Source organism: Biomphalaria glabrata, chromosome 5 (genome assembly GCF_947242115.1).
Source record: "Biomphalaria glabrata chromosome 5, xgBioGlab47.1, whole genome shotgun sequence".
Lineage (NCBI taxonomy): Eukaryota > Metazoa > Mollusca > Gastropoda > Planorbidae > Biomphalaria > Biomphalaria glabrata.
In genome coordinates, this window is record NC_074715.1 from 10,941,974 (window position 1) to 11,014,062 (window position 72,089).

Consider the following 72,089-nt stretch of genomic DNA (forward strand, 5'->3'; position numbering starts at 1 on the left):
AGATCATGATCTTTTAGACCCTTCAAAGTTCTGATGCATCGCTACTTCTTCTTTCTGAAAGGGAAAAAAATAATTTTTGAAATCAACTATGCAAGTAGTTTTTTCATAAAAATACACCATTTTTACAACTATACGTTATTAATAGTAACAAACACTGTATGCTATTTCCACACAAATCACAGCTGTAACCTTGTCTACTTGACAAAAGAGATCTTTCCTTTGACATCCTTGACATTGTCTACTTTGTCTATTTATTTCAACATTTCTCTTTTTTTTTTTATTTATCGTTTTCTTCAGTGTCCGTTGTATCGTCCCAATACATATTTGATAAAAGCGCTACTATTTAAACTAATTAACATAATAATTTTGTAAATGGATTTATTAGAATTAAGATATTTAGTAGTAGATATGTAGTAGCTTTCAAGAGACTACTATATATTTAATATTGGTAACACGGCAATTCACACGGAATAAATGTTGTGATTGTGGTATATATTTTAATAAACTTTATCTGTAAGAAAAAAGGTTTAAGATCTATGTATTATTTAATTCAAATTTTTAAAAATATTTTTTGTTTAAAAACAGCAATAGCTATAAAACGCAACCATTTTTAGCGGTGGGGAAAGACACTATTAGTTTTGTGTGGAATGCCTGCCCGTCCAACCGTCGGTCCGTCCCGTTTAGATCTCGTTAACTAGAAAAGATTTTGTAAACCCGAGATCATGATCTTTTAGACCCTTCAAAGTTCTCATGCATTGCTACTTCTTCTTTTCTGAAAGGGAAAAAATTAAATTTTAAAATCAACTATGCAAGTAGTTTTTTCATAAAATATACACCATTTTTACAACTATCGTTATTAATAATAACAAACACAGTATGCTATTTCCACATAGACAATAATTGTAACCTTGTTTACTTGACAACAGAGATCTTTCGTTTGACATCCTTGACCTTGTCGACTTTGTCTATTTATTTCAACATTTCTCATCTTTTCATTTTTTTTTTTACCGTTTTCTTCAGTTTCAGTTGTATCGTCCCAATATATATTTGATAAAAGCGCTAATATTTAAAATAACTAGTATAATAATCTGGTAAATGGATTTATTAGAATAAAGATATTTAGTAGTCTAGTAGCTTTCAAGAGACTACTATATTTTGTAATATTGGTAACATGGCAATTCATATAGAATATATATTGTGATTGTGGTATATATTTTAATAAACTTTATCTGTAAGAAAAAAGGTTTAAGATCTATGTGTTATTTAATTCAAATATTTTTTTTATATTTAAAAACAAAAAAACCGTAATAGCTATAAAACAGCAACCATTTTTAGCGGTCCCCGAAAGGGGAAAAGACACTATTAGATTTGTGTGGAATGTCTGTGTCCGTTTTTCCGTCCGTCTGTATGTCTGTCCCATTTTAGATCTCGTAAACTAGAACAGCTATTGAAAATCCGACATTATGATCTTTTAGACCTTTCAAAAGTCTGATGCGACGCCTACCTTTTTCTTTTCTGAAAGCAGAAAATTTAATTTTTAAAATCGACTATGCAAGCAGTTTGTTTTATAAAAATATACAATTTTTTTACAACTATTCACTATTAATAGTAACAATCACGGGAGACTATTTAGTGAGGAAGAAAAATATTTACATATATTTAACACATTCATACAAACGGTTTTAGACTTTTATCAAAAAATTTTTATAACTGTATTGCTAAGTTAAGTAACCTCTGTCATACTAAAGATTTACAAAAAAAAAATGTTTCCCTTTTTTTAAGAGAAAAAATCTATTTATTATGCTTATAAGTAAAACATAATTTAAAACAACAATTAATAAGTACTAAGTAATGCTCCGTACAGGATCACACCGTAGCATTACCATGTAGTCGACCGTGTTCTGAACTCCTGTCGTAAACCCGCTTTCTGAACCGTCTTGACTGCGTCGCCTCCGCTCTTATATAGGGTCCCTACTGGCCTTCTCGAACCGGACAGAACGCCGCTCGACGTTTCTAGGTGGTCAGATGACTACAACTCTCGTGACGCCCCTGAGCTCTGTTCACGTCGGCGATCCTTCCCGAACTCTCTTGTTGACACTCGTCTCGGCCGATCGTCGTAACTCGTCACGGTTGACCGCTCGTCTAGCGCTGGCCTGGGGCGATTTGCGTCGGCTGACTACACACACCCCACTACCCCCATTTGTGCTACCACCAGGTTTATAACAATATATAATATATACTCAGCCACACTAGTCTATGGATAGCTGAATACTGTATACACAACAACATAGCGGCGAGGAGACATGTAACAAAAGGAAATGTATTTTCTGTCATTGGACTTTGAAATAGAGATTTACCCTTTACAAAATAATAAGTTCAGTAATATAATCATATGACATCAATTAGGCCAGGTTCACATCTAACTTCACTTTTACCTAGTCCTTGGTCTGCTGGACCGTTGGGGCACCACACAAGATCTTCATTCTTCTTTGTCATTTGCCTTTGATACAATTTCATTCTGATATTCTTTCTGCAAATATTGAAACCTGCCTTTTTACCAGGGTGGGTGGACCACCTCGAGAGCCGATCTTGAGTTTGTGTTTCCACACAAACTCTCTTTGTAACCTTGTCATTATCTAGAATAATGTTCAGTCTAGTATTCCAACCAAGTTTCCAATACTCTTCCAAAATAATGAGGTTGAAAATTCCCAAGAGCTTTATTTAGGAACCTTGTTTAAAAGGATCGCAAGACTTACATCCACACCTGAGTCACAATTAGCATCTCACAGACTTTGAACAGTATTTTTAACCTTAGAAAACAACGGGCAATCTAGAAACACATGTTTCTCTTCCACTTCCGCTGACATGTTACATAGTTTACATTGACAACAGATTTCTAAAATATTGACCTTCTTGCGCTTAATAGATGTCATACCAAAAATGAGGATATTTAGCTAGCCTTGGGCGCAACGGCCTTATTATGAAGATTTATAAAGGAATCCCTAAACTCTACTATACCTCTTTCCTTTCCCCATTTGATTCTGAGACCCAAGTTCTCCTTTAATGTGTACATTAGTGTCGTGTACATTTCCTTAAGCTTATTGTGTATAAAGATAAGATAAGATAAGATAATTTGTATTGATCCAATCAAATGGAAATTCAGTTTGACTACAATTGACAACCTCAGCGTATCTACTGTAACAAAAACATTATAGATGCAAATACGCACAACATACACCATCACAACCAGCGCTTAATGAATTAGACTTCTATGTACTTCTCGATAGATGATTTTGTAACACTTTGACCGAAAGTGGGATACAAGAGTTTTTAAAATCTTTTCTGTTTTAGTCCAAATGGAAAGGAGACGACCACTTCGTTCAGATCTTATGTAACAGTGGTTTAATGGGTGAAGGTTCTTTTTTAAAGTTATATTTTTAAGTGTTCATTATTCAAAAGGATTCTTGAAACCGATCTATAACATAGATGAACATGTGCACCTAAGTGATGTGGGGTAGCATTCTGAATTGTAGTAATCGCCCCAATCTGATTCCGGAATAGTACACTGCCAGGGAATTTGTAACATTTAAATTGCACTGTGAATATAGCAATATAGAGAAATCAGTATTGCAATAGAGTAACTTCTTTCTAGTAGTGTTCTAATAAGTCTACACTGATATTACCTGAGCATATGAATGTGAGATATCTATCTCAACAGGTTCTTAATATAAAGTTAATACAACAAAAGTTGAAATAATCTATATTTATTGTTTCAGCTTCTGTTATTAATTATCCTTTTTCGCTCCTGGAACCGCTGATAAAACTCAAGAAAGATAAACAAGTTTCCACTCCTCACATCAGGTTACCTCCCCTTCGTATTTTTTTTAGAATCTTATAAATATAGACCACCGCTTGGTTAGGATAACGTTTAAAGAAGAAAAAAAAAAAGAGCACAATATTCAATGACGTCATTACAGTCTGAGTGGTGGGAATGAAGAGAACGGGCAATAAATTCTCACCACAAAGCCTTGCACTCAAATTTTCTGTTGTTGATAAAAAAAAAAAAGAGGAAGAGATTGAGAGTTATTTCCCTTGTCGGTCAATGCTAGAATTATCCAATATCTTGGGATTCTTGGGTCGGGCCAGTGTTACGTCGAGTGTGGAAGGAATCAAGGCGGGGCTTCTTTTTATGACAGTTGGGCGGAGCTCCAAAACTCACGTTTATGAGATTAAAAAGACAGAGAGTGGGGAATAAGATTTCAATGCTATCCGTTATCTAGCCACGGTGGGCGTGGCTCCTAAAAGAAACGTGCCCCCCCTCCCCATCTGATACTTCTGCAACGAAAGAGATTAACTTTGTGATGGGGCGAAAGAAATATGTCAGTGGCGTTACTCGTCGACAGGTTCTGTGTATGATTGACGCGAACAGTTGCCCCCCGAATGTGTGCCACCTTAGCTCGTCGCTTTCAAACGAACTGGATGGATAGGCCCCCCCTTTCATGCATGCGGACACACACATACACACACATTTCCTCCCCTCCCTCCTGTCTCCCCCCCCCCCCTCCAAAAAAGTTTTTTCTTCTTCTTCTTCTTCGTCGTGACAACTAAGTCTAGCACTTTGAAACAGTGTCTCTAGTTTTAGTAGTTGGCATCAGTGACGATATTGTTCCACGACTACTCATATTATTGAGGTCTCTATCTCAAACTAGAAACAAGGCACCTCTGTGATGGTGATAAGCCCTGTGATACTCAGACACATCTACTATAATTACTATACTCATCGGCCTATCATTGGATATTATCTGTGATCTTTGACTCTTCAAGTTCGGACATTTTTTGTTTTGTTTTGTTTTGGATCCCGTTTAGTATTTCACATCAGATTTCTAGTGAATAGGAAGACAGTCTAGATCAAGTCTTACCAAACCCTAAAAATATTAGGTAAGTATCTACTTAGGCTCTGGATCTAGACTTTTTTTTTTTATTTATTTTTGGAATCGTATTTTTATCTTAATATCAAAATTACATCTATTTAAAATATATTGTATGTATTATTAAATGCCTTCCGAAAGAGCGAAAGAGACGCTTTAGTTTTGTGTTGTCTGTCTGTCCTTGTCATGCTTAGATTTTAAAAAACATGAAGTTAAGAGCTATTGTCTTTTTGCAAATACTTATGTCACTATATTTTGAGCGCGTCACCTTTTTATGTAATATTTTTAAAAATTATTTTTATAGCTATATTATATAGTATCTGCAAATAAATGTAAAAATGTAAAAAAAAATACAAGAAACTCTAATACATATTGTTATAAGGTCCGGATCAAGAAAACTCTCAGTACAGGGCTAAGCCAAGGTAGTAATTATGCATAAAACAGTAAACCATAATTGAAACAAAAAGAAAAACACAACCTAATAAAATATTCAGAAAGACAAAAGTTGGGACACATATACTGTTATCATATGCTAGGTCAACTTCGTATAACTGCCTTACTCTACATAGCTGTAATACATACTTGGAACGGGTTCTCCGAAGTAGTCGCAGAAAACCAATGACTTCGAAGAATTGAAGTCTCTTACTAATACGTACAAATAGATTAACACAGGGATGAAATAATAAAATTACCTAGTTAACGGGGGAGCGGTGGCTGAGTGGTTTTTAAGCGCTCTTCTTCCGAACCTGGGGTACTGGGTTCGAATCTCGGTGAGGGAATTTGAATTTCGGGATTTTTAGGGCGCTCCTGAGTGCACCCAACTCTAATTGGTACCTGACTTTAGTTTGGGAAAGTAAAGGTGGTTGGTCGTTGTGCTGGCCATATGACAACTAGCTTGTTAACCGTTGGCAACAGAAACATGACCTTAAACATTATCTGCCCCATAGAGCGCAAGGTCTGAAAGCTAAACCAAATGCAAATTTCCTAGCGGAGGAACATACATGTTAAGAGACATTCAATATGAACTACTTTTTCTCTTAATTAGTGTTATAATTGATTCTTTCTCTTTTTTTTATATTTATAAACCGGAAATAGGTCAAATATGGAGAATTGTATTAATTAAATTGTGTATGTCATGTTTATTGATGTGACCGTTAAACCATTTGATGGAGACCAAGCCAATATCAACATGCAGCCTAAAGTTCACAAATCTCAATTATCAATATGCATAGAAATTAACAACATATTGGATCCCTGTTTTGGTATTATCCTAACATTGCATTGATTTTCATCAATTATCAATAAATTAGACCAACGTTCATAAATTATCAACGAAACAGATCAAAGTTTATCAATTAGGCCTATCAACATACTATATCAATTGTCAGCAATTGTCAATAAATTAGATCAACATTCATCCAGTATCAATATATTAGATCTACAATTATCCATTATCAAAATATTAGATCTACATTCATCAATTATCAAAATATTTGATCCACATTCATTCACTATCAACATGTTAAATTAATTCTCAGCGATTATTAACACAGTCGACCCACATTCATCAATTTACAGCATAGTAGCTCTACATTCATCAATTATCAACACATATTTTATCCACATCATCAATTATCAACATATTTCATTTACGTTCATCAATTATGGACATAGTAAATCTAGATTCATCAATTATCAACATATTTGGTCCATATTTATCAATTATCAACATAACTAGGTTACTAATCTATGTTGCACAATTATCAATTTAAAAAAAAATAGAACTCACAAATTGATTTGCTTTTAAGCAATTTAGCAATTATCACTATTGGCATCCTAAGTAAAGTATTTACTTATAAATTACAAAAGCTGTAGGCTATCGGCTTAATAAGTATAAGCAACATATGCTATATGTTAAAGCTTAGGCAGAGCCGGCCTTAGCCATAAGCAAACTACACAGCCTAGGGCCTTCTTTTAGTGGGGGGCATCGCACTAGATTCCTGTGCATTGTCCTCACTGTAAATAATGGACTACCCTAGGTTTTTAATAATTGCATGATTTTTTTAAGCTGTATATTTGTTAGTTTTTCAATTTAATTTGAGGCCACCTAATTTACTTCGCTTAGGACTTCCGATTAACACCGGCTCTGGCTTAGGTCCCACACTTTCTTGGGAGAACTCCCCCCCCCCCCCAAAAAAAAAAAAACAACAAAAAACAAATTGTCCGTTTGACTTTGTTACAAATAATTATTTAAAGTTAAATTTTAACATTTCCCTATCTATATGCATGCATTTCTTTATTGTATACCAATCATACCTATGGTTATCTTATAAAGTGCAACATATCTTCTGGAGTTCACTAGCACTAGTGGGTATGGCTGCTATTTGTGTCATGCAAATTAAATTAAGTTATTCTCTAAACAGAAAAGAGTTTTCTAGTTCCTGAATATTTTATTACATAAGTATTTCTTCAGCATGTTCTCCTAGAGATTGGACGCAATTCACTGCATATCTCTACATGTATAAAAAGTAACTTAAAGTAACTTAATGTTCAGTGAGCGTTGAATTCGTAATGATAAAGACCTGAAGTGAAACTAAGATTTCATGTCTATAATCATAGGTTCGTGACATTTCTTTATTTTCATACACCTATTTACACTAAGATAAACTACAACCTAGTTGATAAAGGTTGGCTAATTAATATCAGTAATAAAGCTTTTGTATAACAAATACTAAAAAGCCATTATATGATGTGATACGTTTACTTCTGTTTCGTTTCCTCCTACTAGCTGACAACCTTTTCTTGTGCGGGGCGGGACTTGTATTTCGAAAACGGCTCTTAACATTTTGATAGAAATTTGACAGTTTATCTTTGTGTAAAATTACAACATATTTCGCTATCTTATCTTATATAATACAGACGTTACTTCAAAAAAAGAAGGTGAGTGCGTCCTACGCGCGTTCCTAGGTCAATGTAGTCATACTTGTTAACCAAGGACTTAAATTCTGCCAAGTCACTGGTTTTCCTTGCTGACTCAGGCAACCCATTCCATGCTCTAATAGCACTAGGGAAGAAGGAGCATTTGTACAAATTTGTCCTAGCATATGGGACGAGGAATGTGCTACACAGTAAAAACAACAACTCTGGCTTGACTAAATTTTTTTTTCAAAATATTGACGATTTTCATGATAAAGCTAATCAATGGCAAGGAAGCTTAATTAAACTTCATAAAAAATTGAGCTCTAATTTTAACACTATTTCAATAGAGCACAAAAATGATCCTACACTTTTAAAAAGCAAAGCTCAACAACACTTTCTTTGTTTCGTACACCGGAAGCACCAAAATAGCTGGCAATTTGTAGTTCTTCCCTCCATGTGTGACACTCTCCAATGACCATCTTCAAATTAAGTTTGGCCTACGTCATTCTATTTTGAACACGCCATCAGCAAGAACTGCCGCACACGATTCAAAGGTTCAGATTAAATCAATGAACATCCTTGAACATTTTGCGCACCGTCTTATGTAGAAATCATTAACTGGATGGTTAAGAACTTCAAGAACTTGAATGTGCGGAGCTCACTTACAAAGACCCCTATCAGTTGTGAAGCATTACAAGGAATGAATAGAATGAGAAATTATATACCACCCTCAGGGCCGGCTTTAAGTAATTGGAGGCCCTATGCGAAATGAAATAGAAAAAAAAAAATTAAAATCGATAGATGCGCAGTGAATTAAAAACTTCCCTGTGTCTATGTCTAAATCAACAAAAAGATTAAATTCATATAACGCCGAGAGCACGGATGTGCTTCATGGACACCAAAAGGAAGAAACAATGGTCTTCTAACCTATGTAGTCTAACAAGTAGATCTAAACATATATCTACAAATCTTGAATCACAGTAGAGACTAAAAACTAGACTAGTGGACAGAGAGTCATAGAGTTCTGTATATATATATGAGATTTGATCATTGTCTCGCAATTTCTTTCTCTAAAAATGTGTTTCCTTTGAATCATGCGCGATTCCACAACACAAACACCAATCGGAGGCGTTAGGCGGCTGCCTAGTTCGCTTATGCTTAAGGCCGGCCCTGCCACAATCAATTTTATAATGGAGGAATTGTTGTTTTTTTTTTTAAATTCTTGTTATTCCTTTTTTCATATAGTCTGTTTAATGATTGTAAACACGTTTCTTTGTATTTAAAACTTTGTTTAAAGAGCGTAGGTTGTAATACAAAAAAAAAAAAACAACAACTATAAATGAGCAAACAGAAGTATACAAGTTCACCTCATTGACCTACGTAACATCGTTCACAAATTGTATGACACTTGGACATTTTCACGGTGAACTAAACAATGTCAAGGACGCTAAAGGGAACTCCAATGCTGCCAGCTAAATCCTACAAACTTAGAAACAAGCTTAGAAACTCTGATTCTGCAGTGCAAAGAAAAAAGAAAAAAAAAAGTTGATCAACACTTTCGTTATTCTATCCACCGGATACACCAAATAGCCGGATATTTAAGGGCTTGCCTTCATGTATGAAAATCCCTTGTAGTCCTTAAAACGAATTCGCATTAGAGATTGTGTTCATCAACACTCTATTAGAGATTTTCACTATAAGAATTGTGCTAAAGAGTACTTGAAAACAAAGGAAGGAAGTATTAGTTTATCCAATGAAACATTTTGTATGTCAGCTTTATGATAATGATATGAATGTGTGGGGGAAAAAAACGATTTTGGAAAATAAATCTCTGCCATTTCGATCGAATCGTGAAAAATGCTTTGTTTTTCTAAATACATGTTCAGTTAAAAAAAAAAAATTCGACTAACTGAATTGGGAGAGTTTGAGATCAATGAATCAGTCTGCCAGTAGACTTGAATATTTAGTGGATTTAATCACCTTTCCGCGAATTGGATTTAAAGTTAACAACAGGTACATAAATAAATGCAAATCTTGAAACTACAGTGGTGTAAATAAAGCAGGAAGTACCAAAACTCTGGGAAATTTGCGTAAAGAGATGTGCAGATCCTAGAACAAAATGGAGAGAGATTTTTCATACCTAAGGAAAGATGCCAACAACAGAGCTAGACAGGCTCTAAGAGCACATAGCTAATTGATCATGCTGTAAGCATGAAGGATGAGATATACTTTACAAAAATCTAAGAGATCCCTAGGAGTAATGTGCAATGACTCTATATTTAAATCAACCTCCAATATTGAGTAGCCAAATTGTTAGATTTTAACACTTAATTGTTTACGTAGTTAGAATATACTGATACGTTTTATAGGTAAAAATTAACAAAAAAAAAAAAGATTATACATACAGATATATTCTTTTTCTCAGTAGGACGATTGAATTGTGCTTGAAGATATTTACATTTCAATCTTTAGTTGATAGCGAATATATATGTTCAATACAGTTATCTCCTCTTTGCTTGGATCTCGATTTATAATATCCGGTTTGAATTATTTCATCAATAAACATAGTTAGAGAAATAGAAGAAACAGTGATATTAAGAAACGTAACAAATATGAATGTTGGGAGAGATTCTGAACCATAACATTTTGAAAGATCACTTAAAGATCACTAAAAGATTTCTAAAAAATTACTGTAGCCAGCCAAATGATATACAATTGCTTTGCACTACAAAGCAAAGAGCTTAGAAATTTGATTTTAAAGTTTTGAAGAGTGCATGGAAATTTTAAGCACCTATTTTATATCTTAAAATTTAGTACGTGACATTGAAGTTCAATAAATAGTTAGGGGATAGTACAATATCAGTCTTCCAAACCTGGGGTTCTGGGTTTCAAGACTGGGAATTTTGAATTTCGGGATTTCTAGGGCGCAACTAAGTCAACTCAACTCCCTAAAGGTTGCCTGTCTTTAGTTGGTGAAAGTTGGTTGGTCATTGCGCTGGCCACACCACCCTGCTCGTTAAACCTTTGGCCCTAGAAACAGATGACCTTTACGTTATCTGCCCCATAGATCGCAAGGGAAATTGACTTGAACTGTCTAGCTCATCATGAAAATAAATTATGACGCTGCGCTAACTATTATTGAGGGATTTTAATACTAATAATAATAAGTATTGCTAAGATGATACTTGTTACCTATCGATGGGCAGTACTGCCAATCAGTGCCACATCATCACAAAATTTCTCAGTGGACACTGTCAAGGGGACTATAATGAAATTCGTTTCCATTGACAAAGCTCGACCCTGTCAGTGCCAGAGACTGAAAATGAATTCATGTCAATAATAATAATAATCTGTATTATCCTAAATTTAATATGTTACACACAATTGTGCATCACAGATAACAGGATATACTTTTGATTCTAGACAATGTCAAGGACGCTGTATTAAATACCCCTGCTGCCAATTTAATAAACATTATTCTGTGCTACAAAACAAAGGGATTAGAAACTATTTTTTTTTTACATCGCTTAAAAACAAATTATCTTATACCTTTTGAAGTACACAGCTTATCATCAGTTTTTTTCTTTCTGTACATCGGTTACACAAAATAGCTAGCTATGTTTAGTTTACCTCCAATAGATCAAAATTTCACAAATCTCACATATATATATATATATAGTAAGGTAAGGTTCCCTTTCAGACCTTGTGGTCTATAGGGCAGATGATGTAAAGATCATCTGTTTCTGTGGCCTACGGTTAACAAGGGTGTCATGTGGCCAGCACAACGACCAACCGCCTTTACTTTTCCCTAACTAATGTCAGGTACCCATTAGAGCTGGGTGGACCCAGAGGCGCCCGAAGATCCCGAAATTAAAAATCCCAGTCTTCACTAGGATTCGAACCCCGGTCCTCGGTTCGGGAGCCAGGCGCTTTACCGCTCGGCCGCCGCCTATATATATATATAGGGTCATATCATTATTTAAATATCGTCTATTTATCACGCTTTTTAAAACATACATTACGATATTTTCATTTATAGCTTAGGTTTGTTTACTAATAATAACCACATGCTACAAAATTATGTATATGGAGTCACATCATTAACAACGTGAACTTCTTGCAAATTAAAAAAAAAACAACAGAAATAGCAAAAAATCCGAAACAATTAGCCTTACCAAGTTATCTATTTGATAAATTAGTTTGATTAATTTATACACGTACGTCTCTCTTGTTAATCCATTTATTTGTTTATAGCGTCTAGGAGCAAAATGACGCCATTTGTACAAATTAGATACTTAAAAAATATACTCTCAAAACAACACTTGTTTATAGCGTCTAGGAACAAAATGACGTCATTTGAACAAATTAGATACTTAAAAATTATACTCTAAAAAAAAAAACAAAAAAAAAAACAATTAAAAACACTTGTTTAATAGCGTCTAGGAAAAAATGACGTCATTTGAGAAATTATATATTTAAAAATATACTCTTCAAACATCACACTTGTTTATGACTTCACTTGTGCAAATTAAGTACTTAAAATATACTCTCGAAACACTGCACTTGCTCATAGCGTCGTGGAAGATGTGATCCTAAACACTAAACACAATATTTCACTAATTGAAATGTACTATTTATCCATATCTTCTCAATTGAGGATTTCTATATAATGGTGTAACCGGTGAACAGAATACGGAATTATTGATCAACTATTGACTAATCAACTAATCAATGTCTAGGGCGTTGAATTATATATCAATATTATTAATTTAAAAAAAAATATATAAATTTTGATTCAAACCGAAGAAGTTAGATAATTTGATTCTGCGGTTTAAAAAAAAAATTGAACACAAATTTTCATAAAACTTTTAAAATACATTGCTTAACGACAATTCCTTTAATCTGTACACAGGTAACACCAGCAACAACAACAACAACAACAACAAAAACAGCAACTAGCTATTTATATTTTTTACCAATAGATGAAAAGCCGTAATACATTTTAAAATCACGCAATTCATTTGTGAACGCCTTTTTTAAGGACTGTAGATTTAAATAGCAAATGGAAAGGTAAAAAAGGAGATGATTAGTAGGAACAACTTTCAATGTGCTAATCTCCAATAATAAACAACTCATAATTAAAGATTTGCTTAAGCTCTTCTTTATCATTGATCGAATTTCCTAAAAAAGACTGTTCTCCAACGTCTATTCAACTCTTTATTGAACACAAAGCAATGTTTGAGTCGAGTGATGAAATCGTCTTCAAAATAGCAAAATTTAATCTTAACTCTTTCTCTCCTAATTGACGGAACTACTGTCAATTTAATAAAATTAATTTTTTGTTTTTGTTTTATAGACATTAATTTGTGTTATATAAAAAGTACTCGCATTCCCATTTCATTCCATACCAAATAAAACATTATTTGATTAAAAAGTTATTGAAGTTTAATTATAACATGAAAGTAACCTATAAATAAGCAAACTGAATAATTACTTCGCACCGTGGATAACGGTCACGAGAAGAAAGAGTTAAGATTATATTTTGAAAATTATAACGGACAAACCAGAGATTTCACTGTATGGCTAGTCAGTATTGTTGTTTCCAAAGATATATATGTGGAATTTCTTGGAAAATCGTTAGAGCCGTTTACGAAATACGTGTCCAGGTTCCACCTAGCGCCGTGAACCCCTCAGTACTTTGCAAATTGTTAAATTGTTTTCAAGCTGGGTGGAAACTCACGAAAAACCTAAAAACTTAGAAACAGCTATATCTGGGTTTAAAGCAATCAAGTTACAACTATGTATTTTTAAGCACTATGCATCGCATATAATTAAATGTTAATGTCACGGAGATCTTTAAAGCGCGATATGTTCTGAACCAAATGTTTGGATTTCCAACACAACCAAACGACAGTTCGTTGCTCTTCTTGCTAGCATAGAACTTTCTCTCTTCTCCTTATATATATATAAGGCTTGACTTTGAGTCCGAAGATTAGTGAGGAATGAATAGTCTCCCGTGGCTGCGCAGCCCCAGCTTGCGACCTACATATTTTGCCACACGCCACATTCTCTTTATAAGGAAGTTCTTAAACATAGTCCTTAGAACAGGACAGGCTTAGTATGAGGCAGCACATGTTTCTGGAAGATACTTTTCAGAGCGTGTGACCTATTGGAACGTTCGGATAGTGCGTAACGGCCAAAGGGAGGAGTGGGAGGCATACAATTTCGTTACGATTTGTTACAAGGGGGAGGGGGTCTTAAGATGTGTTACGAAATAAAACAAAAAAATATTTAAATGAAATTACAGATACAGTGGTTCCTTGACTTTTCCCTGGTCCGACGTTAGCCAGAAGGGTAATATCACAGGTTTTTAAAAAAATATAAATGGAAAACATACTCCGCGTCGAAAGAAGTCGATACTGTCCACCATTTCATTGATATTATTACGATCTCTCCTAATCAGGCCTTCTGTAAAAGCTGCTAAACACAACACAGCACGTCTAACATATCAAGAACCTGACGACAAGGCTCCAAATATTCTGGTGCTTTAATAATGGTCAATTAAAACAGCCAATATGACACAATTGGCAACACATCAACACTAAAAATGCTATGCTGTATATCATCGTACTAAACTAATAAACTCTACTGTCTCTATCTCTTCCTGGACTCGTACATTCACTTCAGGACTCCACCAGGTCTGACTTTATGGCAGACTAACAGTCCCGGTCTACTCGCAGTCCTGTCTTAAACTGCACTGCCTTATACACACTGTGTCTCAGGTCCACGCAGGCTTATGATCAGATGACAATAACCCGGGTCCTATTCACGTGCAAAGTTCATGCCAGTACTGTCCCTTACCCTTCGATATAGCACGCTAAACTGTATTACTGACCTGTGTCACATGTGTCAGCTGATCACACACAGTTAACCCTATTGCATCGCGAATAGGGTTACAACAATATTATGATGCGACATGTGATTTGGGAAAATGATAACATTAATTAATAAATCTTTGGTAAAATATTAATTTTCTTGTTATATTACTCGACTGGAACAGGGAAGGGGGGGGGGGATTGAGTCTTGTTACAAAGGGGGCTTTGGAGGTTTTAAAAAGGTGATAATGGGCAATACGTAATATTATAAAAGCCTTTTTAGCGGATGGAGGGGGGCATAGCACCAGAGAATGCAGCCCACCTCCAGCTATTCTGTAAATTGATGCACAATCTACTATCCGTGGGACACAAACTACTGTTCGCGGGACATAAACTACTGTCCGCGGGACATATCCGACCCACAACGCGATGCTGTCCGACCCTTCGATACATCTGCCCACTGAAGCCGAAGAGGTTCTTTTACATTGGACTCCACGATTTTTTATTTTGATTTTTTTTTTGTCAGTTTGAAATGTATCAAAATTTACCTGACTAAAAAAAAAGTCACTGGTATAAAGAATCTGTTAAGTCACTTGCCTACAAAATACCCTCTTGTTAGAACCTTTATTAAAGAACTTCCTGATGTGCAGACCGCGCAATTTCACTCGAAAATGGGACTCGTGTTTAACTTCCAGAAATACTATTCACATTTTTATTTCACCAGATGAAAAAACAAACTAGCAATCAAGGACCGTCTCTAAGTAGATTGGCTTTAATTGGAAGCATAACAAAGAAAGAGTGTCACTATAATGTAATTATAACAAATATTTTAGGTTGTTAATGTTTCACATATTTTATTCGCACAAAATTACATAATTATAACTATTCATGTTATAAATATGACATTTGTATTAGAACTAAGAAATTTAAGTTAGAATAGAAATATATATTTTTTTAAATATGATATTTATTATGTTTTAATATCATATTTGTTTATTACATAATTATAACTATTTATGTTATAAATATGACATTTGTGTTAGAAATAAGAAATTTAAGCTAGAATAGAAATATATTTTTTTTAAATATGATATTTATTATGTTTTAATATCATATTTGTTTTAGGAACATGATATTTATATTAGGACTATGACGATCTAGAAAATAAAGTGTAAAAAAATCCTTATTTAATACAAAACTCATTTAGATGAAAACATTGTATTCAGAACAGTGTGCGCATTTTAAAACAGAAAAATGAATTTTGGTTTAAATCTTCACTGGGATGGTGAAAACTGCAGAGTTTTCACCAAAATAGGTTAAGTCCTATTCCAATCAACCGGGAGGTTCTTGCATAATTTGTTGTAAGTTTTGCTTTTCAAACTTGAACACCTAAGTACTGAGAGGTGATGGTAATACTCTCGAATGCCTAAGTTTAAAAATAAAATAACAGTTGTGTAAGTGATTATACTACTAATTTTATTCTCTTAAGTTAAAAATTACAGACGTTCCTTCATAAAAGGCATGTTTGTATGATACGCGTATTGCGCATGTTTATCAGAGACATTAACTCTACGAAGCCGTTGACACTGCTGATTACTTAATGAAGCCCGTTCCATGCTTTAAATGTTGTTAGGAATGAAAGAGTACTTATACTAATTAGTCCCAGCAAAAGTATAAAGAAATGCGTCTTTATCTTTCGTATCTTTCTGTGTATTCTTTCGGAGGTTGTGTTTTTGTATTCGCAATTTATGGTTTTATTTTTGTCTTAAATGTATTATTGTTATTTTACTTTTTGTCTTCTGTCCCGAGGAGTCAGTCAAGTGGTTTCATGGTTTAACTCCAGTTAAATGTGACTATTAGTTTGTTGTTCATTGCCTTAGCTGACATAAGAAGAGAGCACCTGGTTGCATGGGGCCTCAGAACGAGACAGCTGGAGGTCACTCACAAAGGCTGCGGGATACACATTTGAGACCAAAAGAAAATCCGCTGCCGAGGACAGACGAAGAGGGCGAAAAAGGAAATCTTAATCGACTACTGGCGGACAATGGTTATGCTTGCCCTGAATGTGGCAAAACATGCAGGTCACAGTTGGGAGCTGCGTAGCCACGGGAAATACTGCATTCCTCATTAATCTTCCGACTCGAATAAAAGCCTTATATATATTAATAGAAATTCTTGTAAGAGTATTTAAAGATAACACAATAAAAAAAATAGAAGCACATTTTTTTTTAAATGAAGAAAACAGCTCAAATAAATTCCTCGACATCAGACATGTCTTAGGTACAAATATTTACTAAGCTAACTCTCTATTTTAGTGACATTTTTTAGCGACATCAACTTTAGGAAAAGTTTATTAATCCCCTCCCCCTCTACCCCCCCTACCCCCTTCTAGTCCCTCAATATTGGCATGTGCGGGAAAAAAAAAAGAATTTAAAAACATTTTTTTGGGATGAACAAACATTGCTTGCTTCTCTGTCAGAATGGGCGGCCCCTAACAAAAGTGTCACCACTTGTCACAACTAATTGTCACAATGATCTCGAGGAGCTGTCACAACAGCACACTTCGGATTGCGGTGTCAACGACTCGCTAGGATACACTCCGCGCCCCCCTTTTAATTAGCTCTAGATGTGTACCGCTCTAGAACCATTCCCCCCCCCCCCCCGGTATTCCGCAAAAGCGAAGCCGAAGCCAGAACGGGGTATACAGATCTCCAAACTATCACTGTCACAAATGTGACATCTATAACTTGTCAATTCAACGTAAAGTGACATAATGAAGGAATGTGAATCGAAAGTTTAACTTGGCATTCATAAACATTTTTTTTTGGGGGGTTATTGTTCTTGGCTTTTATTTTCAGTCCGACTTTAACATTATGAAGTTGCGTTGAGATTTTAATTATTTTTTTCCTGACTTTTTTTTAGCAGTCAAGTTTTTTTTTAAAGCACATTTTGTTCACACAATATCAAATGTACATTTTTACAAAGCTTAAATCAACTCACTTTTTCAATCTGTCTGTCTGATAAAATGTGTGTACACGTTATTTCTCCCACACCCAATCTCGGATCAAGCTGAAACTTCGCACATTTATTCATTGATATAGACTAGACGTGAATGAATATAAAAAAAAAAGTAACCAATTTGACAATTAAATGTTGGTAATTCATTTTTTTGTTAGTTTGTTTGTTTTTTTGTTTTATAGAAACAAGGGAAAACAATACTCCAGTATTCACAAATGTGACTAAATTTGTTGGGTTTAGTCCCTTTAAATAATTGTTAACGCTATTTCTCCTTCACGCATTCTCCGATTAAGTTGATACTTTAAACAATTATTTGTTGTAGCTGACAAGACATGAATCAATAAATACAAATGCTCAATTTATCAATTAATTATTTGTAATTAATTATTTGGTTTGATGCCGAAATAACTTGTACATTATTGGTAGTTTTAAGGAAGCAGTTCTTCCCCTTTGCATAAGCTTGTTTTTTTTTAAACAGGATTTTGTAATACTTTGCTCATTCAAATTTCCTTTATGGTCGTCCTTTCTCTCTAACTGGCATAAAAGTTAAAAAAAAGTTACGGCATCAGCCCGTTCTATAGAAGCCATTGTACTACAAAGAGCAGGCGTCAGATACTACAACTAAAACATAAACGTTCTCGACCTGAGCAGCGACGTTTGACACACAAGTTAAATAAATATAATTATCTTAAGAATCCAGTGTAGGGTCACCCGGAAACTTGTTTGCTTTGTAGGCCCTAAATATACAAATCTATTACTAATTATTTATTTTTCTTTAAATTTTGTTTAAAACACTTTTCTGCAAGCATTAATTGTTATTTTTTTTTTGGGGGGGGGGAGGAGGGGGGCAGTTTATGTACAGTGGAACAAAAGAAATAACAAAAGCGACATAAATTTAAAATACTTTTAAAAAGCTTATAAAAGGAAAAGAACTACACACCTGCAGTCATGTATCTCAATACTGTAATATGTATTTCCCTTTTTCGAAATCAAACAAAATAATGTAATTAATTACCACTACCAAATCAATTTTTTTAATCGAATCAATTGTTTCTAGAGACAATGAATAATTGTGCAAAGTTTCAACTTGATCCGTGATAGGAAAGTGATAGAAATAACTTGTACAAAATGTATACAAGATCTTGTGAGTTGATATAAGCTTTGTGAAAATTCCTTCCGTTTAAACATCTTTTAATTTTTATATTTTCCTCTCTCCCAGCAGCAGACGAGTTTGATCGTCTGCTTAAAGTTCATGCTTTCTGATTGGTAGATGAACTAATACACACAACTCCCAAAAACGGCGTCCAAGCTATCTTTGTACCCCACCAACATGAACGGGGTGCCGGCCCTGTACCCTTTGACGGAGAAGGGCGCCAGGAAACCCAAGTGCGCCCGCTGCAGGAACCACGGGATGGTGTCCTGGCTGAAGGGGCACAAGCGCCACTGCACCTACAAAGACTGCACTTGCCCAAAGTGTAATCTGATTGCCGAGAGACAGAGGGTCATGGCCGCTCAGGTAAGACCCGCTGAGAGTCTTTTAATGTCTTGCTAGTTGTTTTATTTATATATGTTAGGATTCTACGGCCGACGTGTTTTATTAGTATTATTGGAGTGATAATGGACGAGTCTGAAGGATCCGATAGTTTACGTTTATCGCCAAGGTTTGGGGTATACATAAACGATAGTCTTGGTTTAAACACATAGCTAAAAGTATACATATAAAATAGTCTAAGTTTAAGCCCTGAGTTAGCAGTACACTTATAGGACTGTCTAGGTTTAAACCCATAGTTGGCGGTATACACATACGATTACCGAAGTTAGCAGTATACACCTACGAATGCCTACGATAGTGTAAGTTTAAGCCCAATGCTAGTAGTACACACATACAATAGTCTAAGATTAAACCCAAATGTTAGCAGTATACACATACGATAGTCTTAAGTTTAAGCCTAAAGTTATCAGCGCACGCATTCAATACTCTAAGTCTAATCTAACCCAGAAATACCGTTATACACACGCAATTTGTTACAGTTTTCAATTTCGTGGACAAAATGTTGCTGTTAGATCTCGTAAGTCTATCCAGAATAGTTTATTTCACTGAATTATTGACCCTAATACCAATAATAAGAAACCAAAAATATGATTATAAAAAATTAACGATTTATACACTACCTATTCTATGTACCAAAATGTAATAATATATATTCGTAGCCATTGTTTTGAAACGGCAGTATACAGACATCACACCCAATAACGCAAAGTTTACATGTGTAGAGTCATATTTACAGTAGAGTATCAATTTTAATCATCGGATTCAATATTTACTATAACCCGTGTGTGCTTTTTTAAATTCCATATTACAAAATTATTTTTAAAGAAACCAAAGACGTCGCTTATAATATAATTAAGTTACCAGATTTTTAACTTTGAGTAATTATCACGATGTGCTTATCAGGCAAAAGAGTAAAGAGGGAATTAAAAATAAAAAGACTTAAAAATGTACAAATGGAAACACATTTTTTTTTATTACTACTTTTTTTTTTCTTTCTCAATTACAGAACATAAGAAATTATAATAAATAAAAATTTGTACAGCTTTGGGCAATGGCGTTGCTAGGGATTTGGGGTCCCGGAAAGGGTTGACCTCCTTAGGGGCGTCTGAGATAAAGTCATAATATTTAATGTAAAAAAACAAATTTCGGACACTCATGTTGGCAATCCCTTAAGTGGGGGCGAGGGGGATTCTCCAATTTGGTACCTCCTTCCAACCACTGGGTCTGAGCAAGTAATATGTTAGCTCGCACTGGTAGCTCCATCAACTCTCGGCTAATTAATGAGTAGATTTTGACGATACATAAACAATAGAATTTAAAAAATAAATACAATGTTGCTTTGTCATAGATCGCTTTCTATAAACTCTGTACACACTCTGTAGGTTGCACTCAAAAGACAGCAGGCAGCCGAAGACGCCATCGCGCTTGGGATACGTGCCTGCGTGTCGGAATCGGGGATACCCGTGATGACCCAAGGGCCGCTCTGGGGGCCCGGCACGGTGACCGCACCTCTCTCCGCCAGCGACAAGCACAGGGACGCGGACGAAGCGGACGACAGCTGTGGTGAGTACTGACCATGAAAAATTAGAATAATTATCGAAAAGGATTTTTTTGAATATATTTTTAACTATTTAACAAAGTTAAAAAAAAAAAAAAGAAAAAAATATTCTAACATTAAAATAAGCAAAAGTTATATCTAGTTCAAATACAATTAAAACATCTGAAAGCTGATAGTTAAGTATTTCGGAACTGTACAATTAGGATGATATTAGTCGTCAGTCGTATGTATGGGTGAAATCCTGTACACGGTATTTCTCCACTTCCCGTTCTTGTATCAAGTTGAAACTTTACAAACTTTTTTTTTTTTTGATTGACGATGACGAATCACGAATCAATCGAAAATTAACCAGTTGATCAATTTGTCGTGATTAATTAATTTGTTTTATTTAGAAATGTACTAAGCTAAGGGCAGACAACTTTTGTGTAGGGAATTAGGTCGTTCGCTAAAAATTATAAACCAGCACGGTATGTATTACATTGCAACGAGCTATTGGTCTCTACTGCCAACAGTTTTGCCCACGGTTCGAGACGTCGCCGAATGTCCTCAATGTGTCTTAGTTCACCTTAACCTTCACCTATTCCTTAGCCTGTTGGATCGTTGGGGCACCACGCAAGACTTCTCGACCATCTATATCCATTCCTTTCTGTCTTTTGCCTTGGCAGCCCCATCTATTCTTTTATGTCTTTCCGTCGCTTTGTCTGTCTGCCTATTCTTCTTTTTCCTGGTACTATTCCATTAAGGAATGTCTTTGCGAGCCCTGAAAATCTTGTAAAATGTCCATAGAGTGTTAGTTTTTTTTTTACATTAGTTAGTAGGTCATCGTCGGGTCCAATTGCGGTAGTTGAGTTAGTTACTAAACTAGTATAACACTTTGATCCAAAAATGATACAAGCTAGATCCGCTTAATCACACATAAAAAAAACAAACACACGTAGTGAAAATTGTATATTATATATAACAAATATCACTAAGATGCAAATATAATTGTACATCCATACAAATGTATCGCTTAAACTTTAAAATTAAATTTAATATATGGCTCCTTCTGTCTCGCAAGACAATGGATGCGCCCATGTGTCACTGGCTTTGATTTCGTCTTGAGACATGGTAGAATCTGGAGTGACTGATGAAGCCAATTCTGGAGCGGCAGAGTTTGCCACAGTTCGTGCATGTATATGCATCTGTCCTAGGGCTAGCTGACAAGGCAGCTTTCTTTTTCTTTCTCTTGACTGATACAGCTTCGTTTCTTTTGCACTCGGCGAAGTTCGTACCAGAGCGTACAGTCTGTCTCCATGCTGTCCGGTCTTGGGCTATCTCCTCCAACATACTTTGGGTAATGCCTGGGGTTCTCGTGTCTCACTTGCAGACATCTCTGTAGATCAGCCTTGGCCTGCCCTTGGGTTTAAGTTGCTGCAATAAGGCTTGAGGAGGAAATCTCAATGAAAAATTAAGGAGTGAAGCCCCTTAATAATGGAGTTGTAACATCAGAAAAATTTTTTTGTTTAATTTAAAATTGCAGAAGGAGCAAGAGAGTTTTTGACAATATTTTTGAGATCGGGGGACTTTTAGCTTGTGATAGTCGAATGTTAAAATCGTGATCCAATAGGATTGTTTTTAGTGCCTCGAAATCTATTTAGTTTGTCTCCCATTAATATCCAAGTGTAGTGTATTCATATATAATATCGTAACAAACTGCATAGTCTTATTAGTTGTTTTTTTTAAATTAGGGTTAGGACTTCGAGTTAAAGCATTTTAAGTAACGATTACATTTTTATAAAAATTACGAAAATATTATTTTTTTTAAACGAATTTTAATGATACGTGTTTTATTTTATTTTATTTTTTGTGCACAACAGTCTCATGCGACTGCGATATTTAGCCTCACCAGAAACTGTAAACAATGACTCCATTAATCAAATAGTTCAGATTTCATGACGCTTTATGCCAGGATTTTTGTTACATTTATTCTTGCTGGCAATCGACGTTTCGGAACAAAGAACGTAGGGTGAAAAGTTGCAAGGCGGTGAATATTCAAGGGAAATTTTTTTTTAATAAAATCAAGAATTATGTAATAATGGAAAAGATAACGCTTATTTGAGAAGACTTAGAAAAAAAAATCGAAACATCAAGAAAAATAAAAATACTAAAATTCTTAAGAAAAATAAAAATAATAAAATTCTTAAGAAAAATAATAATACTAAAATTCTTAAGAAAAATAAAAATACTAAAATTCTTAAGAAAAATAAAAATACTAAAATTCTTAAGAAAAATAATAATACTAAAATTCTTAAGAAAAATAAAAATTCTAAAATTCTTAAGAAAAATAAAAATGCTAAAACTCTTAAGAAAAATAATAATACTAAAATTCTTAAGAAAAATAAAAATACTAAAATTCTTAAGAAAAATAAAAATTCTAAAATTCTTAAGAAAAATAAAAATTCTAAAATTCTTAAGAAAAATAAAAATACTAAAATTCTTAAGAAAAATAAAAATTCTAAAATTCTTAAGAAAAATAAAAATGCTAAAACTCTTAAGCCATCTTCTAAATTTTATTTCCTCATATTGTCCATTTTTTATTTTTACCTTTTTTTTTGTTGTCAAAATGAGCGCGTGGATGTTTCGACGAAATGTCACAAAAGAAGAAGAATGATATGTAATTAATTAGTTTTATTCAAAAAGTTCTCCACCTAATATTGTTAACATCTGTAAATAAAAGTAATATTTAACTAACTAACATTGATATGTGGGGCCAAATCCATACATATATATGCATATATATGAATATGTGTATGAATATATGTATCTCATACGCACTTACGCACCAACAGAAACAAGCGATTTGATGGCGAAACGCATTTCCTTTTTCTTACAAGCAGCTTATATAATGGAGCAATAAAGCTTTAATTCTGCTCTATTTACAAAATACTCCAGAGTTATCTTATGTTTACGTTATAATATTGCGTCATTTCTTATTGTTCTTTGTGAATACCGGCTCCAGGATGTGACGCAACAAGGGGCGCTTTTGTTCCACCATTAAGTTCTCATAGGTTAAGTCTGGTCAATGAAAAATACTTAGTACCTTATCAAATTCTTCAAGTGGAAAAAAAATGAACCGTTAAACCGAATTAGGATCAACGTCCAAACAATTTAGAACTATATTTTTTTTTTTAAAAAGTAGGATCTAACTTATTCAAATGTCCATCAAAGACAGAGTAAGATGTGAAGACACTCTTCATGGTCGCGTGGTAAATCCTTCGGACTGTCGACGCGGTAGTCGCAAGGTCGAGCTCTGCCAGGTGTCATCCTTTACAGGAGGAGGTCTTGGTCAGGGCGTATTAATCTTCAGGGACGTGGGAAACTTATAAATCGGAACATGCACTTGCCTCTAACTATACATTACAAACAAGCAAAATATAACATTTTTTTTTAATATCCAGGGGGGAGAACTCCACACTTACAACTATATCACTCAAGAGTGAGTCAAGAGTGTAGAATTTATTTCCCCTTTTCGATATCAAACAAAACAATTAATTACCAATAATTAATTAACCAATTCGGTAATTTTTATTATTATTAATGTATGTTCTGTTAAGTACAATAAATAATTGTTAAAAGTTTTTCAACTTGGTTCGAGAATGGGTTTGGAAGAAATAGTATGTTCATTTAAGGGGACAAAACCCGACATATTTAACCATATCTGTTAATACTAAACGATTAGTTTGCCTTGTTGGTATCAAACAAGAGAATTAATAACCAGTAATTAATTTATCAATTGGCTATTTTTTAATTGACTCATGTATTTTCAACGCCAATGAATAATTGTGCAAAGTTTCAATTTGATTCAAGAATGGACGTGTAAGAAATAGCGTGATCAAACTTTTTACCAGACTGACAGACACAATGTAGTACTGTGTGTTTTGTAAAAAACAAAACATGCCGATTAAATTGCCAAAATCTTCTTATTTAAACTGGTGAAAAAAGCTAAGAATGATAACCAGTTTATGAAAGTTAAATGTAAAGTAGCATGTAGGATACCCCAAGCCTCAGAAGCATACATAACTAGGCAAGCTTCTACTTAGAAGTTTCAATCGATAGCATTATACTATCATATGTCACCTCGTTTTCAAGAATGACTGAAGCATGCTTTCAAAGAGGCAACAGCTTAAGAAGTTAACAACAGAAAGGAGAGAGGCCGCTAACGTTTGAAGTGACGAAGGCTGTCAAAGAAACAGATACTCAGCCTCTCAGTGCTGACCTTTCTCTCTCGACCAGCGGGCCGAATCTGGCCTCCCCACCTCTCGAGTCTCCCTCTCTTTTAATCCAGCGGTCTTGAAAGACGAGTTGACTGAGCTGAGAGGTAGCACTTCGCATTACAAGTCCTCCATGTTTCCCATTGTGTCCGCTATAAACAACTCAGCGTTAGTCCTTGTGTGTATACACACTAGCGGACGGGCCTTTTCGGTACAAACCCGTGTACAAAAATTTGTGTCTGACTTTGCGCTCTGAACACGAGTTTTTGTTTTTCTCTCTCGCCCTCGTAAATTTATAAACACCCGCACGTCCCCCAGGAGATGGTGTAGCCAGTCCGTAAGCGCGTGTAAAATGATCTAGGCTGCTTGTTTCAATTGACGTAAGTCGGGAAGTGGGGGGGGGGGGGGTCTGGGGGAGACCCTAGGAAAATCGCTTCTGATAATCTCCCACTTTGAGACTCCTATATAAATAAAGTCATCTGTGTTCCCTACAGCAAGGGGCTTTGTGTGAAATTCGCTTCAACACTTTTGCTCTTCTATTTTTTTTTCACCACCGAATAAGAAAACGTCCTGTTTCGTTCTGTTTTCTGCTTCATATGACGTCCTGTATCTGTAGCTGGCAAGAAACAGACTTTTATTACGTCTTGCAGGAATGCAGGTGCTGGTGGGGAGGGGTGATGACATATAGGATTTGAACTTTGAACCATGGAACGTCAGCCCAGAGCGCAGATTACCGCGCCATGCAAAACATCATGAATGTTTGATAGTATCGTCTTAAATTAGGTCTTTGCCTTAAGTATATCACGACGGCGGGGCGGTGATGATCACGGGTAGGGTTTGAACTCAGAACCTTCTTAAGGACAGCCCTAAGCGCGTACTTCTTTGCCAAGCAAATCATCTCGAACAGGCATTAAATTGAAGCGTCTTTATTGGGCTTGTTAACGCCTGACCCCGATACCAAAGCACCTCGAAACAGGTGAAATTTAACATCGTCTGCTTCGTTAACAGGTGCGTCTCAAAAGAGAAACTTTATTTGGCGCCAAAAAGAAACAAATTTCAAACCTGTATCAATAATAATCAATGCTATTTCAAACATTTTTTTTTTGCTCTATATCTTCTGACTTAATTAAGCGATTACTCATCTTGTAAGAGATTTATTTTAATTTACTTTATGCGTTATAAAAAAAAAATCGTTTCCCAGTGCAACACGTTAGCCATTCTATTCATCAGTTTAAATGGGCATCTTAAATTATATTGATCCAATATGAGCCCTTTCCATCAGGCGGGTCCCAAAGATCATCCTATTTTTGTCAATTAGCTTTGTAAAATATCTTTCACGTCTTATCAGATTGTATAAATTACAGACGTTTTTGCTAGTAAATTTTTAAAATATATATATAAAGATGATTATCATTACGTGTAGCCCGGTGCAGCGCTCATCGATGTCTTAATCCGGTTATTACTGTTAATTAGTTCTATTTAGTTGCTGGTTTTCTGGGCTGTTTGAGGTAACCTGTTACATGTTCTGGAAAAAACTTAAGGGAAAAAAAAAGATTTTTTTTTAATTTGTAGTTTTCATTTCCGTTCTACTGTTAAAAGAGTTCACCCCAAACTCTTGAAACTCTGGGCATGTAAGCTTGAGTGAATAAAGCGCTTTGTCTAGAAGGGTCAAAGCTAATGAACATATTAAACTCTGATATTTCCAAAGGGTCGGACCGAGACCATTCGTTTATAGAAGGCCTCAACTCTACAATAATAATAATAATAATAATAATAATCTTTATTGTCTTACAATTTGTGCATTACACCAAACAAAAAACATTATAACTATAGAAAACCAAAATGTATATTACACCAGGCTCACTCATAGTTTACATGTGACAAAGTTTATACCAGATTGTTCTTATTTAATGATTTGATTGCTAGGGGAACAAAAGAGTGTTTGTGTCTGCTTGTCTTTGCTATCGGTGTCTTGCATCTCTTTTGTGATGGTAAAATCACTAAATCCTGACCCAAAGGGTGATTTTTTTTAATTTCTAGAATCTTTTTAGCTTTATTTATGGATGTTTGTCTCAAACACCTACCCAAATAGGGTTTGTTTTTTTGCCGATGACTTTACCTGTGGGCAGTTTAAACCAATAGCTCGTTGCCACGTCGTACACTCCACGGATTGTGACGTTGCAGCTCAGAGTTCAGGCCTCCTATAACAAATGTTCTCGGACACTCCTGACCAAAATACGTGGCCGAGCACACCGGTACCTTTCGCCATTTTACCATGGATGGCTGCCTGGTCGTGCGGTTTGCGTGCTGGACTGTCGTTCAGATTTATCGATGGTCCAGGGTTCAAACCCTGCCCGCTCCCATCCCCCGTCGTCCTGCGGGAGGTTTGGACTAGGAAGTAATTATCTTCAACTCTGAAGGAACATCCGAAACATGTAAAACATTTTACAACATTTTACCAAACTAAGCGTGCAGGACTCGCCTTGAGGAAAAGCGCCTGGATTTTTGCAAGATCGTGGAAGCTCTCTTGCAACTCCGCTCTGTGAAATGTGAAAGTTTTTGCACTCCCTTGGACACTTAGTTAGCCTAATCGCGTCCTCTAGCGATTGTTTCCACAAGAATTCTGCTTTGATGAAGGTCAGCCTACCAGGTTTTTCAGTTCCTACCAGGTCTTTTAACTAGCAGTTTCTTTATAGCCAACAGTTAAAAGGTGGAACGTGTTCGAAAGAGATTTGCTGAAACCTCAGGTACAAAAAATTAATAATTTATTTCAAGCTTGAATTTGGTGGTAAGCTGAGTTGACAGAGCGTCGCGCTTTTAACGTGAATATCTTGGGTTCGATCTCCATATTGGCCAATCTCTTTTTTATGACAAAAAAATATGAATATATTTTTTTTTAAATAAATTGTTAGGGATTGTTGTATGAAATGATTCGAAGACTCTTGAATTTCTTGAACCAGAGATTTTTCCCGCCAATCGAATTGTATGAACCATTGTTCTGTCTAGGAGGGATCAAATAAAATGTGAATTTGTTTCATTCGTTATATCTATGGCTCGAGTCTCGATACGCTCGTGCTAAAGGAGAGGTCGAAAGTCGAGCACATTGGGGACCACCGCCTTATTCCTTCTAGTTTGTCCTGTTTACACTCGCGTTCTGTACAATTTAAATTTTTGTCTTTTATTATGAAAAGTGAATAGATTTTTATTGGTGATTTAGAAGTTTTAAAAACAGAGCAAAATAATTAATATGTTAATTAGAACAATAAAAAAAGGAGTTTCAAAAACCTAAAACAATAAGTCTCCATGATTAACTAACTCTCGGCAGAAAAAAATGATTGATCGATTTCATTGTGTTTGATCAGGTAATCAAACGCAACGAATCGATCGCTTGACATTAGCAGCTATCTTAGTCTTGAGCCGTGCTGTTAATGAGCAGTGATCACAGTACAAGAAATAGTTCAGGGTTAATCAACACTAAGTGGACAATGATTTTTTAAATAGTTAATCAACACTAAGTGGACAATGATTTTTTAAATAGTTAATCAAACCTAAATGGGCAATAATTTGCTAAATACTTAATCAACACTAAGTGGGCAATGATTTTCTAAATAATTAATCAACACTAAGTGGGCAATGATTTTTTAAATAGTTAATCAAACCTAAATGGGCAATCGTTTGTTGCTAAATACCTAATCAACACTAAGTGGGCAATGATTTTCTACATAGTTAATCAGCACACTAAGTGGGCAATAATTAGAACACAATAATTTTCTAAATATTTAATCAACACCACGGGGCAATACACTACAAACATTCCTGTAGCTAGATCTAAATCAACAAATAAGTTAAATTCATCGCCAATTACCACCAAGGTGCTTCATGGACGATTCATGATCACTAGAGACTGGAAATAACGTTTTGACATTTCATCAGAATGAAAAAACAATGGTCTTCTAACCAGTGGATCTATGCATTCGTGGCTAGCACTGTCTAGTACATAATATAAAGCCATAGAATTCTACTGTATTTGTCTAGGATACCTCAGCTTTTGACATCAGTTGTCTAGCTATTGGATCCTAGGGATCCTTGGGCTTTTTGCCTTTAATTTTTTTTTTTGGAAGAGGGGGGGGGGGTTCTCTCCCCTTTTTTTTTTAAAAAAACTAACTGATTGATATAATTCTACTGCACGAATGATATCCATCTTTTGTAAAAAAAAAAAAAATTATTTCAAAATCTGCTACAGTTATGCAATACTGACTATGCGTATTCTGTATATTAGTGAACATTATAAATAAACTTAAATTAGGCGCGTTTTTTAATTCAAATAGATATAAAAAATTTACTTCTGAGAATTTTTTTTTTTTCAAAAATAGAAAAACCTTTTTACTTATTGTTATTATTGATGTTCACTATGAAATATATTTCTTTCGGGTTAACGAAGAACTTGTAATCCTTTTCAATATGTAACAAAGGCAAACTTGTTACCACATGCTAAAAGTTATCTCTCTTAAGAAAGCTACCTTAGAATATAATGTTCTCTTTTTGTGGAGACCTTCATGTATACTTTCAACTTTCAATGCTTGTCTTTCATGATCAGCAGGCATGTGATTATTACGTCATTATCAAAACTGTTTTAATTGGGAATGCGGGGGGGGGGGGGGGGGGGGTTACCATTTCTGTGATGTCTTTTAGCGCTTCGAACTTGACGTCTTACATAACGTCCTACCTGAAGTGTTGTCCAACATTTTCCTTAACGTCCCTGTCAAACTAATTAGTTTCTAGTTAACGTCTTCCTTTAAGTCCCATGTAACGTCTTTATCTCTTTACTTTTAACTACATAACATCTTTTTTTTTGACGTCTGTCAACTTTAGTATTATTGTTTGACGTATTACCCTCTTTTTTTTATGACGTCCTATCAGTCTTCAAATATGACGTCTTGCACCAAGTTTCTCAGTCTTATCTTACGTCTCGTCATATTTTTTTTAAAAGAAAGTTGCGCTTTATGCTTTTTATAACGTCGAAACATACAATTTATGTGACGTTTTCTTCTTTTTTTTTTTAGCTGGACATTTTATTTAATTTTACTTGACGTTTTATGCTACTTTTTTTTGTATGGTGTCAAATCTTGCTTTTTACTTAACGCCTTATTGTACCTTTTTTGTAAAGAGCCGCATCAACCAACATTTTTGACGTCTTTACATAAAGTCTCATTTGACGTCATAATAGAGGTTCTGATGTGACGTCTCGTTTGGCGTCCTAAGAGTGGTCCTGGTGTAACGTCTTATTTGACTTCCTAATGGAGGTCCTGGTGTAACGTCTTATTTGACTTCCTAATGAAGGTCCTGGTGTAACGTCTTATTTGACTTCCTAATGGAGGTCCTGGTGTAACGTCTTATTTGACTTCCTAATGGAGGTCCTGGTGTTACGTCTTATTTGACTTCCGAATAGAGGTGCTGATCTAATGACTTATATTATATATATCAACCAGCATTTTTTGACGTCTTTACCTAACGTCTCATTCGACGTTCTAAGAGAGGTCCTGATGTAAAGTGTCATTTGACGTTCTATGAGAGGTCCTGATGTAAAGTGTCATTTGACGTTCTATGAGAGGTCCTGATGTAAAGTGTCATTTGACGTTCTATGAGAGGTCCTGATGTAAAGTGTCATTTGACGTTCTAAGAGAGATCCTGATGTAACGTCCTCGCCGTCGTACTTTATAAAGTTTAAACTTGACATCGTAACGGCCTTCATGCCCTGTCCATTAAACTCTACCTCCCCCCCCCCCCCCCCCCCGTGAATTCAATCGCTTTGTACTGTAAGCAATGGCATATGAAGGAAAGGCTTGTAAGAAATCTCCAGTGACTACTTTCTTTTTTTCTTATTTGATAAGTGTTGTGCGTATGAATACATTTCGAGTTATTTCAATACCTAATAGTCTAAAAGGAACTGTTTATCCGTTTGATATGGTAGTGTGATACCAACCTAAAGACCAACGCCTTTAAACGAATAATTAATAGATCTTCGTTAAAGCTGCTTCGAATTCAAGTATTGTTGTTCCAAGTTTAATAAAAAAAATAGTGCCCAATTAGACCAAGATTGAGTCGAGGAATTAAACCGTGGTCGTCTCTACGACAGACTACTACTCTTCCACTTTGCCACCTATGATATTCCATGTGTTTCGTACATGAACAAAATGTAGATAGCATATATATGTAACACTAAAGGTCACCGTATGGGCTCTGATGAACAGCCAGAACCTTATCGGACGTTGATATAACAATGAATAGATTGTTAGAATGTCAAGCTTGCCGTTAGCTAAGTTGAAAGAGAGAGAGAAAGAGAGAGTATTTAACTTAACCCAAGAGTTAGCAATGCCACCCACTACTGCCTCTCACCATCTCGCTTTGATTGGTTAAGTCTTGCCTGGGAACTCGTAATAGACCATTTCATCCCAGAATGCCCGGTATGCCACAGTATCACTCAACTTCTCTTAGAGGGTATTCCGATCCGCTAAAGAGAGGCGAGATATTACCCCGAGAAGAAATCCGGCCCCCAGCCACACACGTAAAATAAGAAAAAAAAAACTAACCCCGTGTGCTCTGCACGTGCGACACACCTAGCTCCGTTTGGTCCCCCTCCTGAAACGTATCGTCAAAGCACGAGCGCGGAATGTGGATATAAAAATGACGATCTGATTATATTTTTTTCCCCAGTACAAAGGGTCCGGGAGATATGTCTCCGAAATTGGTACCATCTCGAGGGCCAGATCTTGTGGCGGGAAGAGAACAAATGTGGCGAGAGCCCAAATATCGTGAGCCCTTCCTTGTTTCTATCAAGATGCGGCGTACGAACGCTTTGCGGTAGGTGAACGATCCGTAATCTCCCCTCCCCCTCTTCCACCTCCATTTTTTTTTTATTCACCTTTTTTTTTTTATGCAGAAACCTCAAAACAATGATTTTTAAACGTGAAATCGAGAAATGTCGTCGCCTCCACGTGTTTGGGGTGTGTGGATATGAAAGTATGTAAATATCTGTGTCTAAATGCGCCATGCGTGTGTGCGCGCGCGCGTGCGTGTAGCATGAGGATCTCTTTAGCATCTATTGATATCATCCTTCGGGGCAAATTGCCTGGAAACATAAAAGCGACTCCCATTTTTATCCTCCCTAACTCCCCAGCCCCCCCCCCTTACCCACCCCCCTCCCAAATCAGAGAATCTTATGTGTGAGTTCTTCACTTTCGACACTTAATGTAATCCATTATCAGAATGGGTCACGTGCATGAAAAAAAAAAAACACAAAAACTTTCCATTGCAGAAGGCTTAGGTTTTCAGCCTGAGAGGAGGGGTAGAGGTCGGGGTCAAATTGATAATTGATAATAGCAATTCATGTTATTATTATAACTATTAATTATTTATAAATAATAATAATAATAATAATAATAATAATAATAATAAAAATAATAATCTGTATTGTCCGTAAGGAAATTTGAGTTTGAGTTTGAGTTTTGAGTTTTTGGCACATCGGCACAATTTAGGCCATGTCGTGCCCATAATCCCTCAAGGATCACTCTCCTTTACAAAAGCTGAATTCCATACAGTTAAATCAGGAAATTTGTCTTACAGTTTGTGCATTACACAACAAAACACTAAAACTATAAAAACCAAAGTGTACATTCACACCAGACACACTCATAATTTACATGTGACAAAGTTTATACCAGATTGTTCTTATTTAGTGATTTGATTGCATGGGGAACAAAAGAGTTTTCTATGTCTGTCTTTTCTATCGGTGTCTTGCATCTCTTATGTGATGGTAAAATCACAAAATCCTGACACAAAGGGTGATTTTTTATTTCTAGAATAATAACAAATGAAAAATACAACTAATTACTTTGTTGACAAGGCAATGCTTTCTTTGATTCATGGCCCACTTCCAGTTCAATGTCGTAAACTAAAAAAAGAAACAAAATCAGTTCTGATGGAATAGTCTAAGAAAATGGACATAAAAGGAATTTGTTAATTTTAATCAAATCTGACTCGAGCATCGTTAGAAAACTAAGTGAAACAATAATAACAATAACAGTTAAGCTAATTAACGTAAGTTTAAGATAAACTTTAATGTGTGTTTATAGATTTGAATAGTTTCAATTTTATTTCCGTGTTACTAAATTACCTGTTGTATTATTGTTAATGTTTTAATGTTTTACATGTTTCGGATGTTCCTTCAGAGTTGAAGATATTTACTTCCTAGTCCAAACCTCCCGCAGGACGACGGGGGATGGGAGCGGGAAGGGTTTGAACCCTGGACCATCGATAAATCTGAACGACATTCCAGCGCGCAAACCGCACGACCAGGCAGCCATTATATTGTTATTTTATTTTAGCCTCATGTATACATCTGTCTCTCTCTATATATTTTTTGTGTGATCGCATTATTTAAATACTTTTAAATATATCTTTAATTTCTATTGTTTTTCGATAACTTTTAATTTTTCTGACTATTCTCGTTTTTTTTTTTTTTAAAGTTTTTATTACCGTTGAAAATAGTTTTTTATTATTCGTTCTCGTTTCCATCAACTGCATTGTAAAGTTGAAAAGACAAAAGAAGCACAAATGTAGTGTCATTGAGTCTGCTCTTCAAAAAAAAAAAATCAAAAAAAATCATGGAAGTATTAGTTGGGTTGAGTACCTTTTCAATACTCGTACACCATAACCTACATGTGAATGGATGAACTAACTATTCATTGACCAACTGGCCTTATTGAATGTAACCAAAACATTAGAGATCTAAAACATTGACTGGCTTTGTTTTATAGATTATTATTAATGGTCATTTTAAAGCAAAAATACAAATATTAATTGTTAATTATTCCAAAATAAAGAAGAAACTTTGTATGGTAATAGATCCGCTGTTTGTTATAAAATACTTTTAATTTTTTAAGTAGTATTAATGTTTCAATGTTTAGTTTTAAGGTCAAAATAATAATATTTTTAAAAAATTCTAAAGCAGACATTTCCTTAAATTACGACCTTAAATTACTAAATTAAATTACGACCTTAAATTAAGAAATTGAACTTCGGCTTCACATTACTAAATTAAATTACGGCATTAAATTACTAAATTAAATTACAACCTTAAATTACTAAATTGAATTACAACCTTAAATTACTAAATTAAATTACAACCTTAAATTACGACATTAAATACTGCATTAACTCACTACATTAAATCACTACATTTATTTATATAATTAAAGCATAGGGGAGTTATTCATCTGCAAATGTTTTCATTCATTAAAACAAACAAATCCTTAGTTTGCCCTGTTACGTTTGCTAGCCACCATCTTGATCTTTCTCTGGGCTATTTTGGATCAGATCCTCAGCAACGTTAGGATTTCCCCCCCCCCCCCCCCCCCCCAGAATGTTAGATTGTGTCAACAATACGGTGTGGTCTAGATCAACATCTTGCCAATGTATTTAGATTTAGACACCCCGGGTCTATACTGGTCATTGTGTCAGGTGAAAGGGATTGACCTTTGACATCGGATCAGGTGAGAGGGACTTAGTGTTGCCTTCACACCTTCTTTATTCACTCAGCTCAAGAGCAGAGACGATGCCAGAGTGTCAGAAAGGGGTGGGGGGGGGGGTGAAAAAACGAGACTATTGAAGAGAGTTGACTATGGGAAGTGTAGTCTTCCCAATGACTGAAATTAACTGATGTCATTCAAATCTTTTTAAAAAGCACTTTTCGTCATAATAAATAATAATACTGTCTACTAGACTACTAGAAGATAGTATTGATTTAATTATTTTATTCAGAAATTTAGTGATGTGATTTATTGGTCCAATTATTTCGTTGATGTTAGCATTACTAATATTAACATAAAACGTAATGGTCTATGAGAAGATTATGTTGTCTCCTAAATGGCTGGTTGTCCACGAAGTTACTGTGGCAATGCACTGGCCCACTTCTGACATCACTTTAAGTGCTGCTTAAATTTTCTATTTTAATAAAATAATTGCAGTTGTGTAATTGTGTAATGAACTAAAATGCGTCTATATTTTCTTGGAACCGAAAAAAAAATAATAATTTTCTCCCTTTAAATCTTTTGACAAACATTTAGATTTACATGGAAATCTGAACTGCGGGTTGGCTGAGCGGTAAAGCGCTTGGCTTCCGAACTGGGAATCCCGGGCTCGATTCCTGGTGAAGCCTGATATTTTAATTTCGGGATCTTTGTGCGCCTCCGGGTCCTCCCAACTCTAGTGGGGACCTGACATTAGTTGGGAAAAGGGAAAAGCAGTTGGCGGTTGTGCAGGCCACATGACACCCTCGTTATCCGTTGGCCGGAAAGTAGATGACCTTTACATCATCTGCCCTGTAGATCACAAGGTCAGAAGGGGGAACTGGCCTGCCCAGTCAAAACATTCCTACTGTAAGCTTGATAAGATTTGTGCATGATTGCAATAACACAAGTCACGAAAGGATCGCAAAAAATCTAATTAATGATCTTTTACAGACATTGAATCCTTTCTCCTGGAACCTAAACTTCAAAATGCCCCTAGTCACAAGTTCATGTTCGGTTAGAAATATATGTCCTACATTTGTTTAAAAATGTCACAATTTCTAGCGTATCAATAGAACAACTCTTCTATGGAAGGTCAATATCTCCTTGATCCTCCAGAGATCTCTATTTGTAAGATGTGTTCCTTTGTTAATGAATCAGTTTTTTTTTTTTTTTAATATGCCTCTTCTTAATTTTTTAGTTTTCGCTTATGAAATAGAATTTTATTATAATTGGTAAATGTGGATAATCTAATCTTTCCGCCGACTTCTGAAGATTTCTTAATATTATTTCTTCCTGTGCTCTTAACCTTTATTTTCCTTTTCCCACTTACTCTTTTATAATTATTTCTATAAGGATCTGCATGAATGCCCGCCGAGCATTGAATTGGTCCGCGTGACAGGTTTAAACATTGTTTACTTTTTAAATACAAGTAATTTATTGCCTATGGCCTTAATATTTCCAGATTTTCTTTCATTACTTTCTGATGACAGCTATTACTTCCCTTGCTACTATATTTAAGCTTTATTTTTAGTTCCTTGCGGCTATTTCGCCGGCAGTGTTCCAACGTCTTGAACAAGTCCACACGTTCATCTACCACAGCGGTTCTCAACATTTTAAGCCCGGCGACCCTTTTTACAATCCCCCACTCTGCCGCGCCCCCCCCCCTCCACACACACACATACAGCAATAGAAGAATAGACAAAAACAACCCATATTTTTGATGGTCTTAGGCGACCCCTGACAAATCGTCATTCGACCCCCAAGGGGGTCGCGATCTACAGGTTGAGAACCCCTGACTACTAAGTCTCTAAAAGTAGCTCAGGCGGAAATCAGATCCGATGTTTGAATTACTTATCTTACTCACCTCCAGGGGGAGGGAATAAATACGATCACACTTGAAGGACGTGCATGTGTGTGCGGGAAGGGGAAAGGCGTAAGGAATGGCGCTAACCACATACCCCATCGGACGCTGGTCATCTAGTTCCGGTTGCTTCTATCTGGGAGCCATTATAAACCATCCGCCCAATGAGATCAACCTGGTCTTATTACCCAGGTGCTACACCTCCTACCCCCCCCCCCCCAGTTGAATATAAGCAATGTGGTAGTAATAAAAGGTCCTACAAGGCTAGGATGATAAGAGAAGTAATATTTTAATGAAAGGCTGTCCTTCTATAACCTTCTTTTAGGGACTTAAGACAACTGATGTGTTAAATGCGAACACTTAGATCGGCACTCATCACGCGGTGTGGTTCTTTTGTATATTTAGATCACATAGATAGATAGATGGATAGATAGATAGATAGATAGATAGATAGATAGATAGATAGATAGATAGATAGATAGATAGATAGATAGATGGATGGATGGATGGATAGATAGATAGATAGATAGATAGATAGATAGATAGATAGATAGATAGATAGATAGATAGATGGATGGATGGATGGATGGATTGATGGATGGATGGATGGATATATATATATATATATAGAGAGAGAGAGAGTAAGAGGAATGGATGGATAGATGGATGGATGGGTAGATAGATAGATAGATAGATAGATTGATTGATTGATTGATTGATAAGTAGGTGGTCAGCATAAAGGGGGGGGGGAAGCAAATCACATCTGTGCTATCATGCGACTCACGCTCACCTCTAGGTTCTTTATATTGGAAACGTGAGTAGCTACCAGGCTTGTCAAGAAAACATGTTCGGAGGTGGAGCAACCCCTCCCATCTACTTCCCTACCCTTCTCCCTCCACCCCCCCCCACCCAAAGCATGGTGTGGAGTAGTATCCTAGTTGAAGACGTTCAATCGTGTGTATCTTTTCACCACACAAAAACAGGTGATGCATTCACGCTTAGTAGACATCGGGGGGGGGGGGGCGGAGAAGGAGGGGGCAGGGGAGGGAAAACGGAAGCGCAGACCAAACTAACGGAACGTAATTGACTTAATAGTCCTGGCACAGGTTCGGGGTTTGAGGGTTTATCATAATCATTATAAGCACGGCTTGGTCGAGTAACGTCTACTGGTGTTTCCGCTAAGTGACACAAAGTGCACAGCCTTCAAATGGACTGACCAGTTTGCAAACCGACAAACTCGGTACATTTTGTATCAATGTAAACATTGCCTCTGGAAACAGTTTAGGGAGAAAACAAAATATTTATAGAGTCTATCTACTTTGACAGGGGTCACGGTGACCAGATGTTGGAGTGCTAGAATTTCGAATAATTACGAAACTCGAGCTTTCACTGAAGTGAAGACTAAAATAAAAATTTCGGGATTTTGTGGACGCCACGCCTCTGTACTACCCTTTCCTTACGCCACACACCGACAGCCCAGCCTCCCACCTGAGGTGAAAGTCAGCAGGGGTGCCCCATCAACTTTTTCTGGTTACGGGGTAACTTCACTTTTACAAAATCAAATAATAATAATACTGATAGTAATAATAATAATAATTATTATTATTATCTAAAAAAAAAACAATATGCCCCAATTGTTATATCAACCGAGTGGATAATGGCAAATGACCTCACATATACCTTCAAGGCCCTTAACATTCCTAAGAAGATTCTCGTCGCCTGGCATAGTGCGGTACTGGTGCAGACCTGCCACATCACCAGAAAATTTCCCAGTGTAAACTGATTACAATGAATTTTGTTTCCCTTTAACGAAACTCGACCCTGGCAGCGCAAGAGAATGAATATTAGTTCTTTTTTTACATAATAATAATAAAAATAATAATAATAATATCAAAACCTAAGCTTAGAGATTAGGCGACTATAGAAGTTATCTAAGATAACAATATATCCAAACCCTGTTGTGACATCACCCAAGGGGGAAGTGACAACTGACCACGCAAACACGTTCGAGGCCCTAAGCCTTCCTAAGAGGATCCTTATTCCCCGTCAAAGTGCACCACTGTTACAGACTTGACACATCAACAGAAAAATGTCTCAGTAGACGCTGATAAAAGGGACTTCAATGAATTTTTGTTTCCCTTTAACGATACTTGACCCTGGCAGTGCAAGAGAATGAAAATTAATTCACTTCCATAATAATAATAATTAATAATAATAATAATAATAATAATAATAATATCTTATCTTCTTACCTTATATAATACAGACGTTACTTCAAAAAAAAGAAGATGATTAGGTCCCATTCAGTCATGCATAGTAACCAATGACTTAAATTCTGCCAAGTCACTGGTTTTCCTGGCTAGCTCAGGCAACCCATTCCATGCTCTAATAGCGCTAAGGAAGAAGGAGCATTTGTACAAATTTGTGCTAGCATATGGAACGAGGAATATGCCTCTATCTTTGTGTCTTTCAGAGTATTTTATTAAATTTTGTTTTTGTATTTGAAGATTATGGTTCAGTGTTTTATGTTTAATTGCTACTTTACTTTTGAGTCTTCTGTCCTGAAGGTTTTCTAAATTTAGTAATAATAGGGGGGGGGGGGGGGGAAATCCTATAAGTTTGCTTTAATCATAGACGTTTTAATATTATTAAACTCTTTAAGAAAACAAACATCCCGAGAACTTAACTCTTTCTCTCCTAACTGACGATACCAGCATTGATTCCACCAGAATGTGGTAAATAATTACGGAAAGAAAGAGTGAATACAAAAACTCGGTATCGAATACAGAAGACGAAGAAAAACGTAAGGCTATAGAACGAGATTATCGGGAGATAAGTAACGAAATAAACAATATCCGGGACGCCATATTGAAAGATTACTGACTTACTTAATCCTGTGTTCTCCCAGGGGAGCATAGGGCCGCAACCACACCTCTCCACCAAACTCGGTTCTGAGCAGCTTTCTTCATTTGCTCCCATGTCGTTCCAGTACCCTCAGCTTCACTGATGACTGACCTCTTCCAGGTTTGCTTGATTCTGCCCACTTTCCTCTTTCCTTGTGGGTTCCAGTCAAGTGCCTGCCTTGCAACATTGGTAGCTGGTTTTCGCAGGGTGTGTCCTATCCAGCTCCATTTTCGTTTTGTGATGTCTTGGGTTATGGGCATTTGTCTTGTTCTCTCACACAAATCGATAGTAGTTATCTTTTCTGGCCACCTAATTCCTAATATCCGGCGTAGGCTTCTGTTAACAAAAGTCTGGAGCTTTTCCATATTTGTTTTAGTGACTCTCCAAGTTTCTGAACCACATAGAAGGAAAGACTTAATGTTTGTATTATAGATTCGTATCTTGTTGTGTATAGATAATGCCTTAGAGCGCCAGATTGTTTGAAGAGTTGAAAAGGCAAACCTAGCTTTATTGATCCGAATCAGTATAAGGAAAAATTACTGTTGCCAACTAAATTATAAAAAAAAATAATAATTTGCTCAGAAATTGATTTCACAGTTCTAAAAAGAGAAAAAAAAATTAAACCATTTACTAAAATACATCGCTTACCTCAGCGGTTCTCAACCTTTTATTCTAGGCGACCCCTTTTTACAACCCCCCACTCTGCGGCGACCCCCTCCCCCCGACACTCACATACAGCAATAGAAGAGTAAACAAATACAATCCATATTTTCGATGGTCTTAGGTGACCCCTGGCAAATCGTCAATCGACCCCCAAGGGGCTCGCGATCCACAGGTTGAGAACCCCTGGCTTACCTACACTTCCCGTAAATTCTATACGCTGGATGCACCAAAAAGCTTGCTATGTATGAATTTGTCTCTGTGTGTAAAAGACCCAATAGTTGCGTTTTACTGTTTGTTTTTATTTGTTTTTTTAGGATATTGATACTATATTTTATGTTTCGTTTCTTATTTCTTTTTTTTTAGATTCACAAACTGAGTTGGAAGTGGACAGCTGTAGCGACAACGAAGGGGGCTCCCCATTGACAGGATCGCCCCTGACACACAGATCTGAGGGTTCACCGCTGACGGAGAAACCGAACAGCCCTCCAACGCACACGGTGACGGAATCGCCCCAGACGGCACCTAAGTCGATACCCCACCATGGCCATCCAAACCACCCCAGCCATCACCACCACGGCCGTAAAGACAACAACAACGATTCCGGCGGCCACCAGAGGCCAACGGCGTACCGACCGGGGCGGCTGACACCTCTGGAGATACTAGAGAGGGTATTCCCACAGCAGAGGAAGTCTGTGCTGGAGCTTGTACTCCAAGGCTGCAACGGAGACTTGGTCAAGGCTATCGAGCACTTCCTGTCTGCCCAGGACACCGTGGCCGCCCAACAGCAGGCGGCCATGCAAGCCAGCCAGAAGCAGGAACCCAGACCCAACCCTTTCCTCAATGGACTATCAAACGGTCACACTTTGTTTCACCACTCTCTCATCGGCAGCAGCAACGGTGGCAACAGCAATGTGGGTGCACCCCTCAGCGGTTTAAGGCCAAGCGCTCACCTTCCGCCCCACACCCCACCAGCGGCTCACAGCGGCGGATCAAGCAAAGTGCCGTACGGGGGCATGAAATCAGCGTTCACGCCCCTTTCTGCAGGCCCGAACTCCGCTCTACACTCGGCCTTTACAAGCCACCTTCCTCACTTCCACCCGGCCGCAGAAGCCGCCTTCAGAAACCCATTTTTCCCACAAGGCCACGGGCCCACTGACATTCTCCCGCCAACTCACCCTTTCGCTTACGCGGGTCTTGGCATGGGCTTGGTCGGAGGCGGGCTATCGGCGCCCTCCTACCCAGGAGTCTTTACGTCGCCCTTTTCATTTCACCCTTATCGTTTGAACTTCCGAGGGTCAACATCGCCAAGAACGAGAACCCCAGACAAAAACAGTGATAAGTCGGCCATGACAGATTCTGACCATATTTCCGATTCCTGGGATGAAGGAAGCTCACCTCGCGACGCAAAGCCTCTGGACTAGGAGACACTTCTTAAGATCTTTTTCTGACCAAATATTAATATGCTTGGAAACGGCTTTTCCTGATCAGACTTAACTGGCATAATCTCACGATTACCCCAAAGAACTCTACCATTACAACCTCACTTCTGAAACTAAACTCTTCCCTGGCCAATGCTACAAAGATGGCCAAATAATTTGTCGAAAAAAATATACATTACAAAGCAGTAGTGACTTTTTATTTTATCAGAAGGACATGTTATGAATTTAAATGTAATTCATAAACTTATGAGATCTCAAAAGAAATACTTTTAAAAATTTTAGTGCTTACTAGCACATTATCTGCTTTAACTAGTGGAACACCGGATGAGGAAATTTTAATTTTTCAATGCCAAAGAACAAAATGCGGCTCGTTGTAGCCAAAGAGTTAATTTTGTGTTTGTTTTTAAGCTAATGTGTATGTCTTTGTTTGTTTGTGGCCGCGCGTGTTTATGCTTTTCAGCCTAAATAACACTAAATAAACTCACATCACGAAGAAGACTGACCTGATATTTCTGCATGAATTGTGATTTCCCTAATTCCGGAATTTAAAAAAATGCAGTTGCAAAAACTAAAAATATAACGAAACAATGATTTTTTTTTTAATCTTCCACAGATTTTGTTTGAGATTATTGTGCTCTGCGTACAATTTTGATTTATGTTTTCAAAAATATGTACTTACTAAATAGCGTATTAAAACTATATATATACTCAGTTAAATGCAAAAATTGTTTAGTTTTCTGTCTCTGTAACGTTTATAAATATGTTAATCACGATAATCTGCTCTAGGTAACATTTTTGTGGTTTTTAAACATGTTTTGAATTATGTTTTGTAATTTCAAAAGAACAGGCTACAAGACGTGAGGAAAAAATAAAGAGAGCACGATATGAAAAAATGTAGGGGCGCTGTTATGGAACCTAACGAAAAATTGCGTATAGAAATGAATGTGTGTAATGTTATAAAACGGGATTCAAAATCAGTGGACATTGATACTGACCATTGGGAAGACATAGCCCTAGACCGCACTAGTTGGAGAGAGACGGTGGCCAAGAAAGCTATAGACAGCGAGAAAACATGAGCCTCAGCTCTGGAAGAAAAGAGTCCCATACGAAAAATGGCCGGCTCCTCTACCACCAAAGCGAGAGCCACCTTGACCTGCAATACATGTGGACGGGAGTGTCTCTCCCAAATTGGGTATCCCGACAACATAGCGCGGACAAAATAGCGCAGAAAAAATATATTTCAGTCATTTTGAAAGAAATACTTTAGATATCGTAAAATATGAATAGAGCCAATATTTTTTGTTTTATTGTTATTATTTTTCAGTTATTTGGCAGGAAACACTTTAGATATCTTAAAACCTAAATATGCAAACAGTAAGCAAAAATTATAATAAGCTAAAATGTTTCCATGACGTTAGCTGCTTCAAAGGTCCTTTATAGAGTGAGAGGTTCTGTGGCAGGCATTCAGTCAGAACAAGTAGTCCTAGAAGCGGAGATAATATTATGTACAAATATACTGTATACACTATGATGATAACACACTGTAAGACACGCATCATTATATAACTACCCCTTGAACGGGTCACCACATTTCAAAATTTTATTTTTAGCAGGTTATGCATTTTAAACTTTGGTAAAAAGGGGAATGATATAAAATTTAAAGTACCCTCGTTCTCTGTATACTTTCAGATCTATTCATATTGAAAAAGATAGAGACATCAACAAAATGCTGTCCAGGACATTAAATTACTAATAATCCGGTACTTTTATACACATCATATATAAGTCCGCGCTATTTTGTCTTGCGCTATTTAGTCGGGAAATTTCGCGCTATTTTGTCTGCGCTATTTTGTCTGCGCTATTTTGTCTGCGCTATTTTGTCGGCGCTATTTTGTCGGGTTCGAGATGAACCATTGTCGTTCTACGACTGAAGGAGGCCACTGAGGGAGGCTAATAATGATTTAGCTTGTCAATACTTCGGCATTCTGTACACCAGATACACCAGTGACTCCATTTTTGAAAATTTTCCAGAAGATTTTTTAAAAAAAGTTTATAATTATTTTCGTTCAATAATCATGCCAGTAAAAGTCTCGCATCCAGACCCAAAACTGTTGTGCGCTAATGAATCAGTAAGTTTACATAAAACCAAACAAACAAGCACTTGTACACACACACACTTACATTGAATTTTATTTTAATATTTGTAACTGAATTTAATTTCTACATAACCAGTAAAACTATCCTACATAACCAGTAAAACATTTCTACATAGCCAGTAAAACTTTTCTACATAACCAGTAAAACTGTCCTACATGACCAGTAAAACATTTCTAAATAGCCAGTAAAACTTTTCTACATAGCCAGTAAAACTATCCTACATAACCAGTAAAACATTTCTACATAGCCAGTAAAACTTTTCTACATAACCAGTAAAACATTTCTACATAACCAGTAAAACTGTATTACATAACCAGTCAAACATTTCTACATAACCAGTAAAACTGTCCTACCTAACCAGTAAAACGGCCCAGTTTCTTGCCAGAGCACTACGGGAGGATCGAGTCCTTCCTGCTCTGATTTTTCAATAGGAGTTCATCTCAGGTCTACATAACCAGTAAAACTTTTGTACATAACCAGTAAAACTGTCCTACGTAACCAGTGCAATGTAAATGCTGAGTTCCCCTTCACTATTAGGTGAGAGGGAATGGGGGGGGGGGGTCCTCTTACGTCACTCTTTCCTTGACTTTTCAGTCATACTTATTTGAAACACACTCACACACACTCGCACACACTCACACTCAACCTTTGTCGACCTCTTTCAAAATACAAAAATCTTGTCATTTTCTGTCAGTGTAACTGAGTGGTAGCGAGCTAGAGCTCTCCATTCCGACCGTGGAACTAAAACGTCATGTTTGATTTCAATGGGAACTACGTCTCCCTTTCAACTTCCCTACCTTGCCCCTTACCCTCCTTGTAGCCTCTTTAGATATTGAAATTCTAAATGTTTAGGAGAGGTTTGTAAACATTTGGACCCCTCTGTCACATAAGTGAGGGCCGGGATGCATTCACTTAGACTGCCTTTCAGTTCCCCCCCCCTTTTTTTTTTAAGCTCTCCTTTTTAAAATCTTTCTCTCTCTCTCTCACACTCTTTTTCAGTCTCTCTAGCTCCCCTTCTTTCTCTCTCTCTCTCTCTCTGTCACTTTCTCTCTCTCTGTCACTTTCTCTCTCTGTCACTTTCTCACTGTGTCACTTTCTCTCTCTGTCACTTTTTCTCTCTGTCACTTTCTCTCTCTGTCACTTTCTCTCTGTCACTTTCTCTCTCTCTCTGTCACTTTCTCTCTCTCTCTCTCTCTCTGTCACTTTCTCTCTCTGTCACTTTCTCTCTCTCTGTCACTTTCTCTCTCTGTCACTTTCTCTCTCTCTCTCTGTCACTTTCTCTCTCTGTCACTTTCTTTCTCACTCTGTCACTTTCTCTCTCTCTCTGTCACTTTCTCTCTCTGTCACTTTCTCTCTCTGTCACTTTTTCTCTCTCTGTCACTTTCTCTCTTTGTGTCACTTTCTCTCTCTGTCACTTTCTCTCTCTGTCACTTTCTCTCTCTGTCACTTTTTCTCTCTCTGTCACTTTCTCTCTCTGTGTCACTTTCTCTCTCTGTCACTTTCTCTCTGTCACTTTCTCTCTCTGTCACTTTTTCTCTCTGTCACTTTCTCTCTCTTGACTTTCTCTTTTAATTCGTAAACCATAAATAAGATACCCCCTCTCCCCCACCTTCTTTGTTCTCAATAGTCCTGAGGTGAACTGTACACACCAGAACGTCAATCGCTGAAGTCGCCTTAATGCATTATTTGAAATCGAATACGCTTGTGAAAAGCCGAACGCTATTCATAACCTGGAGGTATCGATATGGTGAAGCTACGGGCGCCGATATTTTAAAAAATCACTTTGACCTCCTCCCCCCCCCCCCCATTTTACATTCCCACATTAGTGTACGAACCAATTGAGATGGAATGATGGGAAATTCGAAACCTTTATGTGAAGTACAAGAGGCGCCCCTGCGGCGCATGATTCTCACCCACCCCCGCAGCTTCCTTGTACTTTGATTGTAAATTTTTTTTTTAGACCAAAATCGTGAAATTCTGTTGAGAACGATCAGAGTTTGAATCAACAAAGGGAGAGGAGTCGTTTTTTGTTTGTTTTTTTTTCAATTTTTTTCCAGCTCGCATTGGTGCTTCCGGTGTTGTTAATATCGAAAGTACTCTCTTTTTAGAGCAGTTGATATTTTAATTTGATTCTATTAGTGATTACTAGATGATTAACGAGACATACGAGGTAGGGGTTACAGGGGTGCATGGTAGTGAAGAATAGTTTGAGATCCCATTCCCACGATACGCCTTTGTAAAACTATCCATTGTCGGACATTCCCAATTCTTATAAGCTGTATAGATGACATTATTTGAGTAGTACTATTCTAGGACGTACTTATCTTTTCTTATAAAGTAACGTCTTTAATCGATAAGATATAATATTCAACGATAAGGGGGGGGGTGACAAGCAAGGCCCCGCACCCCTGCCTATCCTAACACCATCCAGTGGAGAGAGACCGCCGTTTGGATGGCCAATGTTTGCTATGCCAAGCCGTGTGCCGATTGATCAGCGCCAGGGTCTGTTTTCAAGTGGACCGCTGATTGGAAGTCGCTTTCCGAAGGGGCGCTGGTGGGGAAAGAGGGGCGCGGATGGGATACGGGCTGAAGTAAACAGAAGGACGAGCCGGTGACGGTAAATGCTAATGAACCATTATGTCAAGGGAGCCAAGGAAAGAGGTTTTTGGGGGACCATTTAGGTTGGACAAATTTTAAGTCAAGTGGGAGCAATCTATCAAAGTGTCTCAGAGTATTACATCAAATTTACATTCACTCTGAGATGTGAGGTGGACGCCGCTGTCGCAGATTAATTCATCGACAATGTATAAGACGCAAATAAAGTAACAAAGTAAGTTAAGTACCCTTTTCAGACCTCGACATCTATAGGGCAGATGACGTAAAGCTCAGCTGTTTATGTGACCGACTGTCAACTATGGTCTCATGTGGTCAGCACAACGACCAGCCAGGATAATAATATCCAGGGGCGTCCTAAAAATCAGATTCTTCACTGAGATTCGAACCAGGAACTTCTCAGTTTGGAAGTCAAGCGCTTAGCCACCAGACCTGAAAGACCAAGTCGCAAAGCGCACTACAAAGTAACACAGCTTGTTATATACGTCAAAGAAAAAAGGCTTCTTAGGAAGTTTGCAAATGACAGGTCCAATGACAGGACAACATAAGGAGAGCTACTTCAAATGAAAAAAAATTTGTTGTTTTTAGTAAGTATTCCAAAACTAACACATGTGTCATATGGCCATCATAACTCTTTCATTACCACCAACAAAAGTCAATAAAGTGCGAACAATAAAATATCTCCAAATCTTTACTATTTATGACAAATTTAGGTGTTTACATTCAAGCCATGAACCTCCAGCAAGACGACGTCGTATAGCGGCGGGCGGAGTTCGAACGAGGGACCATCAAGACCATTCAAACGACAGCCCAGAGCGCATACCAAACGACCAGGTGGTCATCCCAATCAGGAAGACTTCCAGGGTTGAAAACTTCAGTCCAGTCGGTAAACTAAGCTCTTTATACCTGGGTTATCACGAAAAATGGTTTATACATAGATACCATATAATTAATCAATGTTACAAAGACAGTTTGTGTTGAAACACAAACTCAAAATCGGTCCCCGAAGTGGTCCACCCAGTCAGGTAAAAGTCATGTTTCAGTATTTTCAGAAAGAATATCAGAATGAAATTCTATCAAAGGCAAATGACAGAGAGGAATGGAAAAAAAGGTTGACAGATCTTGTGTGGTGTCCCATCGGTCCAACAAACCATGGGATAGGTGAAGGTGATTGTGAAGTTAGATGTGAACCTGGCCTAATTGATTTCATATAAAGATTATCTTAGTGATCTGATTGTTTTATATAGGGTCAATCTCTTATTTAAAGCCTTTTTAAAAAAAAAAACATTTCGTAAAAAGAATCCTTAGTTATGTGTTTGGTTACATTTGTAGACATTTGCAATTCACGCGATAATATGAATAACTACTTGTAATTGTTGTTTTAAATTATGTTCCACTTGTATGTATATTAAATAGAATTTTTCGCTTTGAAAAAAAACAATAACCTTTTTTTTTGTAAAGTAGTAGTTGGTATGGCAGAACTTACATAACTTAACAACACATTTGTATAAAAAACTTTTTGAGAAAAAATCTAAAACCGTTGGCATTAATGTGTTAAAAAATATTGTATATAATTGTCTCCTCTACTAAATAGCATACTGTGTTTGATACTATTAATAACGAATAGTTGTAAAAATGGTGTATATTTTATGAAAAAACTACTTGCATAGTTGATTCAAAAATTAATTTTTTCCCTTTCAGAAAAGAAGAAGTAGCGATGCATCAGAACTTTAAAGGGTCTAAAAGATCATGATCTCGGGTTTTCAAAATCTTTTCTAGTTTAAGAGATCTAAACGGGACGGACGGACGGGTGGACGGACAGGCATTCCACACAAAACTAATATTGTCTTTTCCCCTTTCGGGCTCCGCTAAAAATGGTTGCTGTTTTATAGCTATTGCTGTTTTTAAACAAAAAATATTTTTAAAAATTTGAATTAAATAACACATAGATCTTAAACCTTTTTTCTTACAGATAAAGTTTATTAAAATATATACCACAATCACCATAATATTTCAATGTGAAGGGCAGTTTCGCCATTACTAAAAATATAGTAGTCTCTTGAAAGCTACTACATATCTACTACTAAATATCTTAATTCTAATAAATCCATTTACAAAAGTATTATGCTAGTTAATTTTAAATATTAGCGCTTTTATCAAATATGTTTTGGGACGCTACAACGGAAACTGAAGTAAACGGTAAAAAAAAAAATAAATGAAAAGATACGAAATGTTGAAATAAATAGACAATGTCAAGGATGTCAAACGAAAGATCTCTGTTGTCAAGTAAACAAGGTTACAAAGACAGTTTGTGTGGAAACACAAACTCAAAATCGGTCCCCGAAGTGGTCCACCCAGGCAGGTAAAAAGTCAGGTTTCAATATTTTCAGAAAGAACATCAGAACTTTGAATGGTCTAAAATATTATGATGTCGGATTTTTACTATCTTTTCTAGTTTAAGAGATCCAAACGGAACGGACGGACGGACGGACAGACATTCCACACAAAACTAATAGCGTCTTTTCCCCTTTTGGGGGCCGTTAAAAAATAATAATAAAGTACCCTTTCAGGCCTAGAGATCTATTGGGAAGAAAATGTAAAGGCCATCAGTTCCTAGGACCTACAGTTAACGAGGTTGACACGTGGCCAGTACATCGACAAACCGCCATTTCTTTCTAAACTTAAGTCAGGTACCTTTTAGAGTTGGGTGGAATCATGAGCGTTCTAAACATTCGGAAATTAAAAATACCTGGTCTTCGTCGAGGTCACGTACCCGCGAAGTCTCAGTTCGGAAGCCAAGCGTTCAATCACTCAGCCACTACGCCTAAGATACCTTACAGATATATCTATGGTTTAGACAACAAATATCTGATTTTAGTTTCCTACACGATTGGCTCACCGACTATTGGCTCACCGATAATTGGCTCAAAGATAGAAACATATGGCTAATATACTGACCAATAGTTAGCTGAGCCAATTGTCGTGACCGAATAGTGGTTGAACCAGTTCACGGTGAATGATTTATCTTGATCCCAAGTTATAAAGTGACCAGATATTTTGGGAGTGAAAGCGGGACACATGTCAGTCAAGGGACTTCAAAAGAATAGGCTCAGATTTTTTTCCAGCAATATTGCTTTCAACAGGTAGACGTTATCACAAAACATCACAAAGTAAACACACACACACACACAATATAGGCCTACACACACACTAATTAACTAAGTGCAGGCTTTCTAAAAAGTTTTCAAGATAGAACTTCTTTCTGTGCGATTCACGTGAACCTGTTGATTGGGCAGCTTCGCTCTCATAAATACCCGGTACAATTTTCTTAAAAGATTATGACGGTCGCTACTACATTACTGTTTCTAACCAACTTGCGTCAGAAGATATTTCAAGAGCTCAGACCCTCAATAAGCAGAACTGCTATCATATGGAATATTTTCACAATGCTGTGTACTAAATGGAGCAACAATCTTATCTTTTAAAATACAAATGTTACTTCCAAAAGATGATGATTACGTCCTACGCGTCATGCATTTAGTCATGCATATTAACCAATGACTTAAATTCTGCAAAGTCACTGGTTTTCCTGGCTAGCTCAGGCAACCCATTCCATGCTCTAATAGCACTAGGGAAGAAGGAGCATTTGTACAAATTTGTCCTAGCATATGGGACGAGGAATGTGCCTTTATCTTTGTGTCTTTCAGAGTATTTTATTAAACTTTGTTTTTGTATTTGAAGATTATGTTTCAGTGTTTTATGTATGATTGCTACTTTACTTTTGAGCCTTCTGTCCTGAAGGCTTTCTAAATTTAGTGATTTTACTAAAGGTGTTACTCTAGTCAAATATGAATATTCGTTTGTTATGAATCTCACTGCTCTATTTTGTGTCTTTTTCCAGTTTCTTAATGTTTTCTTGAGTTGAGGGGTCCCAAACAGAGGATGCATATTCTAGATCTAGTATTGGCCTAACCAAGGTTAAATAACATTTTAGTTTTATGTTCTTATTTGATTGATAGAAATTTCTTTAATAAACCCTAATGCTTTGTTTGATTTTTTTTAGTTTCATGAAAATGGGGATTCCATAATAGTTTTCCATTTATTATAACACCTAGGTATTTTGCGTTTTCAGTCTGTGTTGGTTTGCCATGAATAAGATTAGTGGAATTAATTTGTTTTAGTTTTTTTTTTTTGTTACTCCTAATAAATGACATTATTTCTGGGTGGAAAGACATGCTCCAATTTGATTCCCAATCTTCCAGACACTCCTTCCCCCAAATTTCCTAAAAAAAAGATTGTACCATAATGCACCGAGCATGTTATAAGCACCACAAAAAAAATCAAATGCGCTATACACAAGAAATTAAAAAACAAACCTATGCAACCTAAACTCAACCACTTTAATTACAGAAAACATTTTTATATATTTCAATTCAATAAAAGTTTTATGTGTTGCACAGATATACATCACTGTATACTTTTATAAACGAGCCAAAGCTAAAATTGAATTCTGAAAAGACAAACAAACCTATGCAACATAAACTCAACCACTTTAATCACAGAATACATTTTTATATATTTCAATTCAATAAGAGCCTTGTGTACTATAGAAATATAACTCCGTATACTTTCATAAAAGAGGCATGAAGGCCCCAAAATCAGAGGCAAAGAAAAGGATTTCTATGATGACAAAGCTAAAATTGAATAGCGCAAATTCTGAGGTTTCCTTTAAAAAAAAAAATCCTATGGAAAATCTCAACAAAACTGCAAGGCTAGAAGCCATTAAAGAGACATGCTAAAAAAGAAATATTTTAACTTTTTTATTGAAAAAAAAGAATTCTATTAAATAATACAATTTTAATGTTTCAAATTCCTTAAATCATTCAAATCATTTAGTTTATTTTAATTACTCAAATAATTCATATTGCTCAAATAATGAAATAATTTAAACATTCAAATAGTTTGAATCATTTTTCAAGGTTTTTAAAAATGTTTACATGTTTCGCATATTCCTGTCCAAACCTCCCGCAGGACGACAGCGAGAGGGGTATGAACCCGGAACCTTCGACAACGAAAGATAGTCCAGCGCGCGCATTAGTTCACACTGTGGCCTGTGTTAGAAATCCCGATGCCGACCAGTACATTTTTAAAATTATTGTTTTACTTTTGATTGAGAAGATATGCATTTTTACAGAGACGTGGCTAGGGTGTGGAAGGGGGTATTTGAAAATCCTCCGGCCCCCCACTTGAGGGGGAGGGGCCCAAATGAGTTTTTTTTTTATATTAAATGTTAAATATTATGCAAAATGCAGGGGCCAATTTTATTTTACTGAAAGTATCTGCATTCCATAACAGTTTTAGGTTTCTTTAATAAAGAAGTCTTAAGCCGAAGTTGGGATTCGAACTCAGGCCCCTTGATCGTCAGCCTTATCAGAAACTATGCATGTGTTAACCGGCTCTACTTAAGAAATATTAATCTACATGTAATCAAACCGATTATATAAATATGACTTATAACTATCAACGAATCGTTATTAGACCATCTTTCAGGCATTTCAACTCTATTTTTCTCCAACGTGGAAATAATGTGCAAACACACTCTGGATATCGCTTTGAACACAATAACACTAAAACTACAACACAAACCAAACACTGATCGCTGGGCCGCATTGTGAAGGGCGCATTATCCCCTTGTTGACTTTAGCTGAAACATATAACGCCAAAGGGGGGCGGGGGGGGGACAGAGAGAAGTGTTTAGCGAACACTGTTTAAATCTTGTACCCGGTCTGTAGAATCACATACAGTCATGTGATCTTTGATACTGGCCCTACTGGATGGCCTTTGTTGACAAGAGAAGAACAGTTTTAAAAGAACTCTTTTTTACTAGAAAAAGACAAAATGTCTTACACGAACTAAATGACTTGGCATACATTTGTCTAAGTATCAAGTCGCTGGCGGCTCCTCTGCGCCTATTTTGTTTTTTTAAGGAAATAAAAAAAAGTTGATCTATAACAGTGGTTCTCAAGTTGTGGTCCACGGACATCTCGGGGTTCGCGCGACCACCGTACAGGTCCGCATAAAAATGAAAATTGTATACAATTAAAATAACTTCTTGGCTGAAAGCCAGTCTATCCGATCGGATAATTTGAATAACAATCAAATCGACCGTCACTACTGTTTAATATCACTATTACGAATTAATCTATGACAGCCTAAGCCAAAGATTTGAAAACATATATTAAACTTGGATATTCCCATCTGGATATTGCACCCTTTTGCGCGTCGGCAAACTCAAATCCCAATCACAAATAAATCCACATTAACAGGAACAGCTTATTAAAATATCCAAAAACGAGGAACTTTAACCAATGTTTTAAAAAGGGTGCCAAAAATTTGGTTACAAAAAATATAATATATTTCAATTTTGCGTCCTGCTTTATAGCCGTTCTATTGAAACGGAAGTTGTTGACTGCTTTCCAGTCTTAAGTATCTGGGGGGAACGTAGTGTTTGAGCCGTTATGAAACTCATCGCAAATAAAAGAAAACTGACTAAAAAGAAACTGACTAAAAATTTGTGTTCGTGCTTCTTACAACAGTGGCGTATCTAGGAATTTGCCATCATTTGGGGCCGGGGTGCTTGACCTTTTGAGTTTTTGGCACATCGGCACAATTTAGGCCATGTCGTGCCCGTAATCCTTCAATGATTACTCTCCTTCACAAGAGCTAAATTCCATATATTTAAATCATTAAAAGCAAGGTCTATTCACAGTTAAAATAGTAAAGGTAGTAAACATTTAATAATTAGTAAAAATCTTATGTAAATATTATAGGGTCACAATTTCACAAATCAGATCTTCGTAGTCAACCCCACCTCCCGGACAAAAGCCCAGTATCTTCCCTGGGTCGACATTGTCGAATAGTGTTTTTAAGTTGTACGCTCTAAAAAAAATTTCCCTAACATCCTGGTATCTGGGGCAATCATATTTAATATTTAATGTAAAAAAAAATAATTCGAAAACTCATTTTGGGGTCCCCCTCCCTCAAGTGGGGGCCGAGGAAATGTTCAAATTCCTCCCCCCCCCCTCCTCCCCCACCCTGGCTACGCCACTGACTTACAAACATTGAGCGAGACATGAATACAACTATAAAACTGGTCAACCTCATTCACGTCATTATTTTTGTTTTGAACTTTTATTTTTAAACAAAATTTATAGTTTCAACCAGCACTCCTTCAACCAAATGTCGATTAATTTTAGTTGTAATTTATACAATATGCATCTATGAAGGTTTTTCACTTAATTGTCCGTGGGTGAATTTTGACTATAGGCTATATAGGTATCTTCGGGTCCGAAAAGTTTGAGAACCACTGATCTTTAATAATAGTAACATAAAGCAGGGATGGGTGCGGCGGGGCTAGATTTAATCCTCGCCAGGGGCTCGTTTAGAATGTGTCCACAGTAGGAGTAACTCTCCGATGTTGTAGCGAGCCACGAAGGGTGAGTGTGTCGTCGGGGGGTGCCCGTGACAACAAAAAGTTGACAAACATAAACTGTCTGGAGCGGAGCGAGTCCCAACAATGGATGGAGAGTGCCGTCGCGACGTAGAACTTGAAACTGCTAGGACAGGGGTTCTCAACCTGTGGGTCGCGACCCCCTTGGGGGTCGATTGACCATTTGCCAGGGGTCGCCTAAGACCATCGAAAATATGGATTATTATTGCCTACTCTTCTATTGCTGTATGTGTGTGTCGGCTGGTGGGGGGTCGCGAAAGAGTGGGGATTATAAAAAGGGGTCGCCGAGCTTAAAAGGTTGAGAACCGCTGTGCTAGGAGGACTCTTCTTTCCTTTTAAAATAGGAACGGTCTGAAGAAGTACGCCAATAAAACCACTTTACACACACACGAAAAAGTGATGGGATATGAGTTGAAATAGTTGATGACCGCAGGTCAGGGATGGAGCCAAGTTGTCTTCTCCAAATAGCTAGTCCAATCTAATGTGCAGACCGATAAAATAGTAAACATTTAAATACAGGCTAAACCTCCTTTTTGAAACTAATTAAACGTCACTTTTATAGAATACTTTATTCTTCCATATGCTAGGACAAGTTTGTATAAGTGCTCCTTCTTACCAAGTGCTATTAGAGCGTGGAACGGGATGCCTGAGTCAACCAGGAAAAGCAATGACTTAGAAGTACTATATTGACCTAGGAACACGTCTTGGACGTAATCATCTTCTTTTTTGAAGTAGCGTCTGTAATTCATAAGATAAGAAGATAATAAGTTATTTTGTTTGATACCAACAAGGGAAGTTAATTCTTTAATATTCACAGATACGGCTAATTATGTAGGGTTTCGTCCCTGTGGATAATTAAACACGTTATTTCTCCCATACCCATTCTCGTATAAGTTGAAACTGAAAACAAGTATCTGTTGTACCTAATTAAAACATGAATCAATTAAAAAATTAATCAGTTGGTCAAACGATTATTGGTAATAAATTAATTAATATGTTTGATTTTGAATAAAGGAAATAACTTCTAAATTATTGAGGTGACGGGGCAATAAGTGCGAAGTTTTTCCTCTTGGGTGAACTTTTTTTTTAAAGGATTTTTTAATATTGTTTGTTTTATTACACGACTGGTCATCCTGATTTGATTTGTGTGAATGTGTGTGTGTATGTGTCTGTATGTGTGTATATGCGTGTGTCTGTATTTGTGTGTATGTGTGTTGATATGCAGGACACAAAAGTGTAGTGCGTTGATTGAAGATTTCTTGATTGAAGAGACATTGAAATTGGATTGTATGTGAATTCAGCGGATTACAGTTCACAGTTAATTATTTCACTAGATTATTATTTCATTATATTGGATTAAACGTTCTATACAGGCAGCTTTAACCAGAAAGAGAATGGTGTAATGTTTTGAAAAATCTGCTTGCATATATAGTTTTAAAAATTGGATGGTTCACTTTCAGAAAAGAAAAAAGTAGCCGTTGCATCAGAACTTCGAATGATCTAAAATATCATGATGACCGATTTTCATTTTCTCTTCTAGTTTCTGAGATCTAAGCGGGACGGACGGAAAGACTGACAGACAGACCACACAAAACTAATAGCGTCTTTTCCCCTTTCGTTGGCCGCTAAAAAAAAAGAAAAAATAATAACGTAAAATTATTCTCTGACTTCTTGTAACTTCTATTACATTTAGTATTGTTACCAGATGGTTCAGAAGTCTCATCATCGATCAAATGTAGTTCAGTTTGTTTTCCAGTTCAAAAGAAATTAAAGCCAAGTGATTCTTTGAAACATAGATAGGCACACAGACAGACAGAAAGACAGACAGATAAAGTAAACTAGTGGTACCAAGATGCTCAATGTGGATTCGAAAAATAACATTATGATAAAACTCAATAAAATATGAAATAAATACTCCAGGCTACCCAGACTACAAGATCTATCTACCTATCTATCTATCTAAACGACAGAAAACTCCCGCCAATATTTACTTCTGTTATATACAATAGCTCCATTACTCAGAGCTGTACCAGTTCGCTGCAGACGACCAAATGATCCCTGGGAAAATGTATCCCTCCGCCATCCCATCAAGCGTGCTGTGGACCGAGACACTCAGATGAGGATCACTTTACCCGCCGTATAAATAGTCCGGTTTTTATATAATGTACAAAGTAATCGCTTGTGACCTTGACCTTGCCTGTGTATCGCGGTCTGATATGCGAGATGCCTGTGTACATAGTCAACGATATACAAAATACTATTAAGGTAAATAGTTTGAGCTATCTATCTATCTATCTATCTATCTATCTATCTATCTATCTATCTATCTATCTATCTATCTATCTATCTATCTATCTATCTATCTATCTATCTATCTATCTATCTATCTATCTATCTATCTATCTATCTATCTATCTATCATCTTTCTATCTATCTATCTATCTATCTATGATTCGGCGAGATAATCTAAACAATGTCAAGGACACAATAGTGAAGAATAAACTGAATACTAAATATTATTTTAAGTTTAGTAAGGGGTCTTGGTGACCGAGTGGTAAAGAGTTTGGCTGCCGAACCGGGGTTGAATCTGGGAGAAAACTGTGATTCTTTATTGCGGGATTTTAAGGACGCCCCTGCGTCCACCCAGCTCTATTAGGTACCTGATTTTAGTTGGGTAAAGTAAAAAGGTTGTCGTTGTGCTGGCCACATGACGCCCTCGTTAAACGTCGGCCATAGAAACAGATGACCTTAACATCATCTGCTCTATAGATCGCAAGGTCTGAAAGGGAAATTTACTTTTACTTTTTTAAAGCCTAAAGTGCTTAGAAATTTTATTTTACAGTGCTATTGGATATCTGCCTGGTCTTGATGTTTGCGCGCAGGACTGTCGTTCGGACTTATCGATAGTCCCGGGTTAAAACCCTGCCCCCGTCGTCCTGCGGGAGGTTTGGACTAGGAAGTAATTATCTTCAACCTTGAAGGAACATCCGAAACATGTCAAACATTAAGTGAACCAAGTTATCGTAGACCTTTTATACGCTTCGCATATCAATCAATGCCTCTTATGTCGTGTACACAAAATAAGGCAGCAATTTAAAGCTATTCGCCATAGATGCAAACCCCAATAGTTCTTTCTTCATTTAATTAGCATGTAAGAACTTAGTCATGGCCTTTTTCTTCTTTACAGATTAACCTTTCGTTATCAAATCGCAAATATGTGACATTCAAAATCAAGTTTATTACCTCATGGATTAAACAAATTATTAAGATACTTTTAAAAAAAAAAGTACATGCATCCTATATATTTTCACTCTTAATAACTAATAATTGTTAGATTTAAATAAAAAACGAATATTTTTACACACGCCTCATAACCAGACCCCCCCCCCCCCAAAAAAAAAACCTCAAAAGAGAAAGAATCCTGGTTAAGCTAATGTATGGATCTACTAGACCAGGGGTTCTCAACATGTGGGTCGCGACCCTTTTGGGGTCGATTGACGATTTGCCAGGGGGTCGCCTAAGACCATCGAAAATATGGATTGTTATTGTCTACTCTTCTATTGCTGTATATGTGTGTGTGTGGGGGGGGGGGGGTCGCATCAGAGTGGGGGACTGTAAAAAGGGGTCGCCGAGCATAAAAGGTTGAGAACCGCTGTACTAGACTTAATAGCATTCCAATGTTAGGCCTTCAGATCTAGACTTAGAAGACGATGAAGACGGTGCGCAATATAAATATATTCCCGTTAGTTTTTTTAAAATCTTGAACGAATGCGGAAATACCCGAAGACGTCTATTCTGTTCAAGATAAACATGTTCTCGTTCTTTAACCAAATTTAAATTGATCTTTTTCACTTGGTGAAATTATAGCACTTAACCTAAAGTTTTCCAACGGTGGCCAACGAGTTTGTGATTCTTTTCACAACGATAAACAGCAACTGTCAAATTTCTTGGAAATAATTAGAGCCGTTTTTGAGAATCGCGTCCACCCACCCCAGGTTTTAGGTTTTTCAAGTTTCCACGAAGTTACAAATTGAATAGAGGTATTCCATTATGGAAGTTCTGTAACCTTACTTTTAAATTTAAACCCTACTGCATATGGCATATACACTAAGTGCTACGCCTATGAACTCTACCCTAAGTGCTCAATTAGTATATTAGAGCATATTAACCCCTCCCCACCACCTTCCGACAAGAGTTTATAGCTTTAATACAAACACCAACGACAAAGATAACCAGACCTTCTAAAGTTTCAATGAAGAAAAGCAAGGGGGGGGGAGTGCCTTTCATAAACTCTATTACTCACGTGGATCCCTCCCTCGGCCCTACACAGACCCCACCCCCCCCCCATCCTCTACTTTACCAGTGTCCATGTGGCGCCCCGTCATGCAGCGAGGGAGCTATGTCTTTGCCCCCGCCAATGTTTGTGTTTCAATTAGATCTGCGAAAGGAATCGTCCGCAGTAGAACGAGAAAAAAGAGGTCTCCCGCCCCCCCCCTCCCGGCTTCCCCCCCCCCCATCCCTGCCATGCAAGTAGAAGATGTAAGGATAATATACAGAAATATGGCTAACAGGCAAATCGTGTATTTGGAGAGTCCATTCCCCCTTTTTGCTGCATATGCCAAGACTCAAGAGCAAAAAATCAAAAGAATCACCTACAAATCTCGCCCCATACTTCTGTTCCTATTTGTCCCCCCGATTCGCGTTATTTAACCCCATTATCTGACCGGAACTAAATACTTGATTGTTTATGTACCTTCCATCACCCTCCCCTTCTTTTTTTTATTTTCTTTTATTTGTCTTGCGATAAAACTCAAAAGACATAAGGTATTCTTCCCGCCGAAGCCACATTATACATACTTGGCGCCATCTTGTAATAATCGAGAACGGCGGAAGTGACGGCACTCTGCAGGAGTGAAGCGTTGGTAGCCGAGGGGGGAAAATGAGGGTAAGATAAAAAAAGTGTTGCGCAATAGACTGGGGTTGTTTTTTTTCCTTCTCGCCCGCAGATATTTGAACACTTCTGCTCAACGTGTGAGAACTTGGACTCATCTTTAAATGCCCACAGGATTTATTTTTTCCTGTTACAGAAATCGATTATTTTTTTCTTTTACAAAGCGTATATCAACTCACTCTGTCTGGTAAAAAGTTTGTGCACGTTATTTCTCCCACACCCAATCTTGGATCAAGCTGAAATTTTGCGCAAGTATTTCTTTTACCTGACCACACAATAATCAATAAAGAAAATTAACCGATTAATTAATTAATTATTGGTAATTAATTATTATGTTTGGTGTATCGAACAAAGGGAAAGAAATTGTGCTAGACCGAAAGAAGTGGTATAAGCTGAATTAGTCCCCTTTACATGTCGCCGCTTTAAAGTAAATTTCAAACAAACAAATAACTATACAATCGATGCTATAACTATACTATAGTCATAAGTACCTCACCAGCAGAGTGGTTAGTATGTCGGCTTTAAGAGGCTTGATCCATGAGTTTGAATTCGGGTCTTTCCCCCCCCCCCTTTTTTTATTTTCGTAAATATTTTTAAAATCTATAACGGTAAAATTCACCCAGATATTCCTTTCTTTCTCCCCCCCCCCCTTACACATTTCCCAACTGGTCCAGACAAGTGATAGGATCCTAGTGTATTGACCAAGCTATAAGCATGAAAATGCGCTAAACAAACAATTGGTTAAAATATTTCTAATCGCATTGATTTCATAGTGTTGGTTTAGAAAGTTTAGCTCTATTATAAATTTAATAACATGACTGATCCAAACTAATTGATACATTTACACTTTGCTTAAGTTATTTTTTTTAGTTAAGTATTTAAAAAAAAATATGTTTTTCTTGTGATTTAACAAGTTTAGTTGAAAATGAAAGATAGAAGAGATAGATTTAGTTTAGCTGATCCATTAAAAAGAGTTGATTTAAGGAATGATATTTGTCGGGGGGGGGGGGGGGTATGGCGAGAATGAATGTTAGTTTGATATTTTGGTATGATTGTTATATCCCCTTGTTATGAATGCAAAGTGTTGCACGTGTTGTGAACTGAGTGATTAAGCCTTCGTTGAATGTGCGAGAGAAAGTGTTAAGTCAGTAAGGTCTTGCTCCCGGTCCAGGAAGGTTGGACGTTTATATATATATATATTTCTAAGTTGATGGACTGGTGTTTTGTGTATTACTATTTCATAAGAGTGATATAATTGTGTGCTCTATTAAGTATTAAAGTATTATAGATATTCATGATTATAAGGAGTTGAGAGTTAATGTATATTAAGTGTTCGTATTTGAGTTAAGCAAGTATGGATGAATTATAATTGAGTAACCATGAAAGTATCAAGCAAGTATTATTTAATATTCAAGAAACCCCTAGTGAGCCAAGTCAAGAAACAATAACAAGAGACAAGCAGCAGTATATGTAATAAAGAACCCTGACAATATTGAAGATTGAGTAAACGTAGCATACCGAATAGGAAAGCCTGGGGGTGGGGGGGGGGGCATTTTTCAAAGGCTGCGACCTATTTGGACAAGCCAAGCTATTGGACTTAAGGCGAGATCGTCATTCCAACAACAACATTTGCATGCGAGACATGGAAGTCGTCTGCCAAAATTGAGAAAAAAAAAACTAAATGTGGTTCAACAAAAAAGGGCTAAGACTATTTTAGATTCAGTTATAGACATCGAGTCTCAATCAAGGAAATCCTATTTCGAACTGGGAGTCGACCACTTAGTGAGGCTGTGACAGAGCGTCGCATGAGGTTTATGGGACACGTACGCATACCAAGAGTTGCGACGACGTGGAGGCCAATACGAGGAAAGCGCAAACAGGGACGCCCTCGTATAACTTGGCGTTACACTTTCATGGAGGACCTCAGAACAGTGGACATCAGTGGGGGGGGGGGGGGGGGGGGGGGGAGGCTTCAGACATTGCCAGTGACAGATCTTTGTGGAAACAGCTTGCAGCCCAATGCGACGCAGGAGGATGTAAGCCTGAATCTTAATAAGATTTAATTACAATTTATTAAGAGAACACTAAAAGGCTGTAACTGTAGATCTTAAAACCATAGAGCTATATATATATATATAGTCATAATTGCCTTATAGGTTTTGTCAAATGCAGTGACCAGCAGTATAAAAATAGCCAAATCCTATATCTATATTATAAGCGCATATGTTATATGTCACATCTAAGTGTTCCTATTATGGCAGGTTACTACTATGATCATTTTTGTTGTTCTAAAATTGTATTGAGGTTAGTTTATTTCGACGATCTGATGTATACAAATATCCATAAAAAAACAAAACATTTCTAACTATTGGAAACGATGAGACGACGGCCATAGATCAGGGGAAGCCATCACATAAAATAGATCCAGATTGATTGCAGAAAATTAATTCTCAAAATTGAAGATCATAGTTTTTCTATGCATAAAAATTGTCTTTCGCCAAATAATAATAATAATATTAATAATAATAAAAATAATCTTTATTTTCCATATGAAAATGAGACCGACTCCTGTTGGCCAGTCCACATATTGGTATGTCTATGCTTGAAACAAAATAAAACATAATTTCACGCGTAAACCATGTACTCTTCAATTGGGAGTAATATAATAAAACACTAGACGCGTAAATAATTAGACTGACACATTATCCGTATTGTTTTGTTTTTTTTAACAGCCAACTTGGGCCGGAACAAGTAAATTGGAATTGGAATGGCATTACTAAGGAGATATACACACTCAAGCCCTATCACAATGAAACAATATTAGTCTTCGCAAATAAATGCAAATAATGTAAACTAAGAAAATAACAGAATTGAGTGTTATTTATCACTTTCTTGCTTATTTTTTATTTAATGACGAAGAAGAATAAGCGGGAATTATTGAATAGCGCAAATTCTGAGGCTTAACTAAAAAAAAAAAAAAAGGTGGAGAGGCTCCTGGAGCTTACTTTGAAGTTAGGTAGTATGTCGTTGATATTAAATAGCATTTCTATTACTATTATTATATTTTTAGGTTAATCACTTTTCAATTGTTTAGGATTTAATACTTGTGAATTATGAGAACTTACAAATAAAAATCCTATGATGATAAAGCTATAAATTGAATTTTTAGAGAATAGCTCAAATTCTGAGGTTTCCTAAAAAAAAAATAATTTGAAGTAGGGGACTATCTATCTTTGAGCTTTCATAGTTAAGGACAGATCCTTCCGAAAAATTCCCTTTATCTTCGTTCGTCTACAACAGGGTTTCTGAACCTATGGGTCTCGACCCTCTTAGGAGTCGATTGACGATTTGCCAGGGGTCGCCTAAGACCATAGAAAATATGGTTTGTTGTCTACTCTTCTATTGCTGTATGTGTGTGTGTTTGGGGGGGGGGGGGTCGCGGCAGAGTGGGGGATTGTAGAAAGGGGTCGCCAGGCATAAAAGGTTGAGAACCGCTGGTCTACAACAAAGGACAATGGACAACCCAGTGATGGTCAAGTTTGGACAGTTTATGAACAATGTTAACGTGAACCGTTGTGTAAACCGTAAACTTATGTTAGTGTCTTATGTGTTGTTGGCAATGTATTCTCTTCAGTACTGATTGAAAAAAAATAATAATTATGACAGTTTAACACAGGGGTTCTCAACCTGTGGATCGCGACCCCCTTGCGGGTCGATTTACCATTTGCAAGGGGTCGCCTAAGACCATCGAAAATATGGATTAGTATTGTCTACTCTTCTATTGCTGTATGTGTGTGTGGGGGGGGGGGGTCTCGGAAGAGTGGGGGATTGTAAAAAGGGGTCGCCGAGTTTAAAAGGTTGAGAAACGCTGGTTTAACATCTGTAAGCCGATGCAGTGGAGGCTTCTCCGATAGTGATGAGTCCAGTACAAAATTGTAAGAGCCAATAACGTGGTGTCAAAATTGTTGGAAACTGAGCAGCAAGATCTACACGAAGCAGAGAGTCACCCGAAGGAGATCTAGAAAGACGTAAATCAGAATGACTTTTAAGAGCATTAAAATTGAGGCTGCTGAAGTAACTTGCTGTTGATACAGTTTTAGTTTTGCTCTACTGCATTATTGCGAGAAATAAAGACAAATTGATGAGCCTACCCCTATTTACTCAGAAAATTCAAGATTCAAAAGAAGACTTTCAAATTCAACGTATTTTACCGAATTATTGATGCCATTGTTTCTCAATGGACCTTATTCACCAATCGTAAACAAACAACATTTAGCCACGTGGTTCTCTATCTCTTCTATACAAATTACGTAATCCATAAAGGCTGTCATGTAATACATTGTTTTATCAATATTATCAATATTATCACGTGGCTAAATGTTGTTTGTTTACGATTGGTGAACCAGACCCATAGCTTGAAAGATTTCATGGGCATAAAATAGTGTCAAAATGGTTAAGTAGTTAAAGGTCCAGTTTCATTTCAAGTGCAAACGGCAAAGAGTTAAACGCTGTCAACATGTTTCTAGTATTATCTTATATTTCTATAGAACAGTGTTCAGAGATGTAACCCATAGGAAGTCTTTAAATAAAGACATGTAAAACCTGTTTTAAAACAATGATTAAAAACTCTTACCGCCTTTACTTTCAAATGCTAATACATTGTGATAATGTAATAATATACTTACATCCAATTTATATTATTCTAGCGATCAAAGGTTATAAAGGGTAACCTAGTGCGAGACCAATCTGGCAATTCCTGAAGAGGATACTCAGAATATTCTAGAGATCTCGAAAGCAGTCGACCAGTTTGTCTCGCGGACCACGAAGATCTCTCGAGATTTGGCAACAATGTATTCTGATAGAACGAAAGAGTATCAGAAGTCCTCGGGTTGGGGGCGCCAGGGACGTGCGATGAGAGCACCTTTGAAGAGTTCTCAGCATACTCTTTGGGTTGCGGTCCTTTGAAACCTCTGAGGTGAGGAATGTATGCGCATCTTTGTCTGCATAGAAACTTTGAAGACGCGATTCTCTGTGAAAAACTAAAGAGGCGGGTGAATGATCGTTGGGTATCAATTTACATTCTGACAATGTCTTAAGCATAAGGCTCTAAAAACATTGGCACATCCGGTTAAAAAAAAAATTAATAAAAAAAAAAGACAGTTCCTCCTTATAGAACGATTATTTTGCTCTTAAAGGGAAACTCCGATGGTTTGACAATTTTTTAAATATGTGTTTTGATTAACAGATAATGAATATTTTATTCTCTTTTTTTTTTTATTTCCAATAATAACTTAGTTATTGATGTTTTTTCCAACGTAATTTTCCTGCGCATCCAAAACAGTCAGACTTTCACCGGGTTTCTATGTGACGTCACAAATACGTTTAATTTTATCTATTGACATGTATAACGGGAGACCATACAGCAAAGTTTACATTCTCGTAAAAGAAATATATCTTCGTCTATGCAGTTAGATCTAGGATCTTGTATGCCAAGAAAAAAATGCGTATTAAAAGTAGATTTACATGCATGACTAACCACGGCAGTGTGTATTTTCCCGCCAGACCACTCAACACACAACAAACACTATCGCTTGGTTGTCTTGTCGTGACCGACTACACGTAGTCTCGACTAGCCTTACACTGACCAGTTTGTTCGAATCAGTCAGACACACGATCTATTTACTTCTTGGGACAGGGAAAGGCTTAGATGAAAATGTTACTTTTTATCTCGAGTTGGTTATATATATATATATATGTATATATATATAACTGTATCATATATCTGGACTAGGCCGTCACTAAGCCTAACAGCTACTTTAAGAATGAAGCGATACGATTGGTTTGAATGTAGTTTCTCTTTCAGTATTGTTGAGGGAAGTGACGTTTGAAATAGCTTAGAACAAAATCTAAAAGAATCCCGTTTTTTTTTTTGTTGTTGTTTTTTGAGATGGCAAGAATTCACTGACTAATTTATTAAATATAAATGTTTCTAAGCATATAAATACAAAATGGTAAAATGTTAACTATTACAACTTTTCACGCAGAATTTAAATAGGTCAATAACTAAAATTTGAAAAACCTTCGGAGTTTCCCTTTAAAAACTAATGAATGTTACATTTAAAAAAACATGGAACATTTTTTAACCCGAGGTGGCTGAGCGTTGAAGCGCTTGACTTCCGAACCAATGTCCAAAGTTCGAAATCATGTAAAGACTGGGATTTTTAATTTCGGGAATTTAGCGCGCCACTGAGTTCATCCAGCTCTAATGGGTACCTGACATTAGTTGGGGACGTCAAGTATTAAAGGCGGTTGGTCTTTGTGCTTGCAAAATGACACCCTTGTTAACCGACGGCCACAAAAGATCACAATGTCTGAAAGGGGAACTTTAATTTACTTTACATTTCTCCCCCCTTGAGAAAATCCTGGTTAAGTGAATGTATAAATCTACTAGACTTAATGATATTCTAATGATAGGGCCTATAGATCTAGACTTAGAAAACTGTGTGCAAAATGTTCCTTTAGCTTTAATAAAAAGAGCCTATTTGTAGAAAAACCCTAAGACGTAATCTCTTCCAGATAAACCTTTTTTTTATATATACATTAAAAAATTATAACGATCAAATTAGGGTTTTTCTCCATATGGCCAACGAGCCGTTTTCGAGAACCGAGTCCACCCATAAGGTTCCATCAGTATTTGCCGATGAATGTGCGACCTTAATAGAAGGATTGTAACAAAAGATCAGTAGTTCATGATAATATACAAAAGAATCAGATGTGTCTCAAGACATAGGAGATTTTCGCAGGTAGTTCCCGGGCAGCACGAAGTACGGCTCTTAGTCCAAGACAGCTTAGACTCCCATAACCTGCAGATCACTTCCGCCGGATCTAAAGCAGTCCTTCCTCTGCGATCAGTATGTCGTCTATTCCTCGTGTTGAACGGTGTGCTGGTGCGCAGCTCTGGTATTAGTGCAGGAGCGGGAGTCGTTACCATATATCTCTATAGATTAACTTAACAAAGTGAACGACATAGTGCAATACAAGAAGTACCAAAAAATAGCCACACATATACATATATATATATGAAATTGAAGTATATATATGAGTAAAGTTTGCTGTTGTTTTTTTAACCCTACTCATGAGAACTAAAAAATATTGACGTATCTTTAATTATGTCAGTTCTCCTCAACAAAACTATCTCACTGTTGTCTCCCTTGAGTTTCAATACACTTTAAACTTAAGGCAACGGTTGCTAAGATGTTCTATATTCTTCGGCAGTTTGAGGTGTGTGTGTGTGTATGTGTGCCCATGAGGCTGGGAAGGGCTTAGAGACGGCCAGCCCACCATCCTTTTAATTAGCAAAGCAAACATCTCTGATTGGCTGGACTTGAGTGACTTGAGACAAGGCGGAAACTCTTGATCAGGTCCAGGGCAGTAGGTCAAACTATACCATTCCTCCTCCCCCCCCCCCTTTCAGACATACACCATTTTCTTCCCGTACCATAATTCATGGACCATATTCCCGGATATTGACAGTGTGCATTCTGCCTGTTAGTGAATAAGGCTGCAGTATAATGAAGTCCACCATCATTACACAGTCCGTCGGACCCAACTTCTGACACCACTTAGGTGATCCAAAGTCGGTGCGCATAAACTAATTCTTTCAAGTATAGCAATAAGTAGAAGAATTTGATGTGGCTGATTTTGTCGCTTGGGACTGTCGGCACAGTAGAAACATAATTGTTTACCTTATTTACAATAGATACATGTACTCCCTCTGTCTCTCACTCTCTCTCTCTTACTCCCTCATTTACCCTCTACCATTTTCTCTCTCTTTCTATTTTCTCCATCTATGCCTCTCTCTCTCTCTCTCTCTCTCATTCTATCTTTCGCTATTTCACTCTTTTCTATTTTCATTCCATTGAGTCTCTAAAAATAAATCACTGCTGAATTAGCCTTATCAGTTTATAGATACTTTATCATATTTCAGTGTGTAAGGATCCATTTTTAATTTCAAACACTCCTTTTAGAAAACATAAGAAAATGAAAAGAAGAATATCAAAATGCTATATATATATGCGTAAAATACCACTGACACACTCACTGATCACGACAACTTTTAAACCGTCGTACAAATCTGAATGAAATTTCCTACACTGGTTCCATTGACCTCCTTGTATGTGTCGGAGATTCATTATGAAGCGGTTCTTTCCAAATAAAGTCAAAAGTCTATTTCGGGGAAATTACGATGCAAAGTTTTTTAAAAAATTGGGGTTCCAGAGAGCGAACAAGAGAGAGAGAGAGAGAGAAGGAAAGAGAGAGAGTGAGAGAGACAAGGAAAGAGAGAGAGAGAGAGTTTGCCGTGAAATTTCATTGTAACTGATACACAAATTCACGGGCGAAAATAGTATGTTTAGTTGATATTAACATTAAAAAAAAGATAATAATAAGTATTAGTATACATTGCTGAAAATTGCATAAGATAATATGATTTTAAAAATACTTCTCTTATCCACAGTTTCGTATTCTGTACACTCCTATTTATAGATTAGTCTATGTGCATGATCATATCAAATAATTAAACTTGTCAACATGTTTGATATAATTTTTAAAATGTCTATGAACCTCTATAAATTTGACTATACTTAAGGCAAAAGACAGAGAGGAATGGAGGAAGACAGTGGACAGATTATGTGTGGTGCCCCAACGGTTCAACAGACTAGGGATAGATGTAGGGGATGTTTAGGTGGCTGCCTTAGTCTGCTTGGTCTTGGGGTATGCCTGTTATGGAGTTTGCGTATGTGATTCCAAGTTGATTATTAAGGAAGGGAGTATTACTTGTTAATTGTAGAGAGAGAGAGAGAGAGAGAGAGAGAGAGAGAGAGAGAGAGACAGCATTTATTGAAAGTTAGTCTCGTAGGATGATGCAAGATAAGCGGCGCTGTTGTAAGCTGTGTTCAGTACACAAGACAACTCCACGATGCCAGAATGTAAAGACGTGTTTATATAGTGAGTTTACAATATACGTTTATTTGATTTTTAAGTTGAATTCGTCTATATTGTAATAAAAGTTATAGTTTTGTTCACAAAGAATTTATTCAATTTATTTCAAGTGCTGTAAATTTAAAATAGAATACTCTTACAGCGGTTTAGTTGTCTACCAGCAGGCTGGGGCTACAAGTCTACGACTGTCAACAACAATGCGCAGTGTAGTATGGTCACGATTGTCCAAGAGTTCGAACCTGGTCTGCTGCCATCCCATGTCGTCCTTCAAGAGGTATGGGCTAACACGTACAGAAAGTCCCAAACAAACAAACAATTTGAAACTAGAATTATTTTTTTTAAATAAGAAAATCAAGGTTGAATGGAGTTACAAATGGGAAAGTGTGTGTGTGTGGGGTGGGGGGAATTAGATGCCATGTTCATTACCAGAAAGGCGATTGGGTTCTAGTTGCCAACGAAGACACACAAAATAGGAGCGCAGTTCTTTTTTTTTTCTTCTTATATTCTAGCCCCGAGCGGCTAAACACCTCGGAACGAAACTGCTTGACATTTAACACATGCAGTGGACCATTTCTAAACAAATATAATGTTAACATGAACTTCCAGTTTAGGTCTTAATGCTAAAGGTGCCTCTAATTTTTTTATTTCGTTAATTAGAAGAAAGTATCTGATCACAGCATTCTGTGGTGTAGTCCGGATGTGGCAAGCAGTGAAGTATAAACAGCCAAGGGCTACAACTGTGGCATCTCCGGCGGGGAAAAAAAATTGGGGCTTGTCGTCTGCTGGCTCTCTTGTTATTGTCTGCCCCTGTCTGTTAGCATGTCTTTCATTCACTTTATGCCATCGAGTCAGCACTAAACACAGGGTTAGAATACTGATACGAGTTGGGGTCTCAATCGTCTAACAATGACTCTAACGGATCAAAACAGCGGCGGTGCCCGCCCTTTTTTGAAATAAGGACCGTATACGATTCCGAGGGCGGATTACCGCAAAAATCGCAACATATCTTAAGATACAATTTGTAATTTATAAGATAAGATATCTGCATCCTTCCATCCAAACGAGCAGTCCTGTAATTTATAAGATAAGATATCTGCATTATTTCAATTTCATCTTGATGTGCAGTAATAATTTATAAGAGAAGATATCTGCATCCTTCCATCTGAATGTACAATCTGTAATTTATAAGATTAGATATCTGCATCCTTCCATCTAAATGAGCAGTCCTGTAAATTATAAGATAAGATATCTGCATGATATCATCTTAATGTGCAGTCTGTAATTTATAAGATAAGATATCTGCATTCTTCCATCTAAATGAGCAGTCCTGTAATTTATAAGATTCTTCTTCTTCTTCTTCTAGCCAGCTTTATTGCTGCTGAGCTGTGAGCTCTTTTGCAGGTAATTTATAAGATAAGATATCTGCATTATTTCATCTTGATGTGCAGTCCTGTAATTTATAAGATAAGATATCTGCGTCCTTCACTCTGACTGTGCAGTACTAAACAAAGTCTAATGGTTGAAGTACTGGACACATGATCACTTCATCAAATCCATTAACTCTTTCTCTCCGTAATTATTTACCACATTCGGATGGAATCAACGTTTGTATCGTCGGTTAGGAGAGAAGGAGTTAATGTCCCCATAGACTTGCATCAAAGCCTCGTAGTGTGAACTTAGCATTTGAAAGTCTTTTCTTAGCATTTTTTTCTTTTGGTCGCCATGTTTTCCTCAGCAATGCAAAGATTTGACACTCCAGTGGCAACAAACCCGCGCGGGAAAACCAAACCTGCAGGAATGTCGTCAATGGCGCCGTGCGAGGCGCACGGGGGGATAACTCCGGTGAAGGATCTTCGGGAAGGAGTCATCTGTCGGGTAACGGGCAAACAACGATTTGTGATTTCTACCCACAAGTCTTTGACATTTGCTACACAAGACGAGCCGGTGACTTGGCAGGAAATGGAAGGATATCTTGATAGAGTAGGCCATTTCCTTATCTACTTGTAGCTGCCGGTTTACTTAATGTGAAGGTCAAATAAGCGAATTGTGATGAAATAAGCCCATTTATAAATGAATGTTTTACATTAGATGAAATAAGCCCATCTATAAATTAGTATTTTCTCAAGGTCAAGGTTGTTTTAATTGTTTAAACAATGTGTTCACATTTCAGGAAGCATTAGTGCTTATTAAAAGAAAATTCTATAAATCAAATAAGAACATAAAACTAAATTGTTAGTTAACCTTGTTTAGGCCAATAATAGAATGTGCATCCTCTGTTTGGGACCCCTCAACTCAAAAAAACATTAGGAAACTGGAACAGACACAAAATAGAGCAGTGAGATTCATAACAAACGAATATTCACATTTGACTAGAGTAACACCTTTAGTAAAATCACTAAATTTAGGAAGCCTTCAGGATACAAGACTTAAAAGTAAAGTAGCAATCATACATAAAACACTGAACCATAATCTTCACATACAAAAACAAAATTTAAAATTAAATACTCGGAAATACACAAGGAAAGAGACACATTCCTCGTCCCATATGCTAGGATAAATTTGTACAAAAGCTCCTTCTTCCCTAGTGATATTAGAACATGGAATGGGTTGCCTGAGCTATCATATAAGATAAGAAGATAAGAAGCAACAGTAGTTTTCCAACGGAACTAAAATTTGTCCACGGAGTTAAAAATTAGCATGGATCTTTAAGTAGATTATAGTTCTTTCCTGGCTATTGGAGAAGCTAGTTTTTAGAGATGGAATACATACAAGGAAAGAAAATAAGCAGTATAATCAGTCAATTAGTTTCAAGCTTCATGTAAAGTCTACTTTTGTGAATTGAACATCGAAATCAAATTAAAATATGTGTTTATAGTGTGTGCTTTCATGACTACTGCTTGCAGAATGAAAGTGTTTTATTTCCTAAAAACAAATTCTGTTATTATTTCAACTTAAACCGTTTCTCTGGCATACATTGGATGAAACTTCTAACTGGCACATTGATTATTAGCCACCCAATTCCATGGAAACACAATTTATAAATGAATGCTTTACTTTAGATGAAATAATTTTAAATCTAGACCAACTTTTAAAATGGAAAGCTTCAAGGAAAACCGAACAGGCCAATTTATAAAAGCTAAGTAGAAATCAGATAGCGTCCCTTAATCGTCTGCGAATATGGTTTTATAAGTTTATTAATATTTTGCGTTTTATTTCAAATTTCTTCAAAATTTTGTATATTTTATTCAATTAGCTTTAATAATAGTTAAACGAAGAGATTATCCTCTCAGACACTTGATCCGGCATTCCAATATAAAAATGTTGCATTCCGGGACATTCTTGGAAGATAGGAGAGGGGGGGGTGGGAGAGGTTTAAGGGCAGGGTGAGAATTATGTAAATCTTATCGGTATTTTGGTATTGGTTGAATAGATGTCACGTGAATCCAAAATTTACCCAATGAATATGCTAATATATCGTTTGCTGATATTTTGAAAACTTAAACTTTCTACGTCAGTTGTGTAGGTAGGTATGTAAGTTTGTGAATATAATGAAACAAAACAATGATTAGGGAGGGGAGAGACGATTTGACAGACAAGAGAAGGGAGTAAACATTGACACTCCCTTAAGGAGAAACAATATAAAGCACGGAGGAGGGGGCGTAGTGAGGATGAGAAGATATGGAGTTAGGGGGGGGGGGGCGGGTATCTCCTGCCATTTGTCAGTTCACATACCTGTGTCCGTGGCACTTTGACACTGTGACTTCAGATAGAGACAGATTAACTGGTAAACATTAAGATTTGACAAAGACAAGTAACTTATTGTTGGGTTACACTTGATAACCAGACAGAATACAGTGATTCTCGGCCTATCAAATAGGACCGTTTTAGCATTCACCTTAACCTTCACATATCCCTTAGACGAACCGTTGGGGCACCACACAAGATCTGGTGACCGTCTTTCTCCGTTCCTCTCTGTCTTTTGCCTAGGATAGAATTTCTGTCTGCCTCTTCTTCTTTTTCCTTGTACTGTTCCCTGAAGGAAGGTCTTTGCGAGCCCTGATGACCTTGTGTTATGGCCATAGTGTTTAAGTTTGCGTTTTATTGACAGTAGTTAGCAGGTCATCGTGGGGGTCCCATTACTGTATTTATCATGTTTCCAATTCATGTGTGAAGCGGTCTTTGTAACATTAAATCGCCACAATACAAAAAAAAAAAAAAATAATAATAATAAATTAAGTTGTCTAATCCAATAGATTCGAACCCTTTCCGCTTCATTTCTCACTGGTGTCGTGGTGCAGGATTGCATCGAGCCAGGGGCC

At 36.8% G+C, this 72,089-nt stretch overlaps 1 protein-coding gene across 3 annotated transcripts; it reads left to right on the forward strand.

The window, feature by feature from the left end:
• Positions 1-4,589: 4,589 nt before the first annotated feature.
• Positions 4,590-42,245, forward strand: LOC106063354 (doublesex and mab-3 related transcription factor 3, truncated-like). 3 transcript variants are annotated; one of them, XM_013221691.2, is made up of 4 exons: positions 4,590-4,938; positions 18,960-19,256; positions 20,675-20,855; positions 40,464-42,245. In XM_013221691.2, exons 2-4 carry the CDS (start codon positions 19,071-19,073, stop codon positions 41,519-41,521), a joined length of 1,425 nt encoding a protein of 474 aa, XP_013077145.1. In that variant the 5' UTR covers positions 4,590-4,938; positions 18,960-19,070; the 3' UTR covers positions 41,522-42,245. The 3 variants fall into 3 exon arrangements, with proteins under 3 accessions (XP_013077145.1, XP_013077146.1, XP_055887238.1); XM_013221692.2 differs by having other exon boundaries at positions 18,963-19,256; XM_056031263.1 differs by lacking the exon at positions 4,590-4,938 and adding an exon at positions 15,283-15,533.
• Positions 42,246-72,089: the final 29,844 nt, after the last annotated feature.

What these genes read in the sequence shown, in the direction of transcription:
- LOC106063354 (XM_013221691.2), top strand. Translation starts at nt 19,071, where the DNA reads ATGAACGGGGTGCCGGCCCTGTACCCTTTGACGGAGAAGGGCGCCAGG. An exon ending in AGAGGGTCATGGCCGCTCAG is followed by an intron (nt 19,257 to 20,674) that starts GTAAGACCCGCT and finishes CACACTCTGTAG; the next exon opens with GTTGCACTCAAAAGACAGCA. An exon ending in CGAAGCGGACGACAGCTGTG is followed by an intron (nt 20,856 to 40,463) that starts GTGAGTACTGAC and finishes CTTTTTTTTTAG; the next exon opens with ATTCACAAACTGAGTTGGAA.